The 70,440-nt window shown below is 60.2% G+C and overlaps 6 long non-coding RNA genes across 11 annotated transcripts; all 6 read right to left on the bottom strand.

The window, feature by feature from the left end:
* Nucleotides 1–15,863: 15,863 nt before the first annotated feature.
* On the bottom strand, nt 15,864–18,437 carry LOC136304445 (uncharacterized). 2 transcript variants are annotated; one of them, XR_010724584.1, is made up of 5 exons: nt 18,136–18,437; nt 17,850–18,001; nt 17,143–17,735; nt 16,259–16,326; nt 15,864–15,982 (listed from the first exon to the last, which is right to left on the bottom strand). It is a non-coding gene; the product is annotated as an uncharacterized lncRNA (long non-coding RNA). The 2 variants fall into 2 exon arrangements; XR_010724585.1 differs by having other exon boundaries at nt 17,143–17,278.
* A 1,826-nt stretch (nt 18,438–20,263) lies between these two features.
* Nucleotides 20,264–25,134, bottom strand: LOC136304440 (uncharacterized). Of its 2 annotated transcripts, XR_010724576.1 has the most exons (5): nt 25,062–25,134; nt 23,362–23,378; nt 21,977–22,199; nt 21,750–21,815; nt 20,264–20,684 (listed from the first exon to the last, which is right to left on the bottom strand). It is a non-coding gene; the product is annotated as an uncharacterized lncRNA (long non-coding RNA). The 2 variants fall into 2 exon arrangements; XR_010724575.1 differs by lacking the exon at nt 20,264–20,684 and having other exon boundaries at nt 21,061–21,815.
* A 1,680-nt stretch (nt 25,135–26,814) lies between these two features.
* Nucleotides 26,815–27,733, bottom strand: LOC136304453 (uncharacterized). Its single transcript, XR_010724596.1, has 3 exons — nt 27,659–27,733; nt 27,502–27,580; nt 26,815–27,424 (listed from the first exon to the last, which is right to left on the bottom strand). It is a non-coding gene; the product is annotated as an uncharacterized lncRNA (long non-coding RNA).
* Nucleotides 27,734–38,510: 10,777 nt separating this feature from the next.
* LOC136304444 (uncharacterized) lies at nt 38,511–41,084 on the bottom strand. Of its 2 annotated transcripts, none has more exons than XR_010724582.1 (5): nt 40,783–41,084; nt 40,497–40,648; nt 39,790–40,382; nt 38,906–38,973; nt 38,511–38,629 (listed from the first exon to the last, which is right to left on the bottom strand). It is a non-coding gene; the product is annotated as an uncharacterized lncRNA (long non-coding RNA). The 2 variants fall into 2 exon arrangements; XR_010724583.1 differs by having other exon boundaries at nt 39,790–39,925.
* Nucleotides 41,085–42,909: 1,825 nt separating this feature from the next.
* On the bottom strand, nt 42,910–47,780 carry LOC136304438 (uncharacterized). Of its 3 annotated transcripts, none has more exons than XR_010724573.1 (4): nt 46,009–46,228; nt 44,623–44,845; nt 44,396–44,461; nt 42,910–43,330 (listed from the first exon to the last, which is right to left on the bottom strand). It is a non-coding gene; the product is annotated as an uncharacterized lncRNA (long non-coding RNA). The 3 variants fall into 3 exon arrangements; XR_010724574.1 differs by lacking the exon at nt 42,910–43,330 and adding an exon at nt 47,709–47,780 and having other exon boundaries at nt 43,749–44,461; nt 46,009–46,025; XR_010724572.1 differs by lacking the exon at nt 42,910–43,330 and having other exon boundaries at nt 43,749–44,461.
* A 1,680-nt stretch (nt 47,781–49,460) lies between these two features.
* LOC136304448 (uncharacterized) lies at nt 49,461–50,387 on the bottom strand. The gene is made up of 3 exons (XR_010724591.1): nt 50,305–50,387; nt 50,148–50,226; nt 49,461–50,070 (listed from the first exon to the last, which is right to left on the bottom strand). It is a non-coding gene; the product is annotated as an uncharacterized lncRNA (long non-coding RNA).
* Between the last annotated feature and the right edge of the window lie 20,053 nt (nt 50,388–70,440).

Below are 70,440 nucleotides of genomic sequence, written 5' to 3'. Positions count from 1 at the left end.
ACATAAGGGACAGCCAGGGCACCCCAAGGAGAGCCAGGGCACCCCCAGGGACATCTAAGGGACAGCCAGGGTACCCCAGGGACACCAAGGGGACAGCCAGGGCACCCCCAGGGACACCTAGGGGACAGCTAGGGCACCCCAGGGACAGCCAGGGCCCCCCCAGGGATAGCCAGGCCATCCCCGGGGACACCAAGGGGACAGCCAGGGCACCCCAGGGACACCCAGGGCACCCACAGGGCCAGAAAGGGCACGCCCAGGGCGCCCCAGGGCACCCACAGGGACACCAAGGGGACAGCCAGGGTACCCCCAGGGACACCTAGGGGACAGCCAGGGCACTTCAGGGACAGCCAGGGCACCCCCAGGGACACCTAGGGGAAACCCAGGGCACCCACAGGGACACCCAGGGCACCCCCAGGGCACCCCAAAGACACCCAGGGCACCCCCAGGGAAACCAAGGGGACAGCCAGGGCACCCCTAGGACACCCAGGGCACCCCCAGGGACACCTAGGGGATTGCCAGAGCACCCCCCGGGATACCTAGGGGACAGCCAGGGCACCCAAGGGACACCCAGGGCACCCCCAGGGACACCTAGGGGACAGCCAGGACACCCCAAGGGAGACCTAGGGGACAGCCAGGGCACCCCCAGGGACACCTAGGGGACAGCAAGGCACCCCAGGGACACCATGGCACCCCCAGGGACACATAAGGGACAGCCAGGGCACCCCAAGGAGAGCCAGGGCACCCCCAGGGACATCTAAGGGACAGCCAGGGTACCCCAGGGACACCAAGGGGACAGCCAGGGCACCCCCAGGGACACCAAGGGGACAGCCAGGGCACCCCAGGGACAGCCAGGGCCCCCCCAGGGATAGCCAGGGCATCCCCGGGGACACCAAGGGGACAGCCAGGGCACCTCCAGGGACACCTATGGGACAGCCAGGGCACCCCCAGGGACACCAAGGGGACAGCCAGGGCACCCCAGGGACACCTAGGGGACAGCCAGGGCGCCCCCAGGGACACATAGGGGACAGCCAGGGTACCCCCATGGACCCCTAGGGGACAGCCTGGGCACCCCCAGGGACAGCCGGGGCACCCCCAGGGACACGTAGGGGACAGCTAGGGCACACCAGGGACAGCCAGGGCACCCCCAGGGACACCTAGGGGACAGCCAGGGCACCCCAGGGACACCCAGGGCACCCCCAGGGAGAGCTAGGGGACAGCCAGGTCATCCCCAGGGACACCAGAGCACCCCCAGGGACACTTAGGGGACAGCCAGGGCCCTCCCAGGGACACCAGGGTACCCTCAGGGCCCCCCCAGGGACAGACAAGGCACCCCTAGGGACACCTATGGGACAGCCAGGGACCCCCAGGGACAGCCAGGGCACCCCCAGGGATAGCTAAGGGACAGCCAGGGCACCCCAAGGGACACCTAGGGGACAGGCAGGGCACCCGCAGGGACACCTAGGGGTCAGCAAGGCACCCCAGGGACACCCTGGGCACCCCCAGGGACACATAAGGGACAGCCAGGGCACCCCAAGGAGAGCCAGGGCACCCCAGGGATAGCCAGGGCATCCCCGGGGACACCTAGGGGACAGCCAGGGCACCCCAGGGACAGACAAGGTACCCCTAGGGGACAGGCAGGGCACCCCCAGGGACTCCTAGGGGACAGCCAAGTCACCCGCAGGCACGCCTTGGCGAATGCCAGGGACATCTAGGGGACAGTCAGGGAACCCCGAGAACAGCCAGGGCCCCCACAGGGACACCTAGGGGACAGTCAGGGCACCCCCAGGGACACCTAAAAGACAGCCAGGGCACCCCTGGGACACCTAGGGGACAGCCAGGGCACCCCCAGGGACAGCCAGGGCACCCCAGGGACACCTAGGGGACAGCTAGGGACCCCCAGGCACAGCCAGGGCACCCCAGGGACACCTAGGGGACAGCCAGGGCCCCCAGAGGGACAGCCAGGGCCCCCCCAGGGACAGACAAGGTACCCCTAGGGACACATAGGGACAGCCAGGGCCCTGACAGGGACACCCAGGGCACCCCCAGGGACACCTAGGGGACAGACAGGGCACCCCCAGGGACACCAGGGCATCCCCAAGGACACCTAGGGGACAGCCAGGGCACCCCAAGGAAAGCTAGGGCACCCCAGGGACACCTAGGGGACAGGCAGGGCACCCCCAGGACCACCTAGAGGACAGCCAGGTCACCCGCAGGCACGCCTAGGGGACAGCCAGGGATCCCCAGGGACAGCCAGGGCACCACCAGGGACACCTAGGGGACAGCCAGGGCACCCCAGGGGCAGCCAGGGCACCTCCAGGGACCGTTAGGGGACAGCCAGGGCACCCCAGGGACACCTAGCGCACAGACACCGCACCCTAAGGACAGCCAGGGCACCCCTAGGGACACCCAGGGCACCCCCAAGGACACCAAGGGGACAGGCAGGGCACCCACAGGGACAGCCAGGTCACCCCCAGAGACACCTAGGGGACAGCCAGGGCACCCCCAGGGACACCGAGGGGACAGCCAGGGCACCCCAGGGACACCCAGGGCACCCACAGGGCCAGAAAGGGCACGCCCAGGGCGCCCCAGGGCCACCCAGGGCACCCACAGGGACACCAAGGGGACAGCCAGGGTACCCCCAGGGACACCTAGGGGACAGCCAGGGCACCCAAGGGACAGCAAGGGCACCCCCAGGGACACCTAGGGGAAACCCAGGGCACCCCAAGGGAGACCTAGGGGACAGCCAGGGCACCCCCAGGGACACCTAGGGGACAGCCAGGGCACTCCCAGGGACAACTAGGGGACAGCCAGGGAACCCCCAGGGACACCTAGGGGACAGTCAGGGCACTCCGGGGACACCTAGGGGACGGCCAGAGCACCCCAAGGACACCAGGGCACACCCAGGGACACCTAGGGGACAGCCAAGGCAACCCCAGGGACACCTAGGGGATAGGCAGGGCACCCCCAGGGACACCTAGGGGACAGCAAGGCACCCCAGGGACACCATGGCACCCCCAGGGACACATAAGGGACAGCCAGGGCACCCCAAGGAGAGCCAGGGCACCCCCAGGGATAGCTAAGGGACAGCCAGGGCACCCCAAGGGACACCTAGGGGACAGGCAGGGCACCCGCAGGGACACCTAGGGGTCAGCAAGGCACCCCAGGGACACCCTGGGCACCCCCAGGGACACATAAGGGACAGCCAGGGCACCCCAAGGAGAGCCAGGGCACCCCAGGGATAGCCAGGGCATCCCCGGGGACACCTAGGGGACAGCCAGGGCACCCCAGGGACAGACAAGGTACCCCTAGGGGACAGGCAGGGCACCCCCAGGGACTCCTAGGGGACAGCCAAGTCACCCGCAGGCACGCCTTGGCGAATGCCAGGGACATCTAGGGGACAGTCAGGGAACCCCGAGAACAGCCAGGGCCCCCACAGGGACACCTAGGGGACAGTCAGGGCACCCCCAGGGACACCTAAAAGACAGCCAGGGCACCCCTGGGACACCTAGGGGACAGCCAGGGCACCCCCAGGGACAGCCAGGGCACCCCAGGGACACCTAGGGGACAGCTAGGGACCCCCAGGCACAGCCAGGGCACCCCAGGGACACCTAGGGGACAGCCAGGGCCCCCAGAGGGACAGCCAGGGCCCCCCCAGGGACAGACAAGGTACCCCTAGGGACACATAGGGACAGCCAGGGGCCTGACAGGGACACCCAGGGCACCCCCAGGGACACCTAGGGGACAGACAGGGCACCCCCAGGGACACCAGGGCATCCCCGGGGACACCGAGGGGACAGCCAGGGCACCCCAGGGACACCCAGGGCACCCACAGGGCCAGAAAGGGCACGCCCAGGGCGCCCCAGGGCCACCCAGGGCACCCACAGGGACACCAAGGGGACAGCCAGGGTACCCCCAGGGACACCTAGGGGACAGCCAGGGCACTTCAGGGACAGCCAGGGCACCCCCAGGGACACCTAGGGGAAACCCAGGGCACCCACAGGGACACCCAGGGCACCCCCAGGGCACCCCAAAGACACCCAGGGCACCCCCAGGGAAACCAAGGGGACAGCCAGGGCACCCCTAGGACACCCAGGGCACCCCCAGGGACACCTAGGGGATTGCCAGAGCACCCCCCGGGATACCTAGGGGACAGCCAGGGCACCCAAGGGACACCCAGGGCACCCCCAGGGACACCTAGGGGACAGCCAGGACACCCCAAGGGAGACCTAGGGGACAGCCAGGGCACCCCCAGGGACACCTAGGGGACAGCAAGGCACCCCAGGGACACCATGGCACCCCCAGGGACACATAAGGGACAGCCAGGGCACCCCAAGGAGAGCCAGGGCACCCCCAGGGACATCTAAGGGACAGCCAGGGTACCCCAGGGACACCAAGGGGACAGCCAGGGCACCCCCAGGGACACCAAGGGGACAGCCAGGGCACCCCAGGGACAGCCAGGGCCCCCCCAGGGATAGCCAGGGCATCCCCGGGGACACCAAGGGGACAGCCAGGGCACCTCCAGGGACACCTATGGGACAGCCAGGGCACCCCCAGGGACACCAAGGGGACAGCCAGGGCACCCCAGGGACACCTAGGGGACAGCCAGGGCGCCCCCAGGGACACATAGGGGACAGCCAGGGTACCCCCATGGACCCCTAGGGGACAGCCTGGGCACCCCCAGGGACAGCCGGGGCACCCCCAGGGACACGTAGGGGACAGCTAGGGCACACCAGGGACAGCCAGGGCACCCCCAGGGACACCTAGGGGACAGCCAGGGCACCCCAGGGACACCCAGGGCACCCCCAGGGAGAGCTAGGGGACAGCCAGGTCATCCCCAGGGACACCAGAGCACCCCCAGGGACACTTAGGGGACAGCCAGGGCCCTCCCAGGGACACCAGGGTACCCTCAGGGCCCCCCCAGGGACAGACAAGGCACCCCTAGGGACACCTATGGGACAGCCAGGGACCCCCAGGGACAGCCAGGGCACCCCCAGGGATAGCTAAGGGACAGCCAGGGCACCCCAAGGGACACCTAGGGGACAGGCAGGGCACCCGCAGGGACACCTAGGGGTCAGCAAGGCACCCCAGGGACACCCTGGGCACCCCCAGGGACACATAAGGGACAGCCAGGGCACCCCAAGGAGAGCCAGGGCACCCCAGGGATAGCCAGGGCATCCCCGGGGACACCTAGGGGACAGCCAGGGCACCCCAGGGACAGACAAGGTACCCCTAGGGGACAGGCAGGGCACCCCCAGGGACTCCTAGGGGACAGCCAAGTCACCCGCAGGCACGCCTTGGCGAATGCCAGGGACATCTAGGGGACAGTCAGGGAACCCCGAGAACAGCCAGGGCCCCCACAGGGACACCTAGGGGACAGTCAGGGCACCCCCAGGGACACCTAAAAGACAGCCAGGGCACCCCTGGGACACCTAGGGGACAGCCAGGGCACCCCCAGGGACAGCCAGGGCACCCCAGGGACACCTAGGGGACAGCTAGGGACCCCCAGGCACAGCCAGGGCACCCCAGGGACACCTAGGGGACAGCCAGGGCCCCCAGAGGGACAGCCAGGGCCCCCCCAGGGACAGACAAGGTACCCCTAGGGACACATAGGGACAGCCAGGGCCCTGACAGGGACACCCAGGGCACCCCCAGGGACACCTAGGGGACAGACAGGGCACCCCCAGGGACACCAGGGCATCCCCAAGGACACCTAGGGGACAGCCAGGGCACCCCCAGGACCACCTAGAGGACAGCCAGGTCACCCGCAGGCACGCCTAGGGGACAGCCAGGGATCCCCAGGGACAGCCAGGGCACCACCAGGGACACCTAGGGGACAGCCAGGGCACCCCAGGGGCAGCCAGGGCACCCCCAGGGACCGTTAGGGGACAGCCAGGGCACCCCAGGGACACCTAGCGCACAGACATTGCACCCTAAGGACAGCCAGGGCACCCCTAGGGACACCCAGGGCACCCCCAAGGACACCAAGGGGACAGGCAGGGCACCCACAGGGACAGCCAGGTCACCCCCAGAGACACCTAGGGGACAGCCAGGGCACCCCCAGGGACACCGAGGGGACAGCCAGGGCACCCCAGGGACACCCAGGGCACCCACAGGGCCAGAAAGGGCACGCCCAGGGCGCCCCAGGGCCACCCAGGGCACCCACAGGGACACCAAGGGGACAGCCAGGGTACCCCCAGGGACACCTAGGGGACAGCCAGGGCACCCAAGGGACAGCAAGGGCACCCCCAGGGACACCTAGGGGAAACCCAGGGCACCCACAGGGACCCCTAGGGGACAGCCTGGGCACCCCTAGGACACCCAGGGCACCCCCAGGGACACCTAGGGGATTGCCAGAGCACCCCCCGGGATACCTAGGGGACAGCCAGGGCACCCAAGGGACACCCAGGGCACCCCCAGGGACACCTAGGGGACAGCCAGGACACCCCAAGGGAGACCTAGGGGACAGCCAGGGCACCCCCAGGGACACCTAGGGGACAGCCAGGGCACTCCCAGGGACAACTAGGGGACAGCCAGGGCACCCCCAGGGACACCTAGGGGACAGCCAGGGCACTCCCAGGGACAACTAGGGGACAGCCAGGGCACCCCCAGGGACACCTAGGGGACAGCAAGGCACCCCAGGGACACCATGGAACCCCCAGGGACACATAAGGGACAGCCAGGGCACCCCAAGGAGAGCCAGGGCACCCCCAGGGACATCTAAGGGACAGCCAGGGTACCCCAGGGACACCAAGGGGACAGCCAGGGCACCCCCAGGGACACCTAGGGGACAGCTAGGGCACCCCAGGGACAGCCAGGGCCCCCCCAGGGATAGCCAGGCCATCCCCGGGGACACCAAGGGGACAGCCAGGGCACCTCCAGGGACACCTATGGGACAGCCAGGGCACCCCCAGGGACACCAAGGGGACAGCCAGGGCACCCCAGGGACACCTAGGGGACAGCCAGGGCGCCCCAGGGACAGCCAGGGCTCCCCCAGGGACACATAGGGGACAGCCAGGGTACCCCCATGGACCCCTAGGGGACAGCCTGGGCACCCCCAGGGACAGCCGGGGCACCCCCAGGGACACGTAGGGGACAGCTAGGGCACACCAGGGACAGCCAGGGCACCCGCAGGGACACCTAGGGGACAGCCAGGGCACCCCAGGGACACCCAGGGCACCCCCAGGGATAGCCAGGGCATCCCCGGGGACACCAAGGGGACAGCCAGGGCACCTCCAGGGACACCTATGGGACAGCCAGGGCACCCTCAGGGACACCAAGGGGACAGCCAGGGCACCCCAGGGACACCTAGGGGACAGCCAGGGCACCCCAGGGACAGCCAGGGCGCCCCCAGGGACACATAGGGGACAGCCAGGGTACCCCCATGGACCCCTAGGGGACAGCCTGGGCACCCCCAGGGACAGCCGGAGCACCCCCAGGGACACGTAGGGGACAGCTGGGGAACACCAGGGACAGCCAGGGCACCCCCAGGGACACCTAGGGGACAGCCAGGGCACCCCAGGGACACCCAGGGCACCCCAGGGACAGCTAGGGGACAGCCAGGGCATCCCCAGGGACACCAGAGCACCCCCAGGGACACTTAGGGGACAGACAGGGCCCTCCCAGGGACACCAGGGTACCCCCAGGGTCCCCCCAGGGACAGACAAGGCACCCCTAGGGACACCTATGGGACAGCCAGGGACCCCCAGGGACAGCCAGGGCAGCCCCAGGGACACCTAGGGGACAGCCAGGGCACCCCAGGGAAAGCCAGGGCACCCCAGGGTCACCTAGGGGACAGCCAGGGCACCCCAGGGAAAGCCAGGGCACCCCAGGGACACCTAGGGGACAGCCAGGGCACCCCCAGGTACAGCCAGGGGACAGCCAGGGCCCCCCCAGAGGTTGAAGGGGCCCCCCCCGCTCCAAACCCAGCACGGATGCCTGCGTTGCGGCCCCCCAAAAACCCATGGCCGCCCACCGAGCTGATATCGACCCCCCCACAGCATCATTGATCCCCACCCGAATGTCACTGACCCCCCCAATGTCATTGATGCCCCCCCAATATTCCATTGATCCTTCCTCAGCGTCGCTGACCCCCCCCAAAATTCCATTGATCCCCTCCACTTGATCCCGCCCTTTTTCTCCCCTCACGTTTCCCGCCCTTTTTCTCCCCTCACGTTTCCCGCCCTTTTTCTCCCCATCACGTTTCCCGCACTTTTTCGTGGGGAACGACCCCTGAGGGGTCCTGTGGAAGGATTCTGGAGGTCCGAGGGGTGAATTTGGGGTTTGGAGGGAGGTTTTGGGGGGTCCCAGGGATGGATTTGGGGGTTTTTGGGGGTCCAAGGGATGGATTTGGGGGTCCCGGGGTGGATCTGGGGTCCTGGGGAGGTTTTGGGGGGTCCCAGGGGTGGATTTGGGGTTCATGGGGAGGGGTTTTTGGGGGTTTTTTGGGGCCTCAGGGCTGAATTTGGGGTCCTGGGAGAGGTTTTGGGGGTTTTTTGGGGTCCCAGGGGTGAATTTGGGGTCTGGGGAGGGGTTTTTGGGGGTCCCTCACCTGCAGGGCGTCGCGGGGGTGGCAGGGGGAGGGGGCAGCGGGGGGGGCCCAGCGCCCACCCCCCCTTGGGCTTCAGGAGGGCGTCGATGAGACCGAAACAACCCCGGGGGGGGGGGGTCAAAAACGGGGGGGGTCACGGGCTGGAACCCCCCAGTGCCCCCCAAACCCCTCCAGGACAACTCGGGACCCCCAGGACCCCCCAAAATCCGCCCCCCCCCTCCCCCTGAGGCCTCATTTGACCCGCTCCACGTTGCGGACAGGCACCAGCTGATCAAGCCACAAGCACCAGCACCTGCGGGACTGGGATGGACTGGGAGCACTGGGAGGGTGATCAGAGGGAACTGGGATGGACGGGGAGTGGACTGGGACGAACTGGCAGGCGTGTGGGGGTCGATGGTGGGCACACGGTGCCTTACTGGTCTGTACTGGGATGGGTCTAATGGCCCCAGGGGAGGGGGTGTGGCCACACTGGTCCAGACTGGGAGGGGTGTCACCATGGCGCCGGAGGCGGAGTCGAGGATACGAGCGAGGCAGGGACACCTAGGGGACAGCCAGGGCACCCCCAGGGACACCTAGAAGACAGCCAGGGCCCCCTCAGGGACAGCCAGGGCCCCCCAAGGGACAGCCAGGGCACCCCCAGGGACACCTAGGGGACAGCCAGGGCACCCCAGGGAAAGCCAGGGCACCCCAGGGACTCCAGGGCATCCCCAGGGACACCTAGGGGACAGCCAGGGCACCCCAGGGACAGCCAGGGCGCCCCCAGGGACACATAGGGGACAGCCAGGGTACCCCCATGGACCCCTAGGGGACAGCCTGGGCACCCCCAGGGACAGCCGGGGCACCCCCAGGGACACGTAGGGGACAGCTAGGGCACACCAGGGACAGCCAGGGCACACCAGGGACAGCCAGGGCACCCCCAGGGACACCTAGGGGACAGCCAGGGCACCCCAGGGACACCCAGGGCACCCCCAGGGACAGCTAGGGGACAGCCAGGGCATCCCCAGGGACACCAGAGCACCCCCAGGGACACTTAGGGGACAGCCAGGGCCCTCCCAGGGACACCAGGGTACCCCCAGGGCCCCCCCAGGGACAGACAAGGCACCCCTAGGGACACCTATGGGACAGCCAGGGACCCCCAGGGACAGCCAGGGCAGCCCCAGGGACACCTAGGGGACAGCCAGGGCACCCCAGGGACGCCTTGGGGACAGCAAGGCACCCCAAGGACACCTAGGGGACAGCCAGGGACCCCCAGGGACAGCCAGGGCACCCCCAGGGACTCCAGGGCATCCCCAGGGACACCTAGGGGACAGCCAGGGCACCCCCAGGTACAGCCAGGGGACAGCCAGGGCCCCCCCCAGAGGTTGAAGGGGCCCCCCCGCTCCAAACCCAGCACGGATGCCTGCGTTGCGGCCCCCCAAAAACCCATGGCCGCCCCCCGAGCTGATATCGACCCCCCACAGCATCATTGATCCCCACCCGAGTGTCACTGACCCCCCCAATGTCATTGATGCCCCCCCAATATTCCATTGATCCTTCCTCAGCATCGCTGACCCCCCCCAAAATTCCATTGATCCCCTCCACTTGATCCCGCCCTTTTTCTCCCCTCACGTTTCCCGACCTTTTTCTCCCCTCATGTTTCCCGCCCTTTTTCGTCGGGAACGACCCCTGAGGGGTCCTGTGGAAGGATTCTGGAGGTCCGAGGGGTGAATTTGGGGTTTGGAGGGAGGTTTTGGGGGGTCCCAGGGATGGATTTGGGGGTTTTTGGGGGTCCAAGGGATGGATTTGGGGGTCCCGGGGTGGATCTGGGGTCCTGGGGAGGTTTTGGGGGGTCCCAGGGGTGGATTTGGGGTTCATGGGGAGGGGTTTGGGGGTTTTTTTGGGGCCTCAGGGCTGAATTTGGGGTCCGGGGAGAGGTTTTGGGGGTTTTTTGGGGTCCCAGGGGTGAATTTGGGGTCTGGGGAGGGGTTTTTGGGGGTCCCACACCTGCAGGGCGTCGCGGGGGTGGCAGGGGGAGGGGGCAGCAGGGGCGGCCCAGCGCCCACCCCCCCTTGGGCTTCAGGAGGGCGTCGATGAGACCGAAACAGCTCGGGGGGGGGGGTCACGGGCTGGAACCCCCCAGTGCCCCCCAAACCCCTCCAGGACAACTCGGGACCCCCAGGACCCCCCAAAATCCGCCCCCCCCTCCCCCTGAGGCCTCATTTGACCCGCTCCACGTTGCGGACAGGCACCAGCTGATCAAGCCACAAGCACCAGCACCTGCGGGACTGGGATGGACTGGGAGCACTGGGAGGGTGATCAGAGGGAACTGGGATGGACGGGGAGTGGACTGGGACGAACTGGCAGGCGTGTGGGGGTCGATGGTGGGCACACGGTGCCTTACTGGTCTGTACTGGGATGGGTCCAATGGCCCCAGGGGAGGGGGTGTGGCCACACTGGTCCAGACTGGGAGGGGTGTCACCATGGCGCCAGAGGCGGAGTCGAGGATACGAGCGAGGCAGGGACACCTAGGGGACAGCCAGGGCACCCCCAGGGACACCTAAAGGACAGCCAGGGCACCCCAGGGACACCTAGGGGACAGCCAGGGCACCCACAGGGACACCCAGGGCACCCCAGGGACACCTAAGGAACAGCCAGGGCACCCCTAGGGACACCTAAGGAACAGCCAGGGCACACCCAGAGACACCTAAAGGAAAGCCTGGGCACCCCAGGGACACCTAGGGGACAGCCAGGGCCCCCCAGGGACACCTAGAAGACAGCCAGGGCCCCACAGGGACAGCCAGGGCCCCCCAATGGATAGCAAGGGCACCTCCAGGGACACCTAAGGGACAGCCAGGGCCCCCACAGGAACAGCCAGGGCCCCCCCAGGGACAGACAAGGTACCCCTAGGGACACATAAGGGACAGCCAGGGCCCTGACAGGGACACCCAGGGCACCCCCATGGACCCCTAGGGGACAGCCTGGGCACCCCCAGGGACAGCCGGGGCACCCCCAGGGACACGTAGGGGACAGCTAGGGCACACCAGGGACAGCCAGGGCACCCCCAGGGACACCTAGGGGACAGCCAGGGCACCTCCAGGGACACCTATGGGACAGCCAGGGCACCCCCAGGGACACCAAGGGGACAGCCACGGCACCCCAGGGACACCTAGGGGAGAGCCAGGGCACCCCAGGGACACCCAGGGCCCCCCCAGGGATAGCCAGGGCATCCCCGGGGACACCAAGGGGACAGCCAGGGCACCTCCAGGGACACCTATGGGACAGCCAGGGCACCCCCAGGGACACCAAGGGGACAGCCACGGCACCCCAGGGACACCTAGGGGACAGCCAGGGCACCCCAGGGACAGCCAGGGCGCCCCCAGGGACACATAGGGGACAGCCAGGGTACCCCCATGGACCCCTAGGGGACAGCCTGGGCACCCCCAGGGACAGCCGGGGCACCCCCAGGGACACGTAGGGGACAGCTAGGGCACACCAGGGACAGCCAGGGCACACCAGGGACAGCCAGGGCACCCCCAGGGACACCTAGGGGACAGCCAGGGCACCCCAGGGACACCCAGGGCACCCCCAGGGACACCTAGGGGACAGCCAGGGCATCCCCAGGGACACCAGAGCACCCCCAGGGACACTTAGGGGACAGCCAGGGCCCTCCCAGGGACACCAGGGTACCCCCAGGGCCCCCCCAGGGACAGACAAGGCACCCCTAGGGACACCTATGGGACAGCCAGGGACCCCCAGGGACAGCCAGGGCAGCCCCAGGGACACCTAGGGGACAGCCAGGGCACCCCAGGGACGCCTTGGGGACAGCAAGGCACCCCAAGGACACCTAGGGGACAGCCAGGGACCCCCAGGGACAGCCAGGGCACCCCCAGGGACTCCAGGGCATCCCCAGGGACACCTAGGGGACAGCCAGGGCACCCCCAGGTACAGCCAGGGGACAGCCAGGGCCCCCCCAGAGGTTGAAGGGGCCCCCCCGCTCCAAACCCAGCACGGATGCCTGCGTTGCGGCCCCCCAAAAACCCATGGCCGCCCCCCGAGCTGATATCGACCCCCCACAGCATCATTGATCCCCACCCGAGTGTCACTGACCCCCCCAATGTCATTGATGCCCCCCCAATATTCCATTGATCCTTCCTCAGCATCGCTGACCCCCCCCAAAATTCCATTGATCCCCTCCACTTGATCCCGCCCTTTTTCTCCCCTCACGTTTCCCGACCTTTTTCTCCCCTCATGTTTCCCGCCCTTTTTCGTCGGGAACGACCCCTGAGGGGTCCTGTGGAAGGATTCTGGAGGTCCGAGGGGTGAATTTGGGGTTTGGAGGGAGGTTTTGGGGGGTCCCAGGGATGGATTTGGGGGTTTTTGGGGGTCCAAGGGATGGATTTGGGGGTCCCGGGGTGGATCTGGGGTCCTGGGGAGGTTTTGGGGGGTCCCAGGGGTGGATTTGGGGTTCATGGGGAGGGGTTTGGGGGTTTTTTGGGGCCTCAGGGCTGAATTTGGGGTCCGGGGAGAGGTTTTGGGGGTTTTTTGGGGTCCCAGGGGTGAATTTGGGGTCTGGGGAGGGGTTTTTGGGGGTCCCACACCTGCAGGGCGTCGCGGGGATGGCAGGGGAGGGGGCAGCGGGGGGGGCCCAGCGCCCACCCCCCCTTGGGCTTCAGGAGGGCGTCGATGAGACCGAAACAGCTCGGGGGGGGGGGGTCACGGGCTGGAACCCCCCAGTGCCCCCCAAACCCCTCCAGGACAACTCGGGACCCCCAGGACCCCCCAAAATCCGCCCCCCCTCCCCCTGAGGCCTCATTTGACCCGCTCCACGTTGCGGACAGGCACCAGCTGATCAAGCCACAAGCACCAGCACCTGCGGGACTGGGATGGACTGGGAGCACTGGGAGGGTGATCAGAGGGAACTGGGATGGACGGGGAGTGGACTGGGACGAACTGGCAGGCGTGTGGGGGTCGATGGTGGGCACACGGTGCCTTACTGGTCTGTACTGGGATGGGTCCAATGGCCCCAGGGGAGGGGGTGTGGCCACACTGGTCCAGACTGGGAGGGGTGTCACCATGGCGCCAGAGGCGGAGTCGAGGATACCAGCGAGGCAGGGACACCTAGGGGACAGCCAGGGCACCCCCAGGGACACCTAAAGGACAGCCAGGGCACCCCAGGGACACCTAGGGGACAGCCAGGGCACCCACAGGGACACCCAGGGCACCCCAGGGACACCTAAGGAACAGCCAGGGCACCCCTAGGGACACCTAAGGAACAGCCAGGGCACCCCCAGAGACACCTAAAGGAAAGCCTGGGCACCCCAGGGACACCTAGGGGACAGCCAGGGCCCCCCAGGGACACCTAGAAGACAGCCAGGGCCCCACAGGGACAGCCAGGGCCCCCCCAGGGACAGACAAGGTACCCCTAGGGACACATAAGGGACAGCCAGGGCCCTGACAGGGACACCCAGGGCACCCCCAGGGACACCTAGGGGACAGGCAGGGCACCCCCAGGGACACCAGGGCATCCCCAAGGACACCTAGGGGCCAGCCAGGGCACCCCAGCGACACCTATGGGACATCCAGGGCAGCCCTGGGACACCTAGGGGACAGCCAGGGCACCCCCAGGGACACCTAGGGGACAGCCAGGGCCCCCCAGGGACACCTAGAAGACAGCCAGGGCCCCCTCAGGGACAGCCAGGGCCCCCCAAGGGACAGCAAGGGCACCTCCAGGGACACCAAAGGGACAGCCAGGGCACCCCTACGGACACCTAAAGGAAAGCCTAGGTACCCCAGGGACAGCCAGGGCACCGCCAGGGACAGCTAGGGGACAGCCAGGGCACCAACAGGGACACCCAGGGCACCCCCAGGGACAGACAAGGTACCCCTAGGGGACAAGCAGGGCACCCCCAGGGACTCCTAGGGGACAGCCAGGTCACCCGCAGGCACGCCTTGGGGAATGCCAGGGACATCTAGGGGACAGTCAGGGCACCCCGAGAACAGCCAGGGCCCGCACAGGGACACCTAGGGGACAGTCAGGGCACCCCCAGGGACACCTAAAAGACAGCCAGGGCAGCCCTGGGACACCTAAGGGACAGCCAGGGCACCCCCAGGGACACCTAAGAGACAGCCAGGGCACCCCCAGGGCCCCCTCAGGGACAGCCAGGGCCCCCCAAGGTACAGCAAGGGCACCTCCAGGGACACCAAAGGGACAGCCAGGGCACCCCTACGGACACCTAAAGAAAGCCTGGGTACCCCAGGGACAGCCAGGGCACCCCAGGGACACCCAGGGCACCGCCAGGGACAGCTAGGGGACAGCCAGGGCACCCACAGGGACACCCAGGGCACCCCCAGGGACACCTAGGGGACAGCCAGGACACCCCAAGGGACACCTAGGGGACAGGCAGGGCACCCCCAGGGACACCTAGGGGACAGCAAGGCACCCCAGGGACACCCTGGGCACCCCCAGGGACACATAAGGGACAGCCAGGGCACCCCAAGGAGAGCCAGGGCACCCCCAGGGATAGCCAGGGCATCCCCGGGGACACCTAGGGGACAGCCAGGGCACCCCAGAGACACCTATGGGACAGCCAGGGCACCCCCAGGGACACCTAGGAAGACAGCCAGGGCCCCCATAGGGACAGCCAGGGCCCCCCCAGGGACAGACAAGGTACCCCTAGGGGACAGGCAGGGCACCCCCAGGGACTCCTAGGGGACAGCCAAGTCACCCGCAGGCACGCCTTGGGGAATGCCAGGGACATCTAGGGGACAGTCAGGGCACCCCGAGAACAGCCAGGGCCCCCACAGGGACACCTAGGGGACAGCCAGGGCACCCCCAGGGACACCTAAGAGACAGCCAGGGCACCCCAGGGACAACTAGGGGACAGCCAGGGCACCCCCAGGGACACCTAGGGGACAGCCAGGGCATCCTAGGGACAGTCAGGTCCCCCCAAGGGACACCTAGGGGACAGCCCGTGGACCCCAAGGGACACCTAGGGGACAGTCAGGGCACTCCAGGGACACCTAGGGGACGGCCAGGGCAACCCCAGGGACAGCCAGAGCACCCCAGGGACACCTAGGGGACAGCCAGGGCAACCCCAGGGACAGCCAGAGCACCCCAGGGACACCTAGGGGACAGCCAGGGCGCCCCCAGGGCCACCTAGGGGAAAGCCAGGGCACCCAGAGCTCCAAGTGCTCTCCAAGGCAGGCTCAAAACCCTTACCAACGATTGGCTTTAATAAAGCAACTCACACAAAGTCACCAGCACCACACGGTTGGTCTGTAACGGCTGCAACAAAATATGCCCTCCTGGAAGCAGTTCAGCACTTACTGATCACTTCTTTGTTTTGGCACTTCCCAGCCAGGGCCTGCGGGGCCTCCTGCAGATGCAGGTCTTCGCTGACAAGGCTCCACTTGTGCAGCAGCAGCAGGATTAGGGGCAGGAGCAGGAGCAGCTCCCTGAAATTTTAGAAAATATTAGAAAAATACAGGCAAAAATCTCACCTCTGTCCTCCCCTAAGAACATCCCTAGGACATCATCCCAGTTTTTCCCAGCTAGGAGCTGCAAGGAATTCAGGCAGGGGAATTGACATCAGGGAACAGCTTTGTAAAGTCAAAGGCAGAAAGAGAAGATCCACCAGCAAAGGGCAGGAAAGGGGAAAGGTTTCTGAAAACATTTCTGCAGTCTAATTAATAATTATTTCTGCTTCCCCAGCGAGAAGAACACAAACTCACAGCCATTCAGGCCTGACAGTCCCCTGCAGCCAGAGCTCAGCACACATCCACAGAAGCAAGTCCAGCATCTGAAAGAAAAAAAAAAAAAAAAAAAAAACAACAAAAAAACACAATCAAACCAGAAGGAAAAGGTGATTTCTTTGGCTTCAAAGTTATTTCAAGTTCTTAAAGCCCAACACAGCTGATAGGAGAAACAGAGTCAGGGCTCCTGGCAGACAGAGGGTGTTTTCCCCCCCAGGGGACTGCAGAGGAATTGTCTGGGACTTGGACTGTCCCTCGGGGTGACACCAGTTGCTGTGACTTTTATCATTCCATATGTTTGACTCCCAAAACTTCCCAGCCCAGGGGCTTGAGCTGACAGGGCAGCACAAAGATTGTTCTCTGTGTGGTGCCCAGATTTGGGGTTCACTGTCACCTTTGCTAGTTTAGATGAATTATACCCACGGCCCCGAATTCCCTGCTCAGTTCCTGCTGCAATAACCTCACAGTGCCTCACAGAGCATGGATATTCCCACGCAGAGCTGCTGCTTGAATGCCAGATGTGTCAGGAACTAGCAGAGCTTCCAAGGAAGCTCAGCAGGATGGGGACAGGATAGGTTTCTATTCCATAGATTTGGTTAATTCTAACCCTCATCCCCTGGGGGTCACCTGTCAGATTTCCCTGGAATTCAGCCACCCCCTGAGCTCGGGCTCCAGGTGATGTTTCAGAGCAGGAGAAGGCACTGGCCGGCCTGTGCTGAGGCAGCCCCTGTGCCCTCGGGAGGACACAGCTCCCTGCAGGAGCTCAGCTCCTTTCCGAGCCCCAGCAGTGGCCTCTGCAAGTGCCTTTCCCTCAGGCAAGGGATGCCCATCCCTGCCTTCAGCACACCTCCAGTGGGACCCACCTGCAAAAGCTTTCCATCACTGCTGCACTCCGGCTGGTTCCCTGGAAAAGTCCAGACTTCATCCAAACGAAACTCCATCCCACTCAAACCTTTGATTTTGAGGCATCTCCGAGGGCCGTTGCTCTGGATTTAATTTCTGTGAGGGAGGAGCACCTTGGCTTTAATGCTGCCGATGGGTGATGTCCTCAGGCTGAAAGGGAGGGGATTTAGGGTGGCCAGGACATCCCTGGCAACTGTGTGGGAGCTCCGGGAGGTGGGAATTGCTGTCTGAGCCCCTCTGCAGACAGCCCGAGCCGCCGTTCCCGGGCAATGCCAGCTGTTCCCTGGGGAGCTCTTGGGCTGTGGGTGCCTCTGTCCGGGCTGCAGCATCTCCCCGTGCCCGGTGGGAGCAGCCCCTGGCCGAGGAGCCGCGGCAGCCCCGGGGCCGTGTCCGTGCCAGCCCCGAGCCCGGCCCCGGGCCCTGCGTTTGGCCGCCGCTGCCACGGGCGGGGCCCCGCAGGCACAGCTCCTCCCCTGCACATCACCCCAGGGCTGCTGGCCCCGCTGGGGCTGCCGGCCTCCTTCCTCCCTGCGCCTCCGGGCACCCGGGACACCTGCAGGAAACACCGAGGGACACTGCAGGCGGCACGGGGGGGCACCGAGGCCTCCGGCCAGAAAAGCAGCCCCGGCCTCAGCAGCTGCCATCAGTTTGGCCCGGCAACACTCACCTGCAGGAAACGCCCCTGTGCGGGTGGGACCGGCCCTGCCTCTCTCCAGAACTTTGGCCGTGGAAGAAGGGAAGCCTCAGGACTTGTCCTGCTCCTTTCCGCCCAGAAAGAGACTTTGTGTAAGTACTTTTACGGCAGCTGTTGAGTAAATCCTGGAAAGGACAGGAAATCAGCGTCACTGGAAGAGCTTTGTGCTGTCGTGACCTGCCAGCCACTTCTGCCCTCGAGCCATTCCAGGGGCTGCTGTGTGAAGCAGCTTTGGCAGAGAAGGCGGCACTGCACTTACCTTAGTGGGGCCAAGCGTTGCCATCCTATGGAGGTCCATCCCCATAATGCAGAGATTGGTTCAGCTGCTTGGAGCAGAGTCCGGGTAATGCCAAGGTGCTGAGTTCGATTCTCAAACGGTCCGTCTGCTTGAGAGTCAGATTTTAGGATCCCTCTCAGGCTCAGTATATCCTGTGACCTGGAAATAAGAGGAAAATTCTCGGCTGAGTTTTAATAAAACAGCTTTTGCCATTGCAGGGTGTGAGCTGCACTCGGTGATTTTCGGCCGCGATGAGCCCCACGAGCATTCCGCCCTTCCTTGCCGCCATCTTGGTTGCGTCTGAGGCCACTTCCGGTCCCGCCGGCATCTTTTTTGCGGCACCGCTAAGGCCCCCGGCAGGTGTTTACACAGACGCCTGACTAAATCCACGAATCCGAACCCGGAGGCGGCGCGGATGAGCACATGGCCGGTGTCTGCACACCTGGAAACGCCGCGGAAAATTGCGCCCGGGCGGCGCTGTAGTCGGGGTTTTTGTGCAGGCATCTGCGTAAACGCCTACAGGGTCCTTATTTTTTCCCGCCCTTTTGGCCGCCCTTTTTGGAAGGTCGGGCGCCTCGCGCCTCGGCGCCATTTTGTGAGGGGCGACGCGTGACTTCCGCTTTTCCTTGCCGCCATCTTGGTTGCTCCTGAGGCCACTTCCGTCCCGGCCGCCATGTTCTTTGTGGCTCGGCATAGGCCTCCGCCAGGTGTTTACACAGACGCCTGACTAAATCCACGAATCCGAACGCAAGCGCGTCGCGACTGAGCACACGGCCCGTGTCCCCACACCTGGAAACGCCGCGGAAAATTGCCCCCGGGCGGCGCCGTAGTCGGGGTTTTGTGCAGGCAGCTGCATAAACACCTATAGGGTCCTTATTTTTCCCGCCCTTTTGGCCGCCCTTTTTAGAAGGTCAGGCGCCTCGCGTCTCGCCGCCATCTTGGTAGTGGAACCCACTAAAATGCCCCCTCGGCCGCTCACACAAGCGCCTGACTCAATGGACTGCCGCCCGCGGCGCCGCTGCGCCCCCATCCCGTGTCCGCACACCCGCAGACGCCGCGGAAAATCGCGCCCGGACGGCTCCGGGGTCCGGGTGGCGCGCGCAGGCAGCCGGCTGCCACGCGCCCGGGCTCCTTGCCTTTTTCCCTCCCTTTCGGCCCCGAGCTGCGGGCGGGCGGGCGGCAGCGCCGCCCCCGAGCTCACAATGCGGGGCTGCCACGCGCGTCGGGGACGGGCGGGGGGGGGACAGCTGCACTACCGCTCTTTGCCCACAGGGTGGCAGCACTGCCGCACGGCTCCGGCGGGACGGTCATGGGGGACAGCTGCACTACCGCTCTTTGCCCACAGGGTGGCAGCATTGCCGCACAGATCAGGCGGGACGGGCGGGAGGGACAGCTGCACTACCGCTGTTTGCCCACACGGTGGCAGCATTGCCGCACAGATCGGGCGGGCCGGGCGGGGGGGAAGCTGCACTACCGCTCTCTGCCCACAGGGTGGCAGCACTGCCGCGCGGCGGCGCGGAGCGGAGCCATAAACGAACGTGCCCAGGAATGCCCTTCCGAACAGCCTCCGGAATAAATGGCCCAAAAGACCCCCGAGCACACCTGCGAGAACCCTGCCAGCAACCAGACCGAAACAAAAAAGCCTTTCGTTCAGGCTCTATTTCAATATTTTTTATCTTTGTGATTCTGATATTTACATTAATCATTACAATTCAGCTTTTATATTATGTACATTATACATCATGTATTATGTTTATTATACTATTATATTTATTATATATATTAAGTATAGAAAGTTATATATAAAATAATTTATTATTTATTATGTAATGTTATAAATAATAATACATTTCATTGAAATATCATGATTATGTACATTATAGATGTTTATATTATGTATATTATATATATTTATAAAACGTGTAGTATGTAATAATATATTGTGTATTTATTATTTATATTATTTTTCATATCCTATACTTTTTGTTATTTTTCTTTTTCATTATTTTTTAATTCGTTTGTTTATATTTTAAACGATATTTTACACTAGATGAATTCATTAACCTAACACATCAGAAACACAATTAATTTGAATTAAATGAGCCTGGTTTTCTAAGGGGTAAAGTTTTAATCTTTATTCAAATAATATGGGCATGTTTTCTCTTTCTCTATGGTTTTTTTTTGGTGGGTTGCGGGGGAGTTTAGTTTGTGGGTTTTCTTTTTTTGTTCGCTTTGTTTTGGAGATCTTTGCTAATAAACAAGCAGGGTCGGAGAGTTCAAAATAAAACGTCTACTTTGTTTTTATTGCCCCCTCTGAAATACGCCTCGACAGCCTGGACAGCAGGCTGCTGCTGGTAACACTGTGCACGGGTAGGAGGAGACCTGGTCGGGGCTGGGAAGGAAAAAACGGCACCACGGTGGTCACAGCTTTCTCCCTTCAGGAGTTTTATGGAGCAGAAAATACAGAGCTTTTGCCAACTGCGCTCTCTATGACATCCCGACGTCCAGCGGGCACGGAGGTCATTTCTCATCTTTCTTGCCAACAGCCAAACCCCCAGGCGCCCGGGGGAAGAAAGAGTATGGGGAAAAAAAAAAGGAACACAGAAAACATGAAAAAATAAACCAAAACTATAGAAAATAATAAATAAAATTAAAATACCAAAAGAAAAAAATTTCAAAGTAACAAAAAAGTGGAAAAAAAATTTAAACAAAAAATTAAAATAAAAAACTAAAAGTAGTTTTAACAAGTAAATAAATAGCTAAAGAAAAAAATATAAAAATTAAAAAACGGAAGAAAAAGTCTTTGAAAAACCACAAAACGCAACATGAGAAACCACAACAAAAGAGCATAAAAATACAAAAATAACAAGAAATAAAATACAAAATTAAATAAATGCAGCTTTCACCTCCTGCCACTGCCTAAAAAAGCACCATGGCTTTCCTCAATTATGCAGCAATAAGGGAAACAAACCCAGTGCCCCCCAGAACAGAAGGTTTTCTAGACAATTCCCACTTTTGCTTGGAAACAAATTCTATTTTAGTGGGAAGCTCATTTTGGACAAACACCCAAATGTGCCAAGGTAGGAAAGAACCAGCCCCTTGTGTCCAAGGAACAGCAGCTAGGCCTGGATTCAGGTTTTAATGGCATTTATGTAATTAAAAATGCAGTAAATTGAACTTTACAAAGAGATGAATCATGGCAAATAAATACTTCAACGTTTTCTTGGGAATTCACAGAATTTTGTGGAGATGGTGCTGGACAATTCCTGATTTACCAACATTAATTGGGTAAATTTCCTTGGAAATGTGCTCTACAAGGTGAAAAAATTCCAATTAGGATGGAAAATTGGAATAAATAAATATTCCCTTACTAAAATCAGAGAGAAAATCAGAGTTATTCCTTCAAATAAAAGGAAGGAATAACATCTAAATCCAAGCTTGCCTGGAAAACAAGCTCAGGAATTTCTAACATTGAAAACTTCTGCAAGAGTCATGAAGTTGGTGAAAGTTCATGGAATGATGATTTAAAATCTGCTTCCTCTGCTCTAATTTAAAGGGAAGTGGGAATTCAACAGGTCCAGTTACTCCTATCCAACCTTGGACTGGGATAAGGCCTTCCAGTGGCTTCACTTCCTACTGGCTCTCTCCTTTTTGCCCACAACCTGGAAGAGGAAAAGCAACAGGAATAAAGTCTCAAACAGGATGGCCTTGGTCCAGGCAGACTGAAATGCAGCTCCCAGGGAGGGAGGCCAGGCTGTGCCTCGGGGAGCTCCGGGAATCTGGGATTGCCCGTGGGATTAAAGGGCTGGAAAAGCACACCCACCTGCCAGGTTCAGTGCTGGGACAGAGCAAGGCCGGGGCTCAGGGGCAGCAGTTAGAGCTGGGACTGCAGGAGAACACCCCAAACCCGGGTTAAACATCCGGCACGACACGCAGCACGCTCCGGGAGAAACTCGGGTGGGAGAAGCCCCGGGATGCTCCACGTTCCTTGCCCTTGGCAGCTGTGCCAGGGCCTCCATCAGAATGCTGACCTCACCGTGCAGCTCCTACAAAACAGGAGAACTTATGGGAATCGCCCAGCAATCCATGGACTTCCAGTTATTAAGAACCACAGCTGCAGCGAAAGGTGCCCAAACTCTACTGCAAACCAGCAGGTCTGAGGAGACGCAGGGATTTATTCCTGAGGGGACACAAGGATCCCTCAGCCAGCCAGGATTTCTCCCAGGCTCTTCCCACTGCTCTCTGAGGACACAAACAGCAGTTTTTCCCTGGAGTTCCCTTTTCCAACAATGCCAAGACTCATGTTCTCCTCCAACCCCAGGTTCAGGAAGGAAAGTAGGAATATTATCACTGCACAGACTGTCCAGGAGGGTGTGACTGAGGCAGCAGCACCAGCTCCCACTCCACTGCTGCTCTGGATTCCTGAGCAGCTCCTTTCCATCCTGCCCTTCCCAGCACCATTCCCTGGGTGCCATGTCCACAGACACCTTCTCCATGCAGCTTAAAACCCACAGACACCAACAGAAAGGAGATCAAAAATCAATTCACATGCTGCTAGTCAGAGAGAATGGGAGAGGCCTAAAAATCTGCATTTATTTTAGAACACTAGAGCAATTTCTTCATGACCCTGACTATCAGTGATGGGCAGATAAACACCTTCTTTAACTTACTACCTGCAAAAACATCAAGTTTCAAGTTTAGTAAAGATAAAATTTTGCTGCAAAAATAAAAGAGGTGGGATGTTGGTGTTAGTGCTTTAACCTTCGGACATTAGCGGGTATTTGTAAAACAAATTCATTATTGAAGCAGCTAACTTGAAAATAAGGGGGTTTTACAATAAAGTTGACCAAAAAAGAGTCTCAAAATTAAGATATAGGTTGCACAAATATTTAAGAAAAAAAAAGTTGTCTTTCGTGCATATAACCTGCCAGCCTCTCATGTTTTCAGTCCTTACCATTTATTTTTACCAAGGTGATGACTAAAACCTTGTCAAAAGCTCAAAAAAAAAACAATCCAGGACAAGGCAGGTGTTTTCCCAAGTACCCCCAGTGTGGAGCTGTGTCAGCCACAAGTGTTTGCTCCCTCAGCCCAGCCCGGAGCAGGCTCCAGCTGCTGCCCAGGGGTTACCAAGGGACTCACCTGTTTCAAGCTGTAAATGCAGGTGGCCTGCACTGGAGTGCCAAAAAATGTGAAATATGTGACTCTCACCTTGAATAGCGATCGATCTTCTCAGGGGAGCCCCTCACCCAGGATGGGGGGCTCTGCCACGGATTTCATCCCTCTGCATCTGAAAGAAAGTTGGGACAAAAGTCAGAGTGCTGCAGGATACCTTGACAGCTCCACATATCTTGTGGAAATCTAGGAATACCCTCGACAGCCCTGCTACACCCCACATCACAAATTTCAAGCCCCCGGCACTATTACCCTCGTACCCCTACACCCAGACTGAGCAGCAAGGCAGAGCAGCTCCCGGCCAAACACACACCAACACCCGTGACACAGCACAGGACAAACGAGGGGACACAACAGGGACAGAAAACTCTGGGCAAGAAGAATGACCCTGAGGGTCCAGAGAACTCGGAATGAGATGACCGAGGTGAGACGGAAGGTGAGCTGGCCAGGCTCAGAGAACCCTGCAGGAACAAGATGCCATCGGGATGACTTATCCCAAGAAATGCAGAGATGGATGCCCGAGAATCCTACGGTCAGAATCCTCGACCTGTCTTTGCATTCTCACAAGACCTAACCCGCCGGAATGGATCAGGGCGGTGCACGGCTGTCAGTACAGCTCAGAACAAGACCTGAAAAGGCATCGGACTGGATGCTTGTGAAGAGAGATGGATTCTGATGAGTGTCCGAGCAGCTGAGACAAAGGCACCTGGCTGAGGAGCACAGAGATCAGAAATGCTAAGACTGATGCCAGAGGTTTTGACAGGCCCCTCAAAGGACGAAAGGAAAAGACAAGACACCAAACAGACACAGAGTGCACAACAGACAAGTGACACAACACACACCAGCATTGCTCTGCCCGGCACACCTCGGCACTCTGATCCAGAATGAGACTTTCTGTAGCCTAAGCGGTCACATCTTGGACATCCCTGTCACCAAAAATGACTCAAAAAATCCCTCCCGGTGGCCCCTGATCCCACACCCCACTTTCAAGCCCTCCCTGGCTCCGAGCCCTCCACTTATCTCTCGGACGTCTAGGGAGGTGAATCCACGCTGGGTGGCAAAGAAGGCCGCCTCTCCCTCAGGGAAATTCCTGCTGTTGCTGGGCTGTTGTCTCCTACACAGCTACAATAAAGAAAACCAAATATCAAAGCATAATCTTGGCAGCCCATCACCCAAAACCCGACAATTCTGCTACTCACTGTCTCCTAAGCTTGCCCGTGTCCTCGGCCCCGTGCTTCAGCTGCGCTCAGAGGCCAACGCCAGCGTCGCAGGGTCTGCCTGGGTAAAGAGCAGACAAGGTGACGTGGCAGCGCTGGAACTTGAGGGGACCATCCCTCCTTCTCCTCCCTGACTCACCTCAACTCCTCGGCCGTTATCCAAGACTACCTGGATGGGGCCTTCACAAGGAGAAGATCAAGGCTCCATCACAGACTCCTGGAATGCTCCCGGAGGGCTCACGGGTGAGGTGACCCGGGTCTGTCGTCCCGTTGGTGAGAGGGGAGCTCGGCCTCCTGCGAGTGGACTCCCTAAAACACACAATAACGGAGGCTTAGAGTTGCACCAGCGAGTGAGGCTTGAACAATAGCAACTGCTTCTGTCCACCCATCGCTGCTCACCTCGCCCACGTCAGCTTGACTGCTGAGATCCGGCTTTACCACCTAAAAATAAAGACAAAGAACAGAGCTGTAACACAGCCATCATTTACACCTCCCCTGCAAACAGAAACAGGGACTGACCTTCTCAGGGGAGCCCTCTCACCCAGGATGGGGGGCTCTGCCACAGATTTCATCCCTCTGCATCTGAAACAGAGTTTGGACAAAAGTCAGAGTGCTGCAGGATACCTTGACAGCTCCAGACATCTTGTGGCAATCTAGGAATACCCTCTACAGTCTAACTACACCCCACATCACAAATTTCAAGCCCCCGGCACTATTACCCTCGTACCCCTACACCCAGACTGAGCAGCAAGGCAGAGCAGCTCCCGGCCAAACACACACCAACACCCGTGACACAGCACAGGACAAACGAGGGGACACAACAGGGACAGAAAACTCTGGGCAAGAAGAATGACCCTGAGGGTCCAGAGAACTCGGAATGAGATGACCGAGGTGAGAAGGAAGGTGAGCTGGCCAGGCCCAGAGAACCCTGCAGGAACAAGATGCCATCGGGATGACTTATCCCAAGAAATGCAGAGATGGATGCCCGAGAACCCTACGGTCAGAATCCTCGACCTGTCTTTGCATTCTCACAAGACCTAACCCGCCGGAATGGATCAGGGCGGTGCACGGCTGTCAATACAGCTCAGAACAAGACCTGAAAAGGCATCGGACTGGATGCTTGTGAAGAGAGATGGATTCTGATGAGTGTCCGAGCAGCTGAGACAAAGGCACCTGGCTGAGGAGCACAGAGATCAGAAATGCTAAGACTGATGCCAGAGGTTTTGACAGGCCCCTGAAGGGCTAAGGGAAAAGACAGCACACACAAGACACCCAAGACACAGAGTGCACAACAGACACAACACACACCAGGACTGCTCTGCCCTGCACACCTCGGCACTGTGATCCAGAATGAGACTCTCCCTGGATGAAACCTAAGGGGTCACAGCTTAGACATCCCTGTCTTCAAACCTGACTCAAAAAACCTTGCTAGTGACCCCACACTCTTCTTTCATGCCCTCTACGGCTCTGAGCTCTCCACTTATCTCTCAGATGTCTGGGGAGGTGCATCCACGCCGGGTCCCAAAGAAGGCTGCCTCTCCCTCGGGGAAATTCCTGCTGTGACCAGGCTGGTGTCTCCTCGTCAGCTACAATAAAGAGAACTAAACGTGACCCTGTGCTCTTAGCAGCACATCAGCCAGAAACCAGCAATTCTGCTACTCACAGTCTCCTAAGCTTGCCTGTGTCCTCGGCCCTGTGCTTCAGCTGCGCTCAGAGGCCAACGCCGGCGTCGCAGGGTCTGGTCTAAAAATAAAGACAAAGAACAGAGCTGTAACACGGCCACCATTTACACCTCCCCTGCAAATCAAAACAGTGACCGACCTTCTCAGGGGAGCCCCCTCACCCAGGATGGGGGGCTCTGCCACAGATTTCATCCACCTGCATCTGAAAGAAAGTCAGAACAACAGTCAGAGTGCGGCAGGATACCTTGACAGCTCCACATATCTTGTGGAAATCTAGGAATACCCTCGACAGCCCTGCTACACTCCACATCACAAATTTCAAGCCCCCGGCACTATTACCCTCGTACCCCTACACCCAGACTGAGCAGCAAGGCAGAGCAGCTCCGGGCCAAACATACACCAACACCCGTGACACAGCACAGGACAAACGAGGGGACACAACAGGGACAGAAAACTCTGGGCAAGAAGAATGACCCTGAGGGTCCAGAGAACTCGGAATGAGATGACCGAGGTAAGATGGAAGGTGAGCTGGCCAGGCTCAGAGAACCCTGCAGGAACAAGATGCCATCGGGATGACTTATCCCAAGAGACGCAGAGATGGATGCCCGAGAACCCTACGGTCAGAATCCTCGACCTGTCTTTGCATTCTCACAAGACCTAACCCCCTGGAATGGACCAGGGCGGTGCACGGCTGTCAATACAGCTCAGAACAAGACCTGAAAAGGCATCGGACTGGATGCTTGTGAAGAGAGATGGATTCTGATGAGTGTCCGAGCAGCTGAGACAAAGGCACCTGGCTGAGGAGCACAGAGATCAGAAATGCTAAGACTGATGCCAGGGGTTTTGATAGGCCCCTCAAAGGACAAAAGGAAAAGACAAGACACCAAACAGACACAGAGTGCACAACAGACAAGTGACACAACACACACCAGGACTGCTCTGCCCTGCACACCTCAGCACTGAGATGAAAAATGAGACTTTCCCTTAACGTAGCCTAAGGGGTCACATCTTGGTGCCCCCAACTCCAAATCTGACTTAAAAAACCCCTCCCGGTGATCCCTGCCCTGGCATCCTGCTTTCATCACCCTCCACTTATCTCTCAGGCATCCAGGGAGGCAAATCCCTGCCAGGTGCAAAGAAGGCCGCCTCTCCCTCCTCGGGGAAACTCCTGCTGTTGCTGGGCTGTTGTCTCTTAGTCAGCTACAACAAAGAAAACCAAACACGAATGCGTGATCTTAGCAGCCCATCACCCAAAACCCGACAATTCTGCTACTCACTGTCTCCTAAGCTTGCCTGTGTCCTCGGCCCCGTGCTTCAGCTGCGCTCAGAGGCCAACGCCGGCGTCGCAGGGTCTGCCTGGGTAAAGAGCAGACAAGGTGACGTGGCAGCGCTGGAACTTGAGGGGACCATCCCTCCTTCTCCTCCCTGACTCACCTCAACTCCTCGCCCGTTATCCAAGACTACCTGGATGGGGCCTTCACAAGGAGAAGATCAAGGCTCCATCACAGACTGCTGGAATGCTTCCGGAGGGCTCACGGGTGAGGTGACCGGGTCTGTCATCTGGTTGGTGAGAGGGGAGCTCGGCCTCCTGCGAGTGGACTCCCTAAAACACACAAGAACGGAGGCTTAGAGTTGCACCAGCGAGTGAGGCTTGAACAATAGCAACTGCTTCTGTCCACCCATCACTGCTCACCTCGCCCACGTCAGCTTGACTGCTGAGATCCGGCTTTACCACCTAAAAATAAAGACAAAGAACAGAGATGTAACACAGCCACCATTTACACCTCCCCTGCAAACAGAAACAGGGACTGACCTTCTCAGGGGAGCCCCTCACCCAGGATGGGGGGCTCTGCCACAGATTTCATCCCTCTGCATCTGAAACAGAGTTTGGACAAAAGTCAGAGTGCTGCAGGATACCTTGACAGCTCCAGACATCTTGTGGCAATCTAGGAATACCCTCTACAGTCTAACTACACCCCACATCACAAATTTCAAGCCCCCGGCACTATTACCCTCGTACCCCTACACCCAGACTGAGCAGCAAGGCAGAGCAGCTCCCAGCCAAACACACACCAACACCCGTGACACAGCACAGGACAAACGAGGGGACACAACAGGGACAGAAAACTCTGGCAAGAAGAATGACCCTGAGGGTCCAGAGAACTCGGAATGAGATGACCGAGGTGAGACGGAAGGTGAGCTGGCCAGGCTCAGAGAACCCTGCAGGAACAAGATGCCATCGGGATGACTTATCCCAAGAAATGCAGAGATGGATGCCCGAGAATCCTACGGTCAGAATCCTCGACCTGTCTTTGCATTCTCACAAGACCTAACCCGCCGGAATGGATCAGGGCGGTGCACGGCTGTCAGTACAGCTCAGAACAAGACCTGAAAAGGCATCGGACTGGATGCTTGTGAAGAGAGATGGATTCTGATGAGTGTCCGAGCAGCTGAGACAAAGGCACCTGGCTGAGGAGCACAGAGATCAGAAATGCTAAGACTGATGCCAGAGGTTTTGACAGGCCCCTGAAGGGCTAAGGGAAAAGACAGCACACACAAGACACCCAAGACACAGAGTGCACAACAGACACAACACACACCAGGACTGCTCTGCCCTGCACACCTCGGCACTGTGATCCAGAATGAGACTCTCCCTGGATGAAACCTAAGGGGTCACAGCTTAGACATCCCTGTCTTCAAACCTGACTCAAAAAACCTTGCTAGTGACCCCACACTCTTCTTTCATGCCCTCTACGGCTCTGAGCTCTCCACTTATCTCTCAGATGTCTGGGGAGGTGCATCCACGCCGGGTCCCAAAGAAGGCTGCCTCTCCCTCGGGGAAATTCCTGCTGTGACCAGGCTGGTGTCTCCTCGTCAGCTACAATAAAGAGAACTAAACGTGACCCTGTGCTCTTAGCAGCACATCAGCCAGAAACCAGCAATTCTGCTACTCACAGTCTCCTAAGCTTGCCTGTGTCCTCGGCCCTGTGCTTCAGCTGCGCTCAGAGGCCAACGCCGGCGTCGCAGGGTCTGGTCTAAAAATAAAGACAAAGAACAGAGCTGTAACACGGCCACCATTTACACCTCCCCTGCAAATCAAAACAGTGACCGACCTTCTCAGGGGAGCCCCCTCACCCAGGATGGGGGGCTCTGCCACAGATTTCATCCACCTGCATCTGAAAGAAAGTCAGAACAACAGTCAGAGTGCTGCAGGATACCTTGACAGCTCCACATATCTTGTGGAAATCTAGGAATACCCTCGACAGCCCTGCTACACTCCACATCACAAATTTCAAGCCCCCAGCACTATTATCCTATTACCCCTACACCCAGACTGAGCATCAAGGCAGAGCAGCTCCGGGCCAAACACACACCAACACCCGTGACACAGCACAGGACAAACGAGGGGACACAACAGGGACAGAAAACTCTGGGCAAGAAGAATGACCCTGAGGGTCCAGAGAACTCGGAATGAGATGACCGAGGTGAGAAGGAAGGTGAGCTGGCCAGGCTCAGAGAACCCTGCAGGAACAAGATGCCATCGGGATGACTTATCCCAAGAAATGCAGAGATGGATGCCCGAGAATCCTACGGTCAGAATCCTCTACCTGCCTTTGCATTCTCACAAGACCTAACCCGCCGGAATGGATCAGGGCGGTGCACGGCTGTCAGTACAGCTCAGAACAAGACCTGAAAAGGCATCGGACTGGATGCTTGTGAAGAGAGATGGATTCTGATGAGTGTCCGAGCAGCTGAGACAAAGGCACCTGGCTGAGGAGCACAGAGATCAGAAATGCTAAGACTGATGCCAGGGGTTTTGATAGGCCCCTCAAAGGACAAAAGGAAAAGACAAGACACCAAACAGACAGAGTGCATAACAGACAAGTGACACAACACACACCAGGACTGCTCTGCCCGGCACACCTCGGCACTCTGATCCAGAATGAGACTTTCTGTAGCCTAAGCGGTCACTTCTTGGACATCCCTGTCACCAAAAATGACTCAAAAAATCCCTCCCGGTGGCCCCTGATCCCACACCCCGCTTTCAAGCCCTCCCTGGCTCCGAGCCCTCCACTTATCTCTCGGACGTCTAGGGAGGTGAATCCACGCTGGGTGGCAAAGAAGGCCGCCTCTCCCTCAGGGAAATTCCTGCTGTTGCTGGGCTGTTGTCTCCTACACAGCTACAATAAAGAAAACCAAACATCAAAGCATAATCTTGGCAGCCCATCACCCAAAACCCGACAATTCTGCTACTCACTGTCTCCTAAGCTTGCCTGTGTCCTCGGCCCCGTGCTTCAGCTGCACTCAGAGGCCAACGCCGGCGTCGCAGGGTCTGCCTGGGTAAAGAGCAGACAATGTGACGTGGCAGCGCTGGAACTTGAGGGGACCATCCCTCCTTCTCCTCCCTGACTCACCTCAACTCCTCGGCCGTTATCCAAGACTACCTGGATGGGGCCTTCACAAGGAGAAGATCAAGGCTCCATCACAGACTCCTGGAACGCTCCCGGAGGGCTCACGGGTGAGGTGACCCGGGTCTGTCGTCCCATTGGTGAGAGGGGAGCTCGGCCTCCTGCGAGTGGACTCCCTAAAACACACAATAACGGAGGCTTAGAGTTGCACCAGCGAGTGAGGCTTGAACAATAGCAACTGCTTCTGTCCACCCATCGCTGCTCACCTCGCCCACGTCAGCTTGACTGCTGAGATCCGGCTTCACCACCTAAAAATAAAGACAAAGAACAGAGCAGTAACACGGCTACCATTTACACCTCCCCTGCAAACAGAAACAGGGACTGACCTTCTCAGGGGAGCCCTCTCACCCAGACTGGGGGGCTCTGCCACAGATTTCATCCCTCTGCATCTGAAACAGAGTTTGGACAAAAGTCAGAGTGCTGCAGGATACCTTGACAGCTCCAGACATCTTGTGGCAATCTAGGAATACCCTCTACAGTCTAACTACACCCCACATCACAAATTTCAAGCCCCCGGCACTATTACCCTCGTACCCCTACACCCAGACTGAGCAGCAAGGCAGAGCAGCTCCCGGCCAAACACACACCAACACCCGTGACACAGCACAGGACAAACGAGGGGACACAACAAGGACAGAAAACTCTGGCAAGAAGAATGACCCTGAGGGTCCAGAGAACTCGGAATGAGATGACCGAGGTGAGAAGGAAGGTGAGCTGGCCAGGCTCAGAGAACCCTGCAGGAACAAGATGCCATCGGGATGACTTATCCCAAGAAATGCAGAGATGGATGCCCGAGAACCCTACGGTCAGAATCCTCGACCTGTCTTTGCATTCTCACAAGACCTAACCCGCCGGAATGGATCAGGGCGGTGCACGGCTGTCAGTACAGCTCAGAACAAGACCTGAAAAGGCATCGGACTAGATGCTTGTGAAGAGAGATGGATTCTGATGAGTGTCCGAGCAGCTGAGACAAAGGCACCTGGCTGAGGAGCACAGAGATCAGAAATGCTAAGACTGATGCCAGAGGTTTTGACAGGCCCCTCAAAGGACGAAAGGAAAAGACAAGACACCCAAAAGACACAAAGTGCACAACAGACACAACACACCCTGGGACTGCTCTGCCCTGCACACCTCAGCACTGTGATCCAGAATGAGACTTTCCCTTATTGTAGCCTAAGGGGTCACATCTGGGACATCCCCATCTCCAAACCCGACTCAAAAAATCCCTCCCGCTGACCCCTGCCCTGGTACCCCGCTTTCATCCTCTCCCTAGTTCCGAGCCCTCCACTTATCTCTCAGATGTCTGGGGAGGTGAATCCACACTGGGTCCCAAAGAAGGCCGCCTATGCCTCTGGGAAATTCCTCCTGTCACTTGCCTGCTGTCTCCTAGTCAGCTACAATAAAGAAAACCAAACACCAAAGCATAATCTTAGCTGCACATCAGCCAAAAACCAGCAGCTCTGCTACTCACCGTCTCTTAAGCAGGACCGGGTCCTCGGGCCCCGTGTGTGCTTCAGCTGAGCTCGGAGGCTGACGCTCGCAGCGCCAAAGCCTTAGAGGCATTACTGGCACTGAGCCCACCCACCGTGGCCTCCATTAGGGCTGTGAGCATCCCCGGTCAGAGCAGGACAGGAACGCAGCGTGGACATCCCCGGTGAACCTCAACCCTGTGGACTCGGGGCCCCACCACTGTCACTTCCTGCCTGGCCCTAGCTTAGGGTTACTGCCTGCACCTCTCAGGACTTCTGGCATTGCCTTGCCATTAGGATTGCTGCCTGCACCTGCTCTCAGGGAAACAGTGTTGGAAGCAGCACTGTGAGGACCGGGATACCTGTACTCTGACTTGTATCCTAGGCTGTACCCCTGATTTTCACTGTGTGTTCTCTAGTCCTTCAGTCCTTTACCTCAGCCTCTGTGTGCATCACTGTAACCTCCCCCCTTCTGAACCCTGCTTCTTCAGAGCCCTAGACCTTGCAGCCGGGGACGCTCTGCACCGTTAGGGTCCCAAGAGCTGTCCCGCACGCAGGACAGGTACATCCACAGTTGTTCCCTGCCTACCCTAAACGTGGCCCTGAGACAGGGCAGAGGCTGACAGAGCCGAACTCTTTGCGGTGGCAAAAGGCACGAAGCCTTACCAACCGCCGCCTCGAGAGGGAAATCAGGAGCACTTCCACCGGCTGCGGAGAGACAGGGAATCCCAGGGTGGGTGGGGCGGGAAACCCCCGTTATCCCCAGCCCTGCTGGATCCTGCTCCCCACTATCGCTTCCTGCCTGGCCCTAGCCTGACAGTGTCTGCACAGGTCAGAGCTTCTGGTGTGTTCCTGCACTAGGGCTGCTGCCTGCACCTGCTCTCAGGGGAAGTGTGCTGGTAGCAGTGCTGTGAGGGCCGCTACACCTGTACTCTGACTTGTATCCTAGCCTGCTCCCCTGAGTTTCACCGTGTGTCCTCTAGTCCTTGAGTCCTTTACCTCAGCCTCTGTGTGTGTGGCTACACCTCCCCCCTTCTAAACCCAACTTCTTTAGAGCCCTACACCTCGCAGCCAGGCCTTCTGGCATTGTCCTGCATAAGGGCTCCTGCCTGTACCCGCACTCAGGGAAACGGGCATGTCTTTAGGGCTACTCCTTCGGGTTTGGGTCGGGCTGGTACACCTGTACTCTCAATTGGCACATCTTGGACATCCCTATCTCCAAACCTGACTCAAAAACCCCTCCTGACAAGTCCTGACCCAGCACTCCACTTTCATCCCCTCTGTGGCTCTGAACCCTCCACTTATCTCTTGGACGTCTGGGGATGAGAATCCACGTCGGGTGCCACAGAAGGCCGCCTCGCCCTCTGGGAATTTCCTGCTGTCACCGGGCTGCTGTCTCTTATTCGGCTACAAGAAATAAAACAAACATCGATGTATGATCTCAGCAGATCTGTTGGCCAATCGGTCAGGGCGTAAGACAAGTGGACCACCTCAAACACACAAACAATAACATAAGCTGAAGAGTTACACCGGAAACACCACTACACTTAACTGCATAAATACATAAATTTTCAAACAGACAACCCCAAAAAAATTCCAGCAAAAAAAGCCAACTCTTATCACCCCCAGTCAAACTACTGAATATAATAAAAACAACCCCACGTCCAATCCCCTCAATAATACTCCAGAACATATACTCAGAGCCCCCCCAAAGTTAAAGGCCTCCCGCTAGCCAAATAAAAAGGAAAAAGCCCATGTCTTGCAACCTATATTAATTCATTAACTTAAAGCTTTAAAAATAAACATTAAAGTTTAAACCTTTAGATAACACTAGCACACCATAGACGCCAATCCCATCACTACATGCCAAACCAAAACTTATTTCAACCTTTTGTGCTGCTGCTGCTCGGCACAAAGGTTTGTCCCTCAGCACCTCCTGAAGTAATGTTCCACGCCCAAGGCCTCCCCCAGCCCCTGTGAGATGAACTCACCATCCTTCCATGAGCCTCACCTGGGAGCCCAGCATAAACCCCTCTCCTCCCGCAGCTCCGTGCCAAACTGAGCTCGGGCTCCCCTCTTAAAGCAGTGCTGGCAGGACCCGCCCCCTCGTTATCCTTTACAGCTTACACCTGTCCCCTCATCAGTGTGACAGCTCTCACCTGGGGCTGCTCTGTCCCCTCATCAGTGTGACAGCTCTCACCTGGGGCTGCTCTGTCCCCTCAATCAGCCTGTGACAGCTCTCACCTGCAGCTGCTGCCAGTCCCTGCTGCTCATTTCCTGGACATTGCACTGTGTGCACTGACACACTGGGGCACCGGGCTTTCCTTGCTGTGAATAAGGATCCCTCTTCTCCTGCACGTGCCCAAGGCTGAAACTGGGATTCCACCTCCTAAATTCCGTTTGTGTGAGGTTCACAATTCCTAAGGAAATTTCCCAGCAATCGTTACCCTTCATTTACATTTTCTCCTTTGGAATCATCACTACCTTGTCTTTCTGTGCAAGGGTTTCCAAACGTTCATTGAGAGTTCAGTAGCCGGGTTGGCTTGTTTATAACATAGCTGACAATCCCAGGCTCAATCCAAACACCCAGAGATACAGGGAAATATGGAGACAGTTTATAAATACTGCCCACCTCTGACCCTGAATTCTTCATCGCACATCCTTGGAGCAGATTTACTCCATCCTTTCTTCCCAGCAGCACCTCTCCAGCACAAATCTCACTTCTCACACCTGTTTCTTCCCACAAACCAAACAGAAATCTACTACAGGGCGAGGCGGGGAGGGGCAAGGCCGGTCTCGGGGCAGAGCCCCCGGGCCCTCAGGGCGGGCCGGGGGGACCGGAGCAGAGCCCGGGCCGGGTTGGAGCCGGAGCCGGTCTGAGGGCGGAGGCCCCGGGCCCTCAGCGCGGGCCGGGGGGCGGGCGCGATTCCCGGGGCCCGCTGTCCAATCAGCACTGCCGATGCCTCAGCGAGCCCGCCAATCGCGGGGATTCAAAAGGGTGGCGGAAGTAGCTGCTGCTCTATGGGCTCGGTGAGGAACGCCCCGGTGGGGTCCCGGCGCCGTGCACTTGGGACCCGCCCCGCGCCCCTGAAGCCGCGCCCCCGGTACTGCCCGGCCCCGGCTGCCTCCGGCCCCGCCTCACTGAGCCCCGGCTCCGCCCCGGCCCCGCCCCGAGCCCGCCCCGGCTCTGCCCCTGCTCCGCCCCGAGCCCACCCCGAGCCCGCCCCGGCTCCGCCCCGAGCCCGCCCCGGCCACGCCCCGAGCCCGCCCCGGCTCCGCCCAGAGCCCGCCCCGGCTCCGCCCCGAGCCCGCCCCGGATCCGCCCCGGCTCCGCCCCGGCTCCGCCCCGAGCCCGCCCCGGCTCCGCCCCGAGCACGCCCCGGATCCGCCCCGAGCCCGCCCCGGATCCGCCCCGGCTCCGCCCCGAGCCCGCCCCGGCTCCGACCCGAGCACGCCCCGGCTTGGGGGCGGGACCATCGCACGCGACCCCGCCCCGCCCCTCGCAGCTGAGCCGAGCCGAGCCGAGCCGAGCCGAGGTTGCTCGCGGCCCTGCGCGGAGCCAGGCGGGGCCGGGAATGGGAGCGGGCGTTCTGGTTCGGGTCCTGTCAGTGTCGGCTGCGGCTCCCGAGCGGTGCGGCCCCCCCCGGCGGGCGGGCTGTGGGTCTCGGGGCCTGAGGCCCAAGCTGGCGTTGCGGTCGGGATCGGGACCGGGATCGCTGCGGGCGGCAGGAGCCGCTCCTGCTCCGCCTGCAGCCGGAGCTGCGCTGGGGTCCTGCCGGGGCTCTGGGCACGGGAGGACGGCGGCGGCGATTTCCTCTGATAACCTCTGATATCGACCCCCCCACAGCATCATTGATCCCCACCCGAGTGTCACTGACCCCCCCAATGTCATTGATGCCCCCCCAATATTCCATTGATCCTTCCTCAGCGTCACTGACCCCCCCCAATATTCCACTGATCTCCCCACTTGATCCCGCCCTTTTTCTCCCCTCACGTTTCCCGCCCTTTTTCTCCCCTCACGTTTCCCGCACTTTTTCGTCGGGAACGACCCCTGAGGGGTCCTGTGGAGGGATTCTGGAGGTCCGAGGGGTGAATTTGGGGTTTGGAGGGGAGTTTTGGGGGGTCCCAGGGATGGATTTGGGGGTTTTGGGGGTCCAAGGGATGGATTTGGGGGTCCCGGTGTGAATCTGGGGTCCTGGGGAGGTTTTGGGGGGTCCCAAGGGTGGATTTGGGGTTCATGGGGAGGGGTTTGGGGGTTTTTTGGGGCCTCAGGGCTGAATTTGGGGTCCGGGGAGAGGTTTTGGGGGTTTTTTGGGGTCCCAGGGGTGAATTTGGGGTCTGGGGAGGGGTTTTTGGGGGTCCCACACCTGCAGGGCGTCGCGGGGGTGGCAGGGGAGAGTGCAGCGGGGGGGGCCCAGCGCCCACCCCCCCTTGGGCTTCAGGAGGGCGTCGATGAGACCGAAACAGCTCGGGGGGGGGGGTCACGGGCTGGAACCCCCCAGTGCCCCCCAAACCCCTCCAGGACAACTCGGGACCCCCAGGACCCCCCAAAATCCGCCCCCCCTCCCCCTGAGGCCTCATTTGACCCGCTCCACGTTGCGGACAGGCACCAGCTGATCAAGCCACAAGCACCAGCACCTGCGGGACTGGGATGGACTGGGAGCACTGGGAGGGTGATCAGAGGGAACTGGGATGGACGGGGAGTGGACTGGGACGAACTGGCAGGCGTGTGGGGGTCCATGGTGGGCACACGGTGCCTTACTGGTCTGTACTGGGATGGGTCCAATGGCCCCAGGGGAGGGGGTGTGGCCACACTGGTCCAGACTGGGAGGGGTGTCACCATGGCGCCGGAGGCGGAGTCGAGGATACGAGCGAGGCAGGGACACCTAGGGGACAGCCAGGGCACCCCAGGGACAGACAAGGTACCCCTAGGGGACAAGCAGGGCACCCCCAGGGACTCCTAGGGGACAGCCAGGTCACCCGCAGGCACGCCTTGGGGAATGCCAGGGACATCTAGGGGACAGTCAGGGCACCCCGAGAACAGCCAGGGCCCCCACAGGGACACCTAGGGGACAGTCAGGGCACCCCCAGGGACACCTAAAAGACAGCCAGGGCACCCCCAGGGCCCCCTCAGGGACAGCCAGGGCCCCCCAAGGTACAGCAAGGGCACCTCCAGGGACACCAAAGGGACAGCCAGGGCACCCCTACGGACACCTAAAGAAAGCCTGGGTACCCCAGGGACAGCCAGGGCACCCCAGGGACACCCAGGGCACCGCCAGGGACAGCTAGGGGACAGCCAGGGCACCCACAGGGACACCCAGGGCACCCCCAGGGACACCTAGGGGACAGCCAGGACACCCCAAGGGACACCTAGGGGACAGGCAGGGCACCCCCAGGGACACCTAGGGGACAGCAAGGCACCCCAGGGACACCCTGGGCACCCCCAGGGACACATAAGGGACAGCCAGGGCACCCCAAGGAGAGCCAGGGCACCCCCAGGGATAGCCAGGGCATCCCCGGGGACACCTAGGGGACAGCCAGGGCACCCCAGAGACACCTATGGGACAGCCAGGGCACCCCCAGGGACACCTAGGAAGACAGCCAGGGCCCCCATAGGGACAGCCAGGGCCCCCCCAGGGACAGACAAGGTACCCCTAGGGGACAGGCAGGGCACCCCCAGGGACTCCTAGGGGACAGCCAAGTCACCCGCAGGCACGCCTTGGGGAATGCCAGGGACATCTAGGGGACAGTCAGGGCACCCCGAGAACAGCCAGGGCCCCCACAGGGACACCTAGGGGACAGTCAGGGCACCCCCAGGGACACCTAAAAGACAGCCAGGGCAGCCCTGGGACACCTAAGGGACAGCCAGGGCACCCCCAGGGACACCTAAGAGACAGCCAGGGCACCCCAGGGACACCTAGGGGACAGCCAGGGCATCCTAGGGACAGTCAGGTCCCCCCAAGGGACACCTAGGGGACAGCCCGTGGACCCCAAGGGACACCTAGGGGACAGTCAGGGCACTCCAGGGACACCTAGGGGACGGCCAGGGCAACCCCAGGGACAGCCAGAGCACCCCAGGGACACCTAGGGGACAGCCAGGGCAACCCCAGGGACAGCCAGAGCACCCCAGGGACACCTAGGGGACAGCCAGGGCGCCCCCAGGGCCACCTAGGGGAAAGCCAGGGCACCCAGAGCTCCAAGTGCTCTCCAAGGCAGGCTCAAAACCCTTACCAACGATTGGCTTTAATAAAGCAACTCACACAAAGTCACCAGCACCACACGGTTGGTCTGTAACGGCTGCAACAAAATATGCCCTCCTGGAAGCAGTTCAGCACTTACTGATCACTTCTTTGTTTTGGCACTTCCCAGCCAGGGCCTGCGGGGCCTCCTGCAGATGCAGGTCTTCGCTGACAAGGCTCCACTTGTGCAGCAGCAGCAGGATTAGGGGCAGGAGCAGGAGCAGCTCCCTGAAATTTTAGAAAATATTAGAAAAATACAGGCAAAAATCTCACCTCTGTCCTCCCCTAAGAACATCCCTAGGACATCATCCCAGTTTTTCCCAGCTAGGAGCTGCAAGGAATTCAGGCAGGGGAATTGACATCAGGGAACAGCTTTGTAAAGTCAAAGGCAGAAAGAGAAGATCCACCAGCAAAGGGCAGGAAAGGGGAAAGGTTTCTGAAAACATTTCTGCAGTCTAATTAATAATTATTTCTGCTTCCCCAGCGAGAAGAACACAAACTCACAGCCATTCAGGCCTGACAGTCCCCTGCAGCCAGAGCTCAGCACACATCCACAGAAGCAAGTCCAGCATCTGAAAGAAAAAAAAAAAAAAAAAAAAAACAACAAAAAAACACAATCAAACCAGAAGGAAAAGGTGATTTCTTTGGCTTCAAAGTTATTTCAAGTTCTTAAAGCCCAACACAGCTGATAGGAGAAACAGAGTCAGGGCTCCTGGCAGACAGAGGGTGTTTTCCCCCCCAGGGGACTGCAGAGGAATTGTCTGGGACTTGGACTGTCCCTCGGGGTGACACCAGTTGCTGTGACTTTTATCATTCCATATGTTTGACTCCCAAAACTTCCCAGCCCAGGGGCTTGAGCTGACAGGGCAGCACAAAGATTGTTCTCTGTGTGGTGCCCAGATTTGGGGTTCACTGTCACCTTTGCTAGTTTAGATGAATTATACCCACGGCCCCGAATTCCCTGCTCAGTTCCTGCTGCAATAACCTCACAGTGCCTCACAGAGCATGGATATTCCCACGCAGAGCTGCTGCTTGAATGCCAGATGTGTCAGGAACTAGCAGAGCTTCCAAGGAAGCTCAGCAGGATGGGGACAGGATAGGTTTCTATTCCATAGATTTGGTTAATTCTAACCCTCATCCCCTGGGGGTCACCTGTCAGATTTCCCTGGAATTCAGCCACCCCCTGAGCTCGGGCTCCAGGTGATGTTTCAGAGCAGGAGAAGGCACTGGCCGGCCTGTGCTGAGGCAGCCCCTGTGCCCTCGGGAGGACACAGCTCCCTGCAGGAGCTCAGCTCCTTTCCGAGCCCCAGCAGTGGCCTCTGCAAGTGCCTTTCCCTCAGGCAAGGGATGCCCATCCCTGCCTTCAGCACACCTCCAGTGGGACCCACCTGCAAAAGCTTTCCATCACTGCTGCACTCCGGCTGGTTCCCTGGAAAAGTCCAGACTTCATCCAAACGAAACTCCATCCCACTCAAACCTTTGATTTTGAGGCATCTCCGAGGGCCGTTGCTCTGGATTTAATTTCTGTGAGGGAGGAGCACCTTGGCTTTAATGCTGCCGATGGGTGATGTCCTCAGGCTGAAAGGGAGGGGATTTAGGGTGGCCAGGACATCCCTGGCAACTGTGTGGGAGCTCCGGGAGGTGGGAATTGCTGTCTGAGCCCCTCTGCAGACAGCCCGAGCCGCCGTTCCCGGGCAATGCCAGCTGTTCCCTGGGGAGCTCTTGGGCTGTGGGTGCCTCTGTCCGGGCTGCAGCATCTCCCCGTGCCCGGTGGGAGCAGCCCCTGGCCGAGGAGCCGCGGCAGCCCCGGGGCCGTGTCCGTGCCAGCCCCGAGCCCGGCCCCGGGCCCTGCGTTTGGCCGCCGCTGCCACGGGCGGGGCCCCGCAGGCACAGCTCCTCCCCTGCACATCACCCCAGGGCTGCTGGCCCCGCTGGGGCTGCCGGCCTCCTTCCTCCCTGCGCCTCCGGGCACCCGGGACACCTGCAGGAAACACCGAGGGACACTGCAGGCGGCACGGGGGGGCACCGAGGCCTCCGGCCAGAAAAGCAGCCCCGGCCTCAGCAGCTGCCATCAGTTTGGCCCGGCAACACTCACCTGCAGGAAACGCCCCTGTGCGGGTGGGACCGGCCCTGCCTCTCTCCAGAACTTTGGCCGTGGAAGAAGGGAAGCCTCAGGACTTGTCCTGCTCCTTTCCGCCCAGAAAGAGACTTTGTGTAAGTACTTTTACGGCAGCTGTTGAGTAAATCCTGGAAAGGACAGGAAATCAGCGTCACTGGAAGAGCTTTGTGCTGTCGTGACCTGCCAGCCACTTCTGCCCTCGAGCCATTCCAGGGGCTGCTGTGTGAAGCAGCTTTGGCAGAGAAGGCGGCACTGCACTTACCTTAGTGGGGCCAAGCGTTGCCATCCTATGGAGGTCCATCCCCATAATGCAGAGATTGGTTCAGCTGCTTGGAGCAGAGTCCGGGTAATGCCAAGGTGCTGAGTTCGATTCTCAAACGGTCCGTCTGCTTGAGAGTCAGATTTTAGGATCCCTCTCAGGCTCAGTATATCCTGTGACCTGGAAATAAGAGGAAAATTCTCGGCTGAGTTTTAATAAAACAGCTTTTGCCATTGCAGGGTGTGAGCTGCACTCGGTGATTTTCGGCCGCGATGAGCCCCACGAGCATTCCGCCCTTCCTTGCCGCCATCTTGGTTGCGTCTGAGGCCACTTCCGGTCCCGCCGGCATCTTTTTTGCGGCACCGCTAAGGCCCCCGGCAGGTGTTTACACAGACGCCTGACTAAATCCACGAATCCGAACCCGGAGGCGGCGCGGATGAGCACATGGCCGGTGTCTGCACACCTGGAAACGCCGCGGAAAATTGCGCCCGGGCGGCGCTGTAGTCGGGGTTTTTGTGCAGGCATCTGCGTAAACGCCTACAGGGTCCTTATTTTTTCCCGCCCTTTTGGCCGCCCTTTTTGGAAGGTCGGGCGCCTCGCGCCTCGGCGCCATTTTGTGAGGGGCGACGCGTGACTTCCGCTTTTCCTTGCCGCCATCTTGGTTGCTCCTGAGGCCACTTCCGTCCCGGCCGCCATGTTCTTTGTGGCTCGGCATAGGCCTCCGCCAGGTGTTTACACAGACGCCTGACTAAATCCACGAATCCGAACGCAAGCGCGTCGCGACTGAGCACACGGCCCGTGTCCCCACACCTGGAAACGCCGCGGAAAATTGCCCCCGGGCGGCGCCGTAGTCGGGGTTTTGTGCAGGCAGCTGCATAAACACCTATAGGGTCCTTATTTTTCCCGCCCTTTTGGCCGCCCTTTTTAGAAGGTCAGGCGCCTCGCGTCTCGCCGCCATCTTGGTAGTGGAACCCACTAAAATGCCCCCTCGGCCGCTCACACAAGCGCCTGACTCAATGGACTGCCGCCCGCGGCGCCGCTGCGCCCCCATCCCGTGTCCGCACACCCGCAGACGCCGCGGAAAATCGCGCCCGGACGGCTCCGGGGTCCGGGTGGCGCGCGCAGGCAGCCGGCTGCCACGCGCCCGGGCTCCTTGCCTTTTTCCCTCCCTTTCGGCCCCGAGCTGCGGGCGGGCGGGCGGCAGCGCCGCCCCCGAGCTCACAATGCGGGGCTGCCACGCGCGTCGGGGACGGGCGGGGGGGGACAGCTGCACTACCGCTCTTTGCCCACAGGGTGGCAGCACTGCCGCACGGCTCCGGCGGGACGGTCATGGGGGACAGCTGCACTACTGCTCTTTGCCCACAGGGTGGCAGCATTGCCGCACAGATCAGGCGGGACGGGCGGGAGGGACAGCTGCACTACCGCTGTTTGCCCACACGGTGGCAGCATTGCCGCACAGATCGGGCGGGCCGGGCGGGGGGGAAGCTGCACTACCGCTCTCTGCCCACAGGGTGGCAGCACTGCCGCGCGGCGGCGCGGAGCGGAGCCATAAACGAACGTGCCCAGGAATGCCCTTCCGAACAGCCTCCGGAATAAATGGCCCAAAAGACCCCCGAGCACACCTGCGAGAACCCTGCCAGCAACCAGACCGAAACAAAAAAGCCTTTCGTTCAGGCTCTATTTCAATATTTTTTATCTTTGTGATTCTGATATTTACATTAATCATTACAATTCAGCTTTTATATTATGTACATTATACATCATGTATTATGTTTATTATACTATTATATTTATTATATATATTAAGTATAGAAAGTTATATATAAAATAATTTATTATTTATTATGTAATGTTATAAATAATAATACATTTCATTGAAATATCATGATTATGTACATTATAGATGTTTATATTATGTATATTATATATATTTATAAAACGTGTAGTATGTAATAATATATTGTGTATTTATTATTTATATTATTTTTCATATCCTATACTTTTTGTTATTTTTCTTTTTCATTATTTTTTAATTCGTTTGTTTATATTTTAAACGATATTTTACACTAGATGAATTCATTAACCTAACACATCAGAAACACAATTAATTTGAATTAAATGAGCCTGGTTTTCTAAGGGGTAAAGTTTTAATCTTTATTCAAATAATATGGGCATGTTTTCTCTTTCTCTATGGTTTTTTTTTGGTGGGTTGCGGGGGAGTTTAGTTTGTGGGTTTTCTTTTTTTGTTCGCTTTGTTTTGGAGATCTTTGCTAATAAACAAGCAGGGTCGGAGAGTTCAAAATAAAACGTCTACTTTGTTTTTATTGCCCCCTCTGAAATACGCCTCGACAGCCTGGACAGCAGGCTGCTTCTGGTAACACTGTGCACGGGTAGGAGGAGACCTGGTCGGGGCTGGGAAGGAAAAAACGGCACCACGGTGGTCACAGCTTTCTCCCTTCAGGAGTTTTATGGAGCAGAAAATACAGAGCTTTTGCCAACTGCGCTCTCTATGACATCCCGACGTCCAGCGGGCACCGAGGTCATTTCTCATCTTTCTTGCCAACAGCCAAACCCCCAGGCGCCCGGGGGAAGAAAGAGTATGGGGAAAAAAAAAAGGAACACAGAAAACATGAAAAAATAAACCAAAACTATAGAAAATAATAAATAAAATTAAAATACCAAAAGAAAAAAATTTCAAAGTAACAAAAAAGTGGAAAAAAAATTTAAACAAAAAATTAAAATAAAAAACTAAAAGTAGTTTTAACAAGTAAATAAATAGCTAAAGAAAAAAATATAAAAATTAAAAAACGGAAGAAAAAGTCTTTGAAAAACCACAAAACGCAACATGAGAAACCACAACAAAAGAGCATAAAAATACAAAAATAACAAGAAATAAAATACAAAATTAAATAAATGCAGCTTTCACCTCCTGCCACTGCCTAAAAAAGCACCATGGCTTTCCTCAATTATGCAGCAATAAGGGAAACAAACCCAGTGCCCCCCAGAACAGAAGGTTTTCTAGACAATTCCCACTTTTGCTTGGAAACAAATTCTATTTTAGTGGGAAGCTCATTTTGGACAAACACCCAAATGTGCCAAGGTAGGAAAGAACCAGCCCCTTGTGTCCAAGGAACAGCAGCTAGGCCTGGATTCAGGTTTTAATGGCATTTATGTAATTAAAAATGCAGTAAATTGAACTTTACAAAGAGATGAATCATGGCAAATAAATACTTCAACGTTTTCTTGGGAATTCACAGAATTTTGTGGAGATGGTGCTGGACAATTCCTGATTTACCAACATTAATTGGGTAAATTTCCTTGGAAATGTGCTCTACAAGGTGCAAAAATTCCAATTAGGATGGAAAATTGGAATAAATAAATATTCCCTTACTAAAATCAGAGAGAAAATCAGAGTTATTCCTTCAAATAAAAGGAAGGAATAACATCTAAATCCAAGCTTGCCTGGAAAACAAGCTCAGGAATTTCTAACATTGAAAACTTCTGCAAGAGTCATGAAGTTGGTGAAAGTTCATGGAATGATGATTTAAAATCTGCTTCCTCTGCTCTAATTTAAAGGGAAGTGGGAATTCAACAGGTCCAGTTACTCCTATCCAACCTTGGACTGGGATAAGGCCTTCCAGTGGCTTCACTTCCTACTGGCTCTCTCCTTTTTGCCCACAACCTGGAAGAGGAAAAGCAACAGGAATAAAGTCTCAAACAGGATGTCCTTGGTCCAGGCAGACTGAAATGCAGCTCCCAGGGAGGGAGGCCAGGCTGTGCCTCGGGGAGCTCCGGGAATCTGGGATTGCCCGTGGGATTAAAGGGCTGGAAAAGCACACCCACCTGCCAGGTTCAGTGCTGGGACAGAGCAAGGCCGGGCCTCGGGGGCAGCAGTCAGAGCTGGGACTGCAGGAGAACACCCCAAACCCGGGTTAAACATCCGGCACGACACGCAGCACGCTCCGGGAGAAACTCGGGCGGGAGAAGCCCCGGGATGCTCCACGTTCCTTGCCCTTGGCAGCTGTGCCAGGGCCTCCATCAGAATGCTGACCTCACCGTGCAGCTCCTACAAAATAGGAGAACTTATGGGAATCGCCCAGCAATCCATGGACTTCCAGTTATTAAGAACCACAGCTGCAGCGAAAGGTGCCCAAACTCTACTGCAAACCAGCAGGTCTGAGGAGACGCAGGGATTTATTCCTGAGGGGACACAAGGATCCCTCAGCCAGCCAGGATTTCTCCCAGGCTCTTCCCACTGCTCTCTGAGGACACAAACAGCAGTTTTTCCCTGGAGTTCCCTTTTCCAACAATGCCAAGACTCATGTTCTCCTCCAACCCCAGGTTCAGGAAGGAAAGTAGGAATATTATCACTGCACAGACTGTCCAGGAGGGTGTGACTGAGGCAGCAGCACCAGCTCCCACTCCACTGCTGCTCTGGATTCCTGAGCAGCTCCTTTCCATCCTGCCCTTCCCAGCACCATTCCCTGGGTGCCATGTCCACAGACACCTTCTCCATGCAGCTTAAAACCCACAGACACCAACAGAAAGGAGATCAAAAATCAATTCACATGCTGCTAGTCAGAGAGAATGGGAGAGGCCTAAAAATCTGCATTTATTTTAGAACACTAGAGCAATTTCTTCATGACCCTGACTATCAGTGATGGGCAGATAAACACCTTCTTTAACTTACTACCTGCAAAAACATCAAGTTTCAAGTTTAGTAAAGATAAAATTTTGCTGCAAAAATAAAAGAGGTGGGATGTTGGTGTTAGTGCTTTAACCTTCGGACATTAGCGGGTATTTGTAAAACAAATTCATTATTGAAGCAGCTAACTTGAAAATAAGGGGGTTTTACAATAAAGTTGACCAAAAAAGAGTCTCAAAATTAAGATATAGGTTGCACAAATATTTAAGAAAAAAAAAGTTGTCTTTCGTGCATATAACCTGCCAGCCTCTCATGTTTTCAGTCCTTACCATTTATTTTTACCAAGGTGATGACTAAAACCTTGTCAAAAGCTCAAAAAAAAAAACAATCCAGGACAAGGCAGGTGTTTTCCCAAGTACCCCCAGTGTGGAGCTGTGTCAGCCACAAGTGTTTGCTCCCTCAGCCCAGCCCGGAGCAGGCTCCAGCTGCTGCCCAGGGGTTACCAAGGGACTCACCTGTTTCAAGCTGTAAATGCAGGTGGCCTGCACTGGAGTGCCAAAAAATGTGAAATATGTGACTCTCACCTTGAATAGCGATCGATCTTCTCAGGGGAGCCCCTCACCCAGGATGGGGGGCTCTGCCACGGATTTCATCCCTCTGCATCTGAAAGAAAGTTGGGACAAAAGTCAGAGTGCTGCAGGATACCTTGACAGCTCCACATATCTTGTGGAAATCTAGGAATACCCTCAACAGCCCTGCTACACTCCACATCACAAATTTCAAGCCCCCAGCACTATTATCCTATTACCCCCACACCCAGACTGAGCAGCAAGGCAGAGCAGCTCCCGGCCAAACACACACCAACACCCGTGACACAGCACAGGACAAACGAGGGGACACAACAGGGACAGAAAACTCTGGGCAAGAAGAATGACCCTGAGGGTCCAGAGAACTCGGAATGAGATGACCGAGGTGAGACGGAAGGTGAGCTGGCCAGGCTCAGAGAACCCTGCAGGAACAAGATGCCATCGGGATGACTTATCCCAAGAAATGCAGAGATGGATGCCCGAGAATCCTACGGTCAGAATCCTCGACCTGTCTTTGCATTCTCACAAGACCTAACCCGCCGGAATGGATCAGGGCGGTGCACGGCTGTCAGTACAGCTCAGAACAAGACCTGAAAAGGCATCGGACTGGATGCTTGTGAAGAGAGATGGATTCTGATGAGTGTCCGAGCAGCTGAGACAAAGGCACCTGGCTGAGGAGCACAGAGATCAGAAATGCTAAGACTGATGCCAGAGGTTTTGATAGGCCCCTCAAAGGACAAAAGGAAAAGACAAGACACCAAACAGACACAGAGTGCACAACAGACAAGTGACACAACACACACCAGCACTGCTCTGCCCGGCACACCTCGGCACTCTGATCCAGAATGAGACTTTCTGTAGCCTAAGCGGTCACATCTTGGACATCCCTGTCACCAAAAATGACTCAAAAAATCCCTCCCGGTGGCCCCTGATCCCACACCCCACTTTCAAGCCCTCCCTGGCTCCGAGCCCTCCACTTATCTCTCGGACGTCTAGGGAGGTGAATCCACGCTGGGTGGCAAAGAAGGCCGCCTCTCCCTCAGGGAAATTCCTGCTGTTGCTGGGCTGTTGTCTCCTACACAGCTACAATAAAGAAAACCAAATATCAAAGCATAATCTTGGCAGCCCATCACCCAAAACCCGACAATTCTGCTACTCACTGTCTCCTAAGCTTGCCCGTGTCCTCGGCCCCGTGCTTCAGCTGCGCTCAGAGGCCAACGCCGGCGTCGCAGGGTCTGCCTGGGTAAAGAGCAGACAAGGTGACGTGGCAGCGCTGGAACTTGAGGGGACCATCCCTCCTTCTCCTCCCTGACTCACCTCAACTCCTCGCCCGTTATCCAAGCCTACCTGGATGGGGCCTTCACAAGGAGAAGATCAAGGCTCCATCACAGACTCCTGGAATGCTCCCGGAGGGCTCACGGGTGAGGTGACCCGGGTCTGTCGTCCCGTTGGTGAGAGGGGAGCTCGGCCTCCTGCGAGTGGACTCCCTAAAACACACAATAACGGAGGCTTAGAGTTGCACCAGCGAGTGAGGCTTGAACAATAGCAACTGCTTCTGTCCACCCATCGCTGCTCACCTCGCCCACGTCAGCTTGACTGCTGAGATCCGGCTTTACCACCTAAAAATAAAGACAAAGAACAGAGCGGTAACACGGCTACCATTTACACCTCCCCTGCAAACAGAAACAGGGACTGACCTTCTCAGGGGAGCCCTCTCACCCAGGATGGGGGGCTCTGCCACAGATTTCATCCCTCTGCATCTGAAACAGAGTTTGGACAAAAGTCAGAGTGCTGCAGGATACCTTGACAGCTCCAGACATCTTGTGGCAATCTAGGAATACCCTCTACAGTCTAACTACACCCCACATCACAAATTTCAAGCCCCCGGCACTATTACCCTTGTACCCCTACACCCAGACTGAGCAGCAAGGCAGAGCAGCTCCCGGCCAAACACACACCAACACCCGTGACACAGCACAGGACAAACGAGGGGACACAACAGGGACAGAAAACTCTGGCAAGAAGAATGACCCTGAGGGTCCAGAGAACTCGGAATGAGATGACCGAGGTAAGATGGAAGGTGAGCTGGCCAGGCTCAGAGAACCCTGCAGGAACAAGATGCCATCGGGATGACTTATCCCAAGAAATGCAGAGATGGATGCCCGAGAACCCTACGGTCAGAATCCTCGACCTGTCTTTGCATTCTCACAAGACCTAACCCGCCGGAATGGATCAGGGCGGTGCACGGCTGTCAATACAGCTCAGAACAAGACCTGAAAAGGCATCGGACTGGATGCTTGTGAAGAGAGATGGATTCTGATGAGTGTCCGAGCAGCTGAGACAAAGGCACCTGGCTGAGGAGCACAGAGATCAGAAATGCTAAGACTGATGCCAGAGGTTTTGACAGGCCCCTGAAGGGCTAAGGGAAAAGACAGCACACACAAGACACCCAAGACACAGAGTGCACAACAGACACAACACACACCAGGACTGCTCTGCCCTGCACACCTCGGCACTGTGATCCAGAATGAGACTCTCCCTGGATGAAACCTAAGGGGTCACAGCTTAGACATCCCTGTCTTCAAACCTGACTCAAAAAACCTTGCTAGTGACCCCACACTCTTCTTTCATGCCCTCTACGGCTCTGAGCTCTCCACTTATCTCTCAGATGTCTGGGGAGGTGCATCCACGCCGGGTCCCAAAGAAGGCTGCCTCTCCCTCGGGGAAATTCCTGCTGTGACCAGGCTGGTGTCTCCTCGTCAGCTACAATAAAGAGAACTAAACGTGACCCTGTGCTCTTAGCAGCACATCAGCCAGAAACCAGCAATTCTGCTACTCACAGTCTCCTAAGCTTGCCTGTGTCCTCGGCCCTGTGCTTCAGCTGCGCTCAGAGGCCAACGCCGGCGTCGCAGGGTCTGGTCTAAAAATAAAGACAAAGAACAGAGCTGTAACACGGCCACCATTTACACCTCCCCTGCAAATCAAAACAGTGACCGACCTTCTCAGGGGAGCCCCCTCACCCAGGATGGGGGGCTCTGCCACAGATTTCATCCACCTGCATCTGAAAGAAAGTCAGAACAACAGTCAGAGTGCGGCAGGATACCTTGACAGCTCCACATATCTTGTGGAAATCTAGGAATACCCTCGACAGCCCTGCTACACTCCACATCACAAATTTCAAGCCCCCGGCACTATTACCCTCGTACCCCTACACCCAGACTGAGCAGCAAGGCAGAGCAGCTCCGGGCCAAACATACACCAACACCCGTGACACAGCACAGGACAAACGAGGGGACACAACAGGGACAGAAAACTCTGGGCAAGAAGAATGACCCTGAGGGTCCAGAGAACTCGGAATGAGATGACCGAGGTAAGATGGAAGGTGAGCTGGCCAGGCTCAGAGAACCCTGCAGGAACAAGATGCCATCGGGATGACTTATCCCAAGAGACGCAGAGATGGATGCCCGAGAACCCTACGGTCAGAATCCTCGACCTGTCTTTGCATTCTCACAAGACCTAACCCCCTGGAATGGACCAGGGCGGTGCACGGCTGTCAATACAGCTCAGAACAAGACCTGAAAAGGCATCGGACTGGATGCTTGTGAAGAGAGATGGATTCTGATGAGTGTCCGAGCAGCTGAGACAAAGGCACCTGGCTGAGGAGCACAGAGATCAGAAATGCTAAGACTGATGCCAGGGGTTTTGATAGGCCCCTCAAAGGACAAAAGGAAAAGACAAGACACCAAACAGACACAGAGTGCACAACAGACAAGTGACACAACACACACCAGGACTGCTCTGCCCTGCACACCTCAGCACTGAGATGAAAAATGAGACTTTCCCTTAACGTAGCCTAAGGGGTCACATCTTGGTGCCCCCAACTCCAAATCTGACTTAAAAAACCCCTCCCGGTGATCCCTGCCCTGGCATCCTGCTTTCATCACCCTCCACTTATCTCTCAGGCATCCAGGGAGGCAAATCCCTGCCAGGTGCAAAGAAGGCCGCCTCTCCCTCCTCGGGGAAACTCCTGCTGTTGCTGGGCTGTTGTCTCTTAGTCAGCTACAACAAAGAAAACCAAACACGAATGCGTGATCTTAGCAGCCCATCACCCAAAACCCGACAATTCTGCTACTCACTGTCTCCTAAGCTTGCCTGTGTCCTCGGCCCCGTGCTTCAGCTGCGCTCAGAGGCCAACGCCGGCGTCGCAGGGTCTGCCTGGGTAAAGAGCAGACAATGTGACGTGGCAGCGCTGGAACTTGAGGGGACCATCCCTCCTTCTCCTCCCTGACTCACCTCAACTCCTCGCCCGTTATCCAAGACTACCTGGATGGGGCCTTCACAAGGAGAAGATCAAGGCTCCATCACAGACTCCTGGAATGCTTCCGGAGGGCTCACGGGTGAGGTGACCGGGTCTGTCATCTGGTTGGTGAGAGGGGAGCTCGGCCTCCTGCGAGTGGACTCCCTAAAACACACAAGAACGGAGGCTTAGAGTTGCACCAGCGAGTGAGGCTTGAACAATAGCAACTGCTTCTGTCCACCCATCACTGCTCACCTCGCCCACGTCAGCTTGACTGCTGAGATCCGGCTTTACCACCTAAAAATAAAGACAAAGAACAGAGATGTAACACAGCCACCATTTACACCTCCCCTGCAAACAGAAACAGGGACTGACCTTCTCAGGGGAGCCCCTCACCCAGGATGGGGGGCTCTGCCACAGATTTCATCCCTCTGCATCTGAAACAGAGTTTGGACAAAAGTCAGAGTGCTGCAGGATACCTTGACAGCTCCAGACATCTTGTGGCAATCTAGGAATACCCTCTACAGTCTAACTACACCCCACATCACAAATTTCAAGCCCCCGGCACTATTACCCTCGTACCCCTACACCCAGACTGAGCAGCAAGGCAGAGCAGCTCCGGGCCAAACACACACCAACACCCGTGACACAGCACAGGACAAACGAGGGGACACAACAGGGACAGAAAACTCTGGCAAGAAGAATGACCCTGAGGGTCCAGAGAACTCGGAATGAGATGACCGAGGTGAGACGGAAGGTGAGCTGGCCAGGCTCAGAGAACCCTGCAGGAACAAGATGCCATCGGGATGACTTATCCCAAGAAATGCAGAGATGGATGCCCGAGAATCCTACGGTCAGAATCCTCGACCTGTCTTTGCATTCTCACAAGACCTAACCCGCCGGAATGGATCAGGGCGGTGCACGGCTGTCAGTACAGCTCAGAACAAGACCTGAAAAGGCATCGGACTGGATGCTTGTGAAGAGAGATGGATTCTGATGAGTGTCCGAGCAGCTGAGACAAAGGCACCTGGCTGAGGAGCACAGAGATCAGAAATGCTAAGACTGATGCCAGAGGTTTTGACAGGTCCCTCAAAGGACGAAAGGAAAAGACAAGACACCCAAAAGACACAAAGTGCACAACAGACACAACACACCCTGGGACTGCTCTGCCCTGCACACCTCAGCACTGTGATCCAGAATGAGACTTTCCCTTATTGTAGCCTAAGGGGTCACATCTGGGACATCCCCATCTCCAAACCCGACTCAAAAAATCCCTCCCGCTGACCCCTGCCCTGGTACCCCGCTTTCATCCTCTCCCTAGTTCCGAGCCCTCCACTTATCTCTCAGATGTCTGGGGAGGTGAATCCATGCTGGGCCCCAAAGAAGGCCGCCTATGCCTCTGGGAAATTCCTCCTGTCACTTGCCTGCTGTCTCCTAGTCAGCTACAATAAAGAAAACCAAACATCAAAGCATAACCTTAGCTGCACATCAGCCAAAAACCAGCAGCTCTGCTACTCACTGTCTCTTAAGCAGGACCGGGTCCTCGGGCCCCGTGTGTGCTTCAGCTGAGCTCGGAGGCTGACGCTCGCAGCGCCAAAGCCTTAGAGGCATTACTGGCACCGAGCCCACCCACCGTGGCCTCCATTAGGGCTGTGAGCATCCCCGGTCAGAGCAGGACAGGAACGCAGGGTGGACATCCCCGGTGAACCTCAACCCTGCGGACTCGGCCCCACCACTGTCACTTCCTGCCTGGCCCTAGCTTAGGGTTACTGCCTGCACCTCTCAGGACTTCTGGCATTGCCTTGCCATTAGGATTGCTGCCTGCACCTGCTCTCAGGGAAACAGTGTTGGAAGCAGCACTGTGAGGACCGGGATACCTGTACTCTGACTTGTATCCTAGGCTGTACCCCTGATTTTCACTGTGTGTTCTCTAGTCCTTCAGTCCTTTACCTCAGCCTCTGTGTGCATCACTGTAACCTCCCCCCTTCTGAACCCTGCTTCTTTTGAGCCCTAGACCTTGCAGCCGGGGACGCTCTGCACCGTTAGGGTCCCAAGAGCTGTCCCGCACGCAGGACAGGTACATCCACAGTTGTTCCCTGCCTACCCTAAGAAACGTGGCCCTGAGACAGGGCAGAGGCTGACAGAGCCGAACTCTTTGCGGTGGCAAAAGGCACGAAGCCTTACCAACCGCCGCCTCGAGAGGGAAATCAGGAGCATTTCCACCGGCTGCGGAGAGACAGGGAATCCCAGGGTGGGTGGGGCGGGAAACCCCCGTTATCCCCAGCCCTGCTGGATCCTGCTCCCCACTATCGCTTCCTGCCTGGCCCTAGCCTGACAGTGTCTGCACAGGTCAGAGCTTCTGGTGTGTTCCTGCACTAGGGCTGCTGCCTGCACCTGCTCTCAGGGGAAGTGTGCTGGTAGCAGTGCTGTGAGGGCCGCTACACCTGTACTCTGACTTGTATCCTAGCCTGTTCCCCTGGTTTTCACCGTGTGTCCTCTAGTCCTTGAGTCCTTTACCTCAGCCTCTGTGTGTGTGGCTACACCTCCCCCCTTCTAAACCCAACTTCTTTAGAGCCCTGCACCTCGCAGCCAGGCCTTCTGGCAGTGTCCTGCATAAGGGCTCCTGCCTGTACCTGCACTCAGGGAAACGGGCATGTCTTTAGGGCTACTCCTTCGGGTTTGGGTCGGGCTGGTACACCTGTACTCTCAATTGGCACATCTTGGACATCCCTATCTCCAAACCTGACTCAAAAACCCCTCCTGACAAGTCCTGACCCAGCACTCCACTTTCATCCCCTCTGTGGCTCTGAACCCTCCACTTATCTCTTGGACGTCTGGGGATGAGAATCCACGTCGGGTGCCACAGAAGGCCGCCTCGCCCTCTGGGAATTTCCTGCTGTCACCGGGCTGCTGTCTCTTATTCGGCTACAAGAAATAAAACAAACATCGATGTATGATCTCAGCAGATCTGTTGGCCAATCGGTCAGGGCGTAAGACAAGTGGACCACCTCAAACACACAAACAATAACATAAGCTGAAGAGTTACACCGGAAACACCACTACACTTAACTGCATAAATACATAAATTTTCAAACAGACAACCCCAAAAAAATTCCAGCAAAAAAAGCCAACTCTTATCACCCCCAGTCAAACTACTGAATATAATAAAAACAACCCCACGTCCAATCCCCTCAATAATACTCCAGAACATATACTCAGAGCCCCCCCAAAGTTAAAGACCTCCCGCTAGCCAAATAAAAAGGAAAAAGCCCATATCTTGCAACCTATATTAATTCATTAACTTAAAGCTTTAAAAATAAACATTAAAGTTTAAACCTTTAGATAACACTAGCACACCATAGACGCCAATCCCATCACTACATGCCAAACCAAAACTTATTTCAACCTTTTGTGCTGCTGCTGCTCGGCACAAAGGTTTGTCCCTCAGCACCTCCTGAAGTAATGTTCCACGCCCAAGGCCTCCCCCAGCCCCTGTGAGATGAACTCACCATCCTTCCATGAGCCTCACCTGGGAGCCCAGCATAAACCCCTCTCCTCCCGCAGCTCCGTGCCAAACTGAGCTCGGGCTCCCCTCTTAAAGCAGTGCTGGCAGGACCCGCCCCCTCGTTATCCTTTACAGCTTACACCTGTCCCCTCATCAGTGTGACAGCTCTCACCTGGGGCTGCTCTGTCCCCTCATCAGTGTGACAGCTCTCACCTGGGGCTGCTCTGTCCCCTCAATCAGCCTGTGACAGCTCTCACCTGCAGCTGCTGCCAGTCCCTGCTGCTCATTTCCTGGACATTGCACTGTGTGCACTGACACACTGGGGCACCGGGCTTTCCTTGCTGTGAATAAGGATCCCTCTTCTCCTGCACGTGCCCAAGGCTGAAACTGGGATTCCACCTCCTAAATTCCGTTTGTGTGAGGTTCACAATTCCTAAGGAAATTTCCCAGCAATCGTTACCCTTCATTTACATTTTCTCCTTTGGAATCATTACTACCTTGTCTTTCTGTGCAAGGGTTTCCAAACGTTCATTGGGAGTTCAGTAGCCGGGTTGGCTTGTTTATAACATAGCTGACAATCCCAGGCTCAATCCAAACACCCAGAGATACAGGGAAATATGGAGACAGTTTATAAATACTGCCCACCTCTGACCCTGAATTCTTCATCGCACATCCTTGGAGCAGATTTACTCCATCCTTTCTTCCCAGCAGCACCTCTCCAGCACAAATCTCACTTCTCACACCTGTTTCTTCCCACAAACCAAACAGAAATCTACTACAGGGCGAGGCGGGGAGGGGCAAGGCCGGTCTCGGGGCAGAGCCCCCGGGCCCTCAGGGCGGGCCGGGGGGACCGGAGCAGAGCCCGGGCCGGGTTGGAGCCGGAGCCGGTCTGAGGGCGGAGGCCCCGGGCCCTCAGCGCGGGCCGGGGGGCGGGGGCGGTTCCCGGGGCCCGCTGTCCAATCAGCACTGCCGATGCCTCAGCGAGCCCGCCAATCGCGGGGATTCAAAAGGGTGGCGGAAGTAGCTGCTGCTCTATGGGCTCGGTGAGGAACGCCCCGGTGGGGTCCCGGCGCCGTGCACTTGGGACCCGCCCCGCGCCCCTGAAGCCGCGCCCCCGGTACTGCCCGGCCCCGGCTGCCTCCGGCCCCGCCTCACTGAGCCCCGGCTCCGCCCCGGCCCCGCCCCGAGCCCGCCCCGGCTCTGCCCCTGCTCCGCCCCGAGCCCACCCCGAGCCCGCCCCGGCTCCGCCCCGAGCCCGCCCCGGCCCCGCCCCGAGCCCGCCCCGGCTCCGCCCAGAGCCCGCCCCGGCTCCGCCCCGAGCCCGCCCCGGATCCGCCCCGAGCCCGCCCCGGCTCCGCCCCGAGCCCGCCCCGGCTCCGCCCCGAGCCCGCCCCGGCTCCGACCCGAGCACGCCCCGGCTCCGCCCCGAGCCCGCCCCGGCTCCGCCCCGAGCCCGCCCCGGCTCCGACCCGAGCACGCCCCGGCTTGGGGGCGGGACCATCGCACGCGACCCCGCCCCGCCCCTCGCAGCTGAGCCGAGCCGAGCCGAGCCGAGCCGAGGTTGCTCGCGGCCCTGCGCGGAGCCAGGCGGGGCCGGGAATGGGAGCGGGCGTTCTGGTTCGGGTCCTGTCAGTGTCGGCTGCGGCTCCCGAGCGGTGCGGCCCCCCCCGGCGGGCGGGCTGTGGGTCTCGGGGCCTGAGGCCCAACCTGGCGTTGCGGTCGGGATCGGGACCGGGATCGCTGCGGGCGGCAGGAGCCGCTCCTGCTCCGCCTGCAGCCGGAGCTGCGCTGGGGTCCTGCCGGGGCTCTGGGCACGGGAGGACGGCGGCGGCGATTTCCTCTGATAACCTCTGATATCGACCCCCCCACAGCATCATTGATCCCCACCCGAGTGTCACTGACCCCCCCAATGTCATTGATGCCCCCCCAATATTCCATTGATCCTTCCTCAGCGTCACTGACCCCCCCCAATATTCCACTGATCTCCCCACTTGATCCCGCCCTTTTTCTCCCCTCACGTTTCCCGCCCTTTTTCTCCCCTCACGTTTCCCGCACTTTTTCGTCGGGAACGACCCCTGAGGGGTCCTGTGGAGGGATTCTGGAGGTCCGAGGGGTGAATTTGGGGTTTGGAGGGGAGTTTTGGGGGGTCCCAGGGATGGATTTGGGGGTTTTGGGGGTCCAAGGGATGGATTTGGGGGTCCCGGTGTGAATCTGGGGTCCTGGGGAGGTTTTGGGGGGTCCCAGGGGTGGATTTGGGGTTCATGGGGAGGGGTTTGGGGGTTTTTTGGGGGCCTCAGGGGTGAATTTGGGGTCCGGGGAGAGGTTTGGGGGGTTTTTCGGGGTCCCAGGGGTGAATTTGGGGTCTGGGGAGGGGTTTTTGGGGGTCCCTCACCTGCAGGGCGTCGCGGGGGTGGCAGGGGAGGGGGCAGCGGGGGGGGCCCAGCGCCCACCCCCCCTTGGGCTTCAGGAGGGCGTCGATGAGACTGAAACAGCTCGGGGGGGGGTCAAAAACGGGGGGGGTCACGGGCTGGATCCCCCCAGTGCCCCCCAAACCACCCCCAGGGCCCCCCCGACCTCCAGGAGCCCGCAAAACCCTCCTCAGGTTCCTTTGATGCCTCAAATGGGCCGCCCAAACCTCCCGAAGCCCCCCCAAAAACACCCACAGCAGCCCCTTGAGACTCCCCGCAGACCCCCCAAAACCCCCCAAACCCCTCCAGGACAACTCGGGACCCCCAGGACCCCCAAAATCCGCCCCCCCCTCGCCCTGAGGCCTCATTTGACCCGCTCCACGTTGCGGACAGGCACCAGCTGATCAAGCCACAAGCACCAGCACCTGCGGGACTGGGATGGACTGGGAGCACTGGGAGGGTGATCAGAGGGAACTGGGATGGACGGGGAGTGGACTGGGACGAACTGGCAGGCGTGTGGGGGTCCATGGTGGGCACACGGTGCCTTACTGGTCTGTACTGGGATGGGTCTAATGGCCCCAGGGGAGGGGGTGTGGCCATACTGGTCCAGATTGGGAGGGGTGTCACCATGGCGCCGGAGGCGGAGTCGAGGATACGAGCGAGGCAGGGACACCTAGGGGACAGCCAGGGCACCCCCACGGACACCCAGGGGACAGACAGGGCACCCCCAGGGACACCTAGGGGACAGCCAGGGCACCCCCAGGGACACCTAGGCGATAGCCAGGGCACCCCCAGGGACAGCCAGGGCACCCCCAGGGACACCCAGGGCACCCCCAGGGACACCTAGGGGACCTCCAGGGCACCCCCAGGGACACCTAGGGGACAGCCATGGCACCCCCCAGGGACACCAAGGGGACAGCCAGAGCACCCCAAGGACAGCCAGGGCACCCCCAGGGACACCTAGGGGACAGCCAGGGCACCCCCAGGGACACCTAGGGGACAGGCAGGGCACCCCAGGGAATGCCAGGGCACCCCCAGGGACACCTAGGGGACAGCCAGGGCACCTCCAGGGACACCTAGGGGACAGCCACGGCACCCCAGGGACACCTAGGGGACAGCCAGGGCACCCCAGGGACACATAGGGGACAGCCAGGGTACCCCCAGGGACACCTAGGGGACAGCCTGGGCACCCCCAGGGCACCCCCAGGGACACGAAGGGGACAGCCAGGGTACTCCAGAAACAGCCAGGGCACCCCCAGGGATACCTAGGGGACAGGCAGGGCACCCCAGGGACACCTAGGGGACAGCCAGGGCAACCCAGGGACAGCCAGGGCACTCCCAGGGCGCCCCAGGGACACCAAGGTGACAGCCAGGGCATCCCCAGGGACACCTAGGGGACAGCCAGGGCACCCCCAGGGACAGCCAGAGCACCCCAGTGACAGCCAGGACACCCCCAGGAACACCTAGGGGACAGCCAGGACACCCCAGGGACAGCCAGGGCACTCCCAGGGACACCTAGGGGAAAGCCAGGGACACATAAGAGACAGCCAGGGTACTCCAGGGATCCCAAGGGGACAGCCTGGGCGCCCCAGGGACACCCAGGGCACCCCCAAGGACACCTAGGGGACAGCCAGTGCACCCCAAGGACAGCCAGGGCACCCCCAGGGACACCTAGGGGACCTCCAGGGCACCCCCAGGGACACCTAGGGGACAGCCAAGGCACCCCAAGGACACCCAGGGCACCCCCAGGGACAGCTAGGGGACAGCCAGGGCACCCCCACGGACACCAAGGGGACAGCCACGGCACCCCAGGGACACCTAGGGGACAGCCAGGGCACCCCCAGGGACACATAGGGGACAGCCACGGCACCCCAGGGACACCTAGGGGACAGCCAGGGCACCCCAGGGACAGCCAGGGCACCCCAGGGACACATAGGGGACAGCCAGGGTACCCCCAGGGACACCTAGGGGACAGCCTGGGCACCCCCAGGGACAGCCGGGGCACCCCCAGGGACACCTAGGGGACAGCCAGGGCACCCCTAGGACACCCAGGGCACCGCCAGGGACACCTAGGGGATTGCCAGGGCTCCCCCCGGGATACCTAGGGGACAGCCAGGGAACCCCCAGGGACACCTAGGAGACAGTCAGGGCACTCCGGGGACACCTAGGGGACAGCCAGAGCACCCCAAGGACACCAGGGCACACCCAGGGACACCTAGGGGACAGCCAAGGCAACCCCAGGGACACCTAGGGGATAGGCAGGGCACCCGCAGGGACACCTAGGGGACAGCAAGGCACCCCAGGGACACCATGGCACCCCCAGGGACACATAAGGGACAGCCAGGGCACCCCAAGGAGAGCCAGGGCACCCCCAGGGACATCTAAGGGACAGCCAGGGTACCCCAGGGACACCAAGGGGACAGCCAGGGCACCCCCAGGGACACCTAGGGGACAGCTAGGGCACCCCAGGGACAGCCAGGGCACCCCCAGGGTCTCCAGGGCATCCCCAGGGACACCTAGGGGACAGCCAGGGCACCCCCAGGGACAGCCAGGGGACAGCCAGGGCCCCCCCAGAGGTTGAAGGGGCCCCCCCGCTCCAAACCCAGCACGGATGCCTGCGTTGCGGCCCCCCAAAAACCCATGGCCGCCCCCCGAGCTGATATCGACCCCCCCACAGCATCATTGATCCCCACCCGAATGTCACTGACCCCCCCAATGTCATTGATGCCCCCCCAATATTCCATTGATCCTTCCTCAGCGTCGCTGACCCCCCCAAAATTCCATTGATCCCCTCCACTTGATCCCGCCCTTTTTCTCCCCTCACGTTTCCCGCCCTTTTTCTCCCCTCACGTTTCCCGCCCTTTTTCGTGGGGAACGACCCCTGAGGGGTCCTGTGGAGGGATTCTGGAGGTCCGAGGGGTGAATTTGGGGTTTGGAGGGAGGTTTTGGGGGGTCCCAGGGATGGATTTGGGGGTTTTTGGGGGTCCAAGGGATGGATTTGGGGGTCCCGGGGTGGATCTGGGGTCCTGGGGAGGTTTTGGGGGGTCCCAGGGGTGGATTTGGGGTTCATGGGGAGGGGTTTTTGGGGGTTTTTTGGGGCCTCAGGGCTGAATTTGGGGTCCGGGGAGAGGTTTTGGGGGTTTTTTGGGGTCCCAGGGGTGAATTTGGGGTCCGGGGAGGGGTTTTTGGGGGTCCCTCACCTGCAGGGCGTCGCGGGGGTGGCAGGGGAGGGGGCAGCGGGGGGGGCCCAGCGCCCACTCCCCCTTGGGCTTCAGGAGGGCGTCGATGAGACCGAAACAGCTCGGGGGGGGGGGGTCAAAAACGGGGGGGGGTCACGGGCTGGAACCCCCCAGTGCCCCCCAAACCACCCCCAGGGCCCCCCCGACCTCCAGGAGCCCGCAAAACCCTCCTCAGGTTCCTTTGATGCCTCAAATGGGCCGCCCAAACCTCCCGAAGCCCCCCCAAAAACACCCACAGCAGCCCCTTGAGACTCCCCGCAGACCCCCCAAAACCCCCCAAACCCCTCCAGGACAACTCGGGACCCCCAGGACCCCCAAAATCCGCCCCCCCCTCCCCCTGAGGCCTCATTTGACCCGCTCCACGTTGCGGACAGGCACCAGCTGATCAAGCCACAAGCACCAGCACCTGCGGGACTGGGATGGACTGGGAGCACTGGGAGGGTGATCAGAGAGAACTGGGATGGACGGGGAGTGGACTGGGACGAACTGGCAGGCGTGTGGGGGTCGATGGTGGGCACACGGTGCCTTACTGGTCTGTACTGGGATGGGTCTAATGGCCCCAGGGGAGGGGGTGTGGCCACACTGGTCCAGACTGGGAGGGGTGTCACCATGGCGCCGGAGGCGGAGTCGAGGATACGAGCGAGGCAGGGACACCTAGGGGACAGCCAGGGCACCCCCAGGGACACCTAAAGGACAGCCAGGGCACCCCAGGGACAGCCAGCGCCCCCCAAGGGACAGCAAGGGCACCTCCAGGGACACCAAAGGGACAGCCAGGGCACCCCAGGGACAACTACGGGAAAGCCAGGGCACCCCTACGGACACCTAAAGGACAGCCAGGGCACCCCCAGGGACACCTAAGGAACAGCCAGGGCACCCCAGGGACAACTACGGGACAGTCAGGGCCCCCACAGGGACACCTAGAAGACAGCCAGGGCCCCCACAGGGACAGCCAGGGCCCCCCCAGGGACAGACAAGGTACCCCTAGGGACACAAAAGGGACAGCCAGGGCCCTGACAGGGACACCCAGGGCACCCCCAGGGACACCTAGGGGACAGACAGGGCACCCCAGGGGCAGCCAGGGCACCCCCAGGGACCGTTAGGGGAGAGCCAGGGCACCCCAGGGACACCTAAGGAACAGCCAGGGCACCCCCAGGGACACCTATGGGACAGCCAGGGCAGCCCTGGGACACCTAGGGGACAGCCAGGGCACCCCCAGGGACACCTAAAGGAAAGCCTGGGAACCCCAGGGACAGCCTGGGCACCCCAGGGACAGCTAGGGGACAGCCAGAGCCCCCCAGGAACACCTAGAAGACAGCCAGGGCCCCCTCAGGGACACCCAGGGCCCCCCAAGGGACAGCAAGGGCACCTCCAGGGACACCAAAGGGACAGCCAGGGCACCCCAGGGACAACTACGGGAAAGCCAGGGCACCCCTACGGACACCTAAAGGAAAGCCTGGGTACCCCAGGGACAGCCAGGGCACCCCAGGGACACCCAGGGGTCAGCCAGGGCACTCCCAGGGACACCTAGGGGACAGGCAGGGCACCCTAGGGACAGCCAGGGCTCCCCCAGGGACAACTGGGGGACAGCCAGGGACCCCCAGGGACACCTAGGGGACAGTCAGGGTACTCCAGGGACACCTAGGGGACAGCCAGAGCACCCCAAGGACAGCCAGGGCACCCCCAGAGACACCTCGGGGACAGGCAGGGCACCCCCAGGGACACCTAGGGGACAGCCAGGGCACCCCCAGGGACACCTAGGGGACAGGCAGGGCACCCCCAGGGACACCTAAGGGACAGCCAAGGCAACCCCAGGGACACCTAGGGGACAGGCAGGGCACCCCCAGGGACACCTAGGGGACAGCCACGGAACCCCAGGGACACCTAGGGGACAGCCAGGGCACCCCAGGGACAGCCAGGGCGCCCCCAGGGACACATAGGGGACAGCCAGGGTACCCCCAGGGACCCCTAGGGGACAGCCTGGGCACCCCCAGGGACAGCCGGGGCACCCCTAGGGCACCCTCAGGGACAGCCAGGGCACCCCCAGGGACACGTAGGGGACAGCTTGGGCACACCAGGGACAGCCAGGGCACCCCCAGGGACACCTAGGGGACACCCAGGGCACCCCCAGGGAGAGCTAGGGGACAGCCAGGTCATCCCCAGGGACACTAGAGCACCCCCAGGGACACTTAGGGGACAGCCAGGGCCCTCCCAGGGACAGCAGGGTACCCTCAGGGCCCCCCCAGGGACAGACAAGGCACCCCTAGGGACACCTATGGGACAGCCAGGGACCCCCAGGGACAGCCAGGGCAGCCCCAGGGATAGCTAAGGGACAGCCAGGGCACCCCAAGGGACACCTAGGGGACAGGCAGGGCACCCGCAGGGACACCTAGGGGACAGCAAGGCACCCCAGGGACACCCTGGGCACCCCCAGGGACACATAAGGGACAGCCAGGGCACCCCAAGGAGAGCCAGGGCACTCCAGGGATAGCCAGGGCATCACCGGGGACACCTAGGGGACAGCCAGGGCACCCCAGGGACAGACAAGGTACCCCTAGGGGACAGGCAGGGCACCCCCAGGGACTCCTAGGGGACAGCCAAGTCACCCGCAGGCACGCCTTGGCGAATGCCAGGGACATCTAGGGGACAGTCAGGGAACCCCGAGAACGGCCAGGGCCCCCACAGGGACACCTAGGGGACAGACAGGGCACCCCCAGGGACAGCCAGGGCACCCCCAGGGCACCCGAAAGACACCCAGGGCACCCGCAAGGACACCAAGGGGACAGCCAGGGACAGCCAGGGCACCCCAGGGACACCTAGGGGACAGCTAGGGACCCCCAGGCACAGCCAGGGCACCCCAGGGACACCTAGGGGACAGCCAGGGCCCCCAGAGGGACAGCCAGGGCCCCCCCAGGGACAGACAAGGTACCCCTAGGGACACATAGGGACAGCCAGGGCCCTGACAGGGACACCCAGGGCACCCCCAGGGACACCTAGGGGACAGACAGGGCACCCCCAGGGACACCAGGGCATCCCCAAGGACACCTAGGGGACAGCCAGGGCACCCCAAGGAAAGCTAGGGCACCCCAGGGACACCTAGGGGACAGGCAGGGCACCCCCAGGACCACCTAGAGGACAGCCAGGTCACCCGCAGGCACGCCTAGGGGACAGCCAGGGATCCCCAGGGACACCTAGGGGACAGCCAGGGCACTCCAAGGGACAACTAGGGGACAGCCAGGGAAACCCCAGGGACAACTAGGGGACAGCCAGGGAAACCCCAGGGACACCTAGGGGACAGTCAGGGCACTCCGGGGACACCTAGGGGACAGCCAAAGCACCCCAAGGACACCAGGGCACACCCAGGGACACCTAGGGGACAGCCAAGGCAACCCCAGGGACACCTAGGGGATAGGCAGGGCACCCGCAGGGACACCTAGGGGACAGCAAGGCAGCCCAGGGACACCATGGCACCCCCAGGGACACATAAGGGACAGCCAGGGCACCCCAAGGAGAGCCAGGGCACCCCCAGGGACATCTAAGGGACAGCCAGGGTACCCCAGGGACACCAAGGAGACAGCCAGGGCACCTCCAGGGACACCTAGGGGACAGGCAGGTCACACCCAGGGACACCAAGGGGACACCACGGCACCCCAGGGACACCTAGGGGACAGCCAGGGCACCCCAGGGACAGCCAGGGTACCCCCAGGGACCCCTAGGGGACAGCCTGGGCACCCCAGGGACACCAAGGGGACAGCCAGGGCACCCCCAGGGACACCAAGGGGACAGCCAGGGCCCCCCCAGGGATAGCCAGGGCACCTCCAGGGACACCTATGGGACAGCCAGGGCACCTCCAGGGACACCTAGGGGACAGGCAGGTCACACCCAGGGACACCAAGGGGACAGCCACGGCACCCCAGGGACACCTAGGGGACAGCCTGGGCACCCCAGGGACAGGCAGGGCACCCACAGGGCTAGAAAGGGCACCCCCAGGGCGGCCCAGGGACACCTAGGGGACAGGCAGGGACACCTAGGGGACAGACAGGCCATGCCCAGGGCTACCCAGGGTACCCACAGGGACACCAAGGGGACAGCCAGGGTACCCCCAGGGACACCTAGGGGACAGCAAGGGCACCCCCAGGGCACCCGAAAGACACCCAGGGCACCCGCAGGGACACCAAGGGGACAGCCAGGGACCCCCAGGGACAGCCAGGGCACCCCAGGGACACCTAGGGGACAGCCAGGGATCCCCAGGGACAGCCAGGGCACCACCAGGGACAGCCAGGGCACCCCAGGGACACCTAGGGGACAGCCAGGGCCCCCACAGGGACAGCCAGGGCCCCCCCAGGGACGGACAAGGTACCCCTAGGGACACATAAGGGACAGCCAGGGCCCTGACAGGGACACCCAGGGCACCCCCAGGGACACCTAGGGGACAGACAGGGCACCCCCAGGGACACCAGGGCATCCCCAAGGACACCTAGGGGACAGCCAGGGCACCCCAGGGAAAGCCAGGTCACCCGCAGGCACGCCTAGGGGACAGCCAGGGATCCCCAGGGACAGCCAGGGCACCACCAGGGACACCTAGGGGACAGCCAGGGCACCCCAGGGACAGCCAGGGCACCACCAGGGACACCTAGGGGACAGCCAGGGCACCCCCAGGGACACCAAGGGGACAGCCAGGGCACCCCAGGGCCACCCAGGGCACCCACAAGGACACCAAGGGGACAGGCAGGGCACCCACAGGGACAGCCAGGTCACCCCCAGAGACACCTAGGGGACAGCCAGGGCACCCCCAGGGACACCGAGGGGACAGCCAGGGCACCCCAGGGCCACCCAGGGCACCCACAGGGACACCAAGGGGACAGCCAGGGTACCCCCCAGGGACACCCAAGGCACCCCCAGGGCACCCCAAAGACACCCAGGGCACCCCCAGGGAAACCAAGGGGACAGCCAGGACACCCCAAGGGAGACCTAGGGGACAGCCAGGGCACCCCCAGGGACACCTAGGGGACAGCCAGGGCACTCCAAGGGACAACTAGGGGACAGCCAGGGAAAACCCAGGGACAACTAGGGGACAGCCAGGGAAACCCCAGGGACACCTAGGGGACAGTCAGGGCACTCCGGGGACACCTAGGGGACAGCCAAAGCACCCCAAGGACACCAGGGCACACCCAGGGACACCTAGGGGACAGCCAAGGCAACCCCAGGGACACCTAGGGGATAGGCAGGGCACCCCCAGGGACACCTAGGGGACAGCAAGGCACCCCAGGGACACCATGGCACCCCCAAGGACACATAAGGGACAGCCAGGGCACCCCAAGGAGAGCCAGGGCACCCCCAGGGACATCTAAGGGACAGCCAGGGTACCCCAGGGACACCAAGGAGACAGCCAGGGCACCTCCAGGGACACCTAGGGGACAGGCAGGTCACACCCAGGGACACCAAGGGGACAGCCACGGCACCCCAGGGACACCTAGGGGACAGCCAGGGCACCCCAGGGACAGCCAGGGTACCCCCAGGGACCCCTAGGGGACAGCCTGGGCACCCCAGGGACACCAAGGGGACAGCCAGGGCACCCCAGGGACACCTAGGGGACAGCCAGGGCACCCCAGGGACAGCCAGGGCGCCCCCAGGGACACATAGGGGACAGCCAGGGTACCCCCATGGACCCCTAGGGGACAGCCTGGGCACCCCCAGGGACAGCCGGGGCACCCCCAGGGACACGTAGGGGACAGCTAGGGCACACCAGGGACAGCCAGGGCACCCCCAGGGACACCTAGGGGACAGCCAGGGCACCCCAGGGACACCCAGGGCACCCCAGGGACAGCTAGGGGACAGCCAGGGCATCCCCAGGGACACCAGAGCACCCCCAGGGACACTTAGGGGACAGCCAGGGCCCTCCCAGGGACACCAAGGGGACAGCCAGGGCACCCCCAGGGACATACAAGGCACCCCTAGGGACACCTATGGGACAGCCAGGGACCCCCAGGGACAGCCAGGGCAGCCCCAGGGACACCTAGGGGACAGCCAGGGCACCCCAGGGACGCCTTGGGGACAGCAAGGCACCCCAAGGACACCTAGGGGACAGCCAGGGCACCCCAGGGAAGCCAGGGCACCCCAGGGAAAGCCAGGGCACCCCAGGGACACCTAGGGGACAGCCAGGGACCCCCAGGGACAGCCAGGGCACCCCCAGGGACTCCAGGGCATCCCCAGGGACACCTAGGGGACAGCCAGGGCACCCCCAGGTACAGCCAGGGGACAGCCAGGGCCCCCCCAGAGGTTGAAGGGGCCCCCCCGCTCCAAACCCAGCACGGATGCCTGCGTTGCGGCCCCCCAAAAACCCATGGCCGCCCCCCGAGCTGATATCGACCCCCCCACAGCATCATTGATCCCCACCCGAGTGTCACTGACCCCCCCAATGTCATTGATGCCCCCCCAATATTCCATTGATCCTTCCTCAGCGTCGCTGACCCCCCCCAAAATTCCATTGATCCCCTCCACTTGATCCCGCCCTTTTTCTCCCCTCACGTTTCCCGCCCTTTTTCTCCCCTCACGTTTCCCGCCCTTTTTCTCCCCTCACGTTTCCCGCCCTTTTTCGTGGGGAACGACCCCTGAGGGGTCCTGTGGAAGGATTCTGGAGGTCCGAGGGGTGAATTTGGGGTTTGGAGGGAGGTTTTGGGGGGTCCCAGGGATGGATTTGGGGGTTTTTGGGGGTCCAAGGGATGGATTTGGGGGTCCCGGGGTGGATCTGGGGTCCTGGGGAGGTTTTGGGGGGTCCCAGGGGTGGATTTGGGGTTCATGGGGAGGGGTTTTTGGGGGTTTTTTTGGGGCCTCAGGGCTGAATTTGGGGTCCGGGGAGAGGTTTTGGGGGTTTTTTGGGGTCCCAGGGGTGAATTTGGGGTCCGGGGAGGGGTTTTTGGGGGTCCCTCACCTGCAGGGCGTCGCGGGGGTGGCAGGGGAGGGGGCAGCGGGGGGGGCCCAGCGCCCACCCCCCCTTGGGCTTCAGGAGGGCGTCGATGAGACCGAAACAGCTCGGGGGGGGGGGGGGGTCACGGGCTGGAACCCCCCAGTGCCCCCCAAACCACCCCCAGGGCCCCCCCGACCTCCAGGAGCCCGCAAAACCCTCCTCAGGTTCCTTTGATGCCTCAAATGGGCCGCCCAAACCTCCCGAAGCCCCCCCAAAAACACCCACAGCAGCCCCTTGAGACTCCCCGCAGACCCCCCAAAACCCCCCAAACCCCTCCAGGACAACTCGGGACCCCCAGGACCCCCCAAAATCCGCCCCCCCCTCCCCCTGAGGCCTCATTTGACCCGCTCCACGTTGCGGACAGGCACCAGCTGATCAAGCCACAAGCACCAGCACCTGCGGGACTGGGATGGACTGGGAGCACTGGGAGGGTGATCAGAGAGAACTGGGATGGACGGGGAGTGGACTGGGACGAACTGGCAGGCGTGTGGGGGTCGATGGTGGGCACACGGTGCCTTAATGGTCTGTACTGGGATGGGTCTAATGGCCCCAGGGGAGGGGGTGTGGCCACACTGGTCCAGACTGGGAGGGGTGTCACCATGGCGCCGGAGGCGGAGTCGAGGATACGAGCGAGGCAGGGACACCTAGGGGACAGCCAGGGCACCCCCAGGGACAGCCAGGGCATCCCAGGGACACCAAGCGGACAGCAAGGGCCCCCCAGGGACACCTAGAAGACAGCCAGGGCCCCCTCAGGGACAGCAAGGGCACCTCCAGGGACACCAAAGGGACAGCCAGGGCACCCCAGGGACAACTACGGGAAAGCCAGGGCACCCCTACGGACACCTAAAGGAAAGCCTGGGTACCCCAGGGACAGCCAGGGCACCCCAGGGACACCCAGGGCACCGCCAGGGACAGCTAGGGGACAGCCAGGGCACCCACAGGGACACCCAGGGCACCCCAGGGACACCTAGGGGACAGCCAGGGCCCCCACAGGGACAGCCAGGGCCCCCCCAGGGACAGACAAGGTACCCCTAGGGACACATAAGGGACAGCCAGGGCCCTGACAGGGACACCCAGGGCACCCCCAGGGACACCTAGGGGACAGACAGGGCACCCCCAGGGACACCAGGGCTTCCCCAAGGACACCTAGGGGACAGCCAGGGCACCCCAGGGACACCTAGGGGACAGCCAGGGCACCCCAGGGGCAGCCAGGGCACCCCCAGGGACCGTTAGGGGACAGCCAGGGCACCCCAGGGACACCTAGGGCACCGCCACAGCACCCTAGGGAGAGCCAAGGCACCCCCAGGGACACCTAGGGGACAGGCAGGGCACCCCAGGGACACCTAGCGCACAGCCAGCGCACCCTACGGACAGCCAGGGCACCCCTAGGGACACCCAGGGCACCCACAAGGACACCAAGGGGACAGGCAGGGCACCCACAGGGACAGCCAGGTCACCCCCAGAGACACCTAGGGGACAGCCAGGGCACCCCCAGGGACACCGAGGGGACAGCCAGGGCACCCCAGGGCCACCCAGGGCACCCACAGGGACACCAAGGGGACAGCCAGGGTACCCCCCAGGGACACCTAGGGGACAGCCAGGGCACTTCAGGGACAGCCAGGGCAGCCCCAGGGACACCTAGGGGACAGCCAGGGCACCCACAGGGACACCCAAGGCACCCCCAGGGCACCCCAAAGACACCCAGGGCACCCCCAGGGAAACCAAGGGGACAGCCAGGGCACCCCTAGGACACCCAGGGCACACCCAGGGACACCTAGGGGACAGCCAAGGCAACCCCAGGGACACCATGGCACCCCCAGGGACACATAAGGGACAGCCAGGGCACCCCAAGGAGAGCCAGGGCACCCCCAGGGACATCTAAGGGACAGCCTGGGCACCCCAGGGACACCAAGGGGACAGCCAGGGCACCCCCAGGGACACCAAGGGGACAGCCAGGGCACCCCAGGGACACCTAGGGGACAGCCAGGGCACCCCAGGGACAGCCAGGGCGCCCCCAGGGACACATAGGGGACAGCCAGGGTACCCCCATGGACCCCTAGGGGACAGCCTGGGCACCCCCAGGGACAGCCGGGGCACCCCCAGGGACACGTAGGGGACAGCTAGGGCACACAAGGGACAGCCAGGGCACCCCCAGGGACACCTAGGGGACAGCCAAGGCAACCCCAGGGACACCTAGGGGATAGGCAGGGCACCCCCAGGGACACCTAGGGGACAGCAAGGCACCCCAGGGACACCATGGCACCCCCAGGGACACATAAGGGACAGCCAGGGCACCCCAAGGAGAGCCAGGGCACCCCCAGGGACATCTAAGGGACAGCCAGGGTACCCCAGGGACACCAAGGAGACAGCCAGGGCACCTCCAGGGACATCTAAGGGACAGCCAGGGCAGCCCCAGGGACACCTAGGGGACAGCCAGGGCACCCCAGGGACGCCTTGGGGACAGCAAGGCACCCCAAGGACACCTAGGGGACAGCCAGGGCACCCCAGGGAAAGCCAGGGCACCCCAGGGACACCTAGGGGACAGCCAGGGACCCCCAGGGACAGCCAGGGCACCCCCAGGGACTCCAGGGCATCCCCAGGGATACCTAGGGGACAGCCAGGGCACCCCCAGGTACAGCCAGGGGACAGCCAGGGCCCCCCCAGAGGCTGAAGGGGCCCCCCCGCTCCAAACCCAGCACGGATGCCTGCGTTGCGGCCCCCCAAAAACCCATGGCCGCCCCCCGAGCTGATATCGACCCCCCCACAGCATCATTGATCCCCACCCGAGTGTCACTGACCCCCCCAATGTCATTGATGCCCCCCCAATATTCCATTGATCCTTCCTCAGCGTCGCTGACCCCCCCCAAAATTCCATTGATCCCCTCCACTTGATCCCGCCCTTTTTCTCCCCTCACGTTTCCCGCCCTTTTTCTCCCCTCACGTTTCCCGCCCTTTTTCGTGGGGAACGACCCCTGAGGGGTCCTGTGGAGGGATTCTGGAGGTCCGAGGGGTGAATTTGGGGTTTGGAGGGAGGTTTTGGGGGGTCCCAGGGATGGATTTGGGGGTGTTTGGGGGTCCAAGGGATGGATTTGGGGGTCCCGGGGTGGATCTGGGGTCCTGGGGAGGTTTTGGGGGGTCCCAGGGGTGGATTTGGGGTTCATGGGGAGGGGTTTTTGGGGGTTTTTTGGGGCCTCAGGGCTGAATTTGGGGTCCGGGGAGAGGTTTTGGGGGTTTTTTGGGGTCCCAGGGGTGAATTTGGGGTCCGGGGAGGGGTTTTTGGGGGTCCCTCACCTGCAGGGCGTCGCGGGGGTGGCAGGGGAGGGGGCAGCGGGGGGGGCCCAGCGCCCACCCCCCCTTGGGCTTCAGGAGGGCGTCGATGAGACCGAAACAGCTCGGGGGGGGGGGGGGGGGTCAAAAACGGGGGGGGGTCACGGGCTGGATCCCCCCAGTGCCCCCCAAACCACCCCCAGGGCCCCCCCGACCTCCAGGAGCCCGCAAAACTCTCCTCAGGTTCCTTTGATGCCTCAAATGGGCCGCCCAAACCTCCCGAAGCCCCCCCAAAAACACCCACAGCAGCCCCTTGAGACTCCCCGCAGACCCCCCAAAACCCCCCAAACCCCTCCAGGACAACTCGGGACCCCCAGGACCCCCCAAAATCCGCCCCCCCCTCCCCCTGAGGCCTCATTTGACCCGCTCCACGTTGCGGACAGGCACCAGCTGATCAAGCCACAAGCACCAGCACCTGCGGGACTGGGATGGACTGGGAGCACTGGGAGGGTGATCAGAGAGAACTGGGATGGACGGGGAGTGGACTGGGACGAACTGGCAGGCGTGTGGGGGTCGATGGTGGGCACACGGTGCCTTAATGGTCTGTACTGGGATGGGTCTAATGGCCCCAGGGGAGGGGGTGTGGCCACACTGGTCCAGACTGGGAGGGGTGTCACCATGGCGCCGGAGGCGGAGTCGAGGATACGAGCGAGGCAGGGACACCTAGGGGACAGCCAGGGCACCCCCAG

This window comes from Chamaea fasciata, unplaced genomic scaffold, assembly GCF_029207755.1.
Source record: "Chamaea fasciata isolate MVZ Bird 193981 ecotype frontalis unplaced genomic scaffold, bChaFas1.0.hap1 SCAF_91, whole genome shotgun sequence".
Lineage (NCBI taxonomy): Eukaryota > Metazoa > Chordata > Aves > Passeriformes > Sylviidae > Chamaea > Chamaea fasciata.
This window is presented reverse-complemented; position numbering and strand designations above follow the sequence as displayed.